Here is a 72,089-nt window from a genome sequence, read left to right on the forward strand (position 1 = left end):
TTTTCTCTTGTAGAAACTCTCATAATATAGTGAAAATCCCTTGGTAGAATATGGAAATCTCCAAAACGTCCATGCAGCCTAGGCCCGGTGAAAAAACCCGAAAATTGGAAAATTAGCGTTTTGGGTTGACACGACCGTGTCAGGCCACTGTCTTGGGCATTGCTTGTTCTTGTTTTTCCCTCCTCCTAACACAACCCATGTCAGGTGACACGGGTGACCGTGTCAGGCCTCCTGAACTGGGAAATCTTCTTTTTTCGAAATTTGGAACTTTCCACTTTCTTGCATTGAGTCCGCTGGATCTTCTCCATGGACCTGGAGGGCATAAACACGACAACCAAAGTGTAAAATCACGAATACCCAAAATAAAACTGACAATTAATAAAAATTCTTAAATAACTTACGGGAATGAAAATTAACTTTAAAGGTACCATAATGCATACACATTATCTCAAAATCATTTGTTTCTTGTCGGTTAAGCAACGAAAACATAGTGAAAATGGTGACCGATCACCTATCAATTAGTAAAAACAAAAGGTGCTCCGAAGAAGCTCAAGCCTACACCGAGTGACAACTCAACCGTGTAGTCTTCTTCGTATTTTGAAATGGTCTCCTTGGTCGTACCATTTTATGGAAAGGATGCAAGAGTTCTAGAAATTAAGCAACATTGAAAGAGAATCAAATGCATAAAATTCAAAGGGGGTATCGCCCATAGATTTAGCCGATGACAAATGTTTCGATTCATTTTAATTTCGTGTTTAGCCGGACAAATAAGTGTATGTAATTATGTCTCAATATTAATAAAGTGTAACTTATTCAAGTTGCCATATTGTGTCTTAATACATTTTTTATATTTCCCATAACAACATTTGTTTATTTGTAAATAAAAAAGGTTATGTTTTCAAATCTGTTCAAGAGAGGTTCCAAAGATGCATCTCCGGAACAAGATAATAGGATGCGGAACTGAAGATATATCTCAGGAATCAGTATGTCAGGTTTTGAATGGTCCACAATTACCTACATCTTCTATAAGTTAAGGTGCCCTTGTTTCTTATTTCACACAAATAAAAATCAATTGATATGTCGCAAATGTCTCCTTCTCCAACACAACACACATGCAAAACTTTAAGCTCACCGAGTACATATCTCTTGTAAATATTAAAGACGAAATCCACCATCTCCTACCTTACGGAGACAATCGAAGAATTGTGAAGCTCGACTGCCGTTCATCGTCAATTGACAACAGAGGGAAAATTGAGTTTAAGAAGGATGCAGATGTAAGGATAGTGTGAAATATATATTTCCATTTTAAAACAAAAGTTTCGCTCGAGTTGCAAGCTAAGATTTCAAGACCGTTCAAAGATATTCTGAAAATGTTGAAGCGTCCACATGGATATTGAAGTATAATGTTGCATTTTATGTTAAAATCATATATGTAATGCTTATTTTATGTTATGAATGTTAATTTTATTTTGTCAAATTACATGTTGTCGGTATTTGTGTCTGGTACTGGTGTGCAAACGTTCCAGAAATGTAACTTCGTAAATATCTTTTATGCATTGAGTTGAGTTGCCTTTCGATTTCACTTTACAGTTCATGCTTCTATTTCACCTTGCATTTTGTTTTCAATCTTTATTCTGAAAATCTTTTATTCTAAATATTGCTTCAAAGCAACATTGAAATAAATTGAAGAAGTTACCCTTCGATTTCGACACAGAATGTTGTTCAAAACCATAAATGCACATAAGTATGTTCCGAGAAATTTTCAAGTTTGAACCATTAAGTATTAATAGAAACTTTTATTTGTTTACCAAATTTCACAGTAAATACATGTCTATCCTATGGGTTCAAACAACAGTATCCTTTGATTTAAACCATACCTTTATCACTTTTCTTTCATCTCCCACCTTTAGTTCTGTGAACTACGGAGCTCTGAATTCCTTACTGCACTATAAGGATACGTAGGCATGAGGGCCCTAATACTCATCGAACACTTTGTTTATTCCTTTCTCTTTTCTTCTTTTGCGAGTATCTTTAGATAGTAACACCCAGCCAAGCATAGAACGATCAAGACAGTTCCTGTTGAGTACAACAGATGCGAGGGGTGCTAATACATCCCCCTTGTATAACCGACTTCCTTACCTTTTTTCTCTTCCCATTGGTTTTATCGATGTTTTCCCTTTCCTTCGGGAATAAATAAAGTTCAATAGCGACTTTATTGTATCTTCGAGCGTGCGATACGCTCGAGTATTTTTCGAGTAGCTTCAAGTATAGATGCTTTAGATATGAAAATTGAAACACTGGAAGATTCATTGCAACAATATTTGGAACAATTTCATCAAAATATGCTGGAAGAATTTGCAAAGTTATTGAATTGTCCCACTGCAGAGAGGCAACATTAATCTTTCATTGATTAACCATTTTCAAAATTCAAGATGGTGGTGAAAAAGGTTGAACTTCCCATGTTTGGAGACAAAAATCCAGTTGAATTGGTCACATGCGCATAAACTTACTTCAGAGTTCAAGGAATTTTATAGAGGTGAAGGTTTAGTTGTCAAACTTAAACACGAAAGTTGCAATCATCCATTATTTTAACCTTTTGTGAAAAATAAAAGATGAACTAATTTGGTTGAAATTGAAGCAAACATATGAGAGATGTGGAAGAATGAAGAGTGACAATCCTTTTGAAGAACTGGAGGATTTATAACAAGATGGAAGTGTGGATGAATACATTACGGATTTTGAGTTTGTGTCTTCACAGGTGAATAAATTACCAGAAGAACAATATTTAGGGTATTTCTTTGATGGTCTGAAGACAAAAATATAATTGAAGGTGAGAACATTTCATCCAAAAAACGTGTGGAAGTGTTGAAGATTGCATGTGATGTTGAAACTGAGATGTGAGGTTTGTTCTTGCATCACGGTGGAGGAAGATACACGAAACAAAAGAAAAGAGGTGATGAGTTTAATTCTGGGCTTAGTGAAGTAAACAATTTGAGTCATCTCTTAGGCCTAAATAGAGGAAACATGGGGTTAAAGTTAAGTTGAGAAACCTAATTCAAGAATAATCAATATGGGTTGCATTGCAACTTAAATGCGGTTATACTTATATCCAACCTTACACACTCTTAAGCAACGCATTCGAATGACAAAAAAGAGTGTCAAATAGTCTCCAAAGATCGATATCGAGGGGTAAAACACCTCCCCTACAATGAATTGATCAAGCGTAAGACACAAAGGCTATTTTTTTGCTGTAGAGAACATTATCACCCTCTGCATCAATGTGAAGAAAAACACTTGCGTGTCGTGATTTTGATTGATGATAAAGCAATTAATGAATCAGGGAAGATCATTTCCATCGAGATGAAGGAATAAGATGAACAAGCTATTGCAACTTGCAACTCTTTGGGGCTCTTTAGGTTAGAAGACAAAAACAAAAATCAAGGTTCCTTCCATAACCCCTTACTCCTTGAAGGCATGGTAAAAGGGAAGTAAGTAACATTAATGGTGGACACCAGGGCTAGTCATTACTTCATATCTCCTTTATTGACAAAAATCTTGCAACTTTCAATAGATTGAAATAACGTACCAACCGTGAAACTTGGGAATGACACTCATGTCACTAAGGATGGGATATGCAATGCCTTAGAAGTTAAATGAAATTTCCTCACCAAGTTTGAGGTATATGTATTGGAGTTAGAAGGGGTTGATATGATTTTTGAGGTCGCTTGGTTGCACGAGATATGAAAGTTGATGCTTTGGAAAGAAATGTCAATTAATTTTAAATGGAAGGTAAGATTTGTGAAATTGCAGTGTAAAATCCCTACACAAAATAAGGAACACAATATGGCGGATGTGAATATAATAAGGCCAATAAAAATAATCAAGTGGGAAGGTCATAAGCAAATCATTCATAGGGAACCCATAACTTGGTTGGAAAATCAATGCTCTCATCCTAGCCTTAAGGACAAGGTTGATTCTGAAATAGGAGGTAATGATCATACACCATGACATATGAATTTGATGGCTTAATCATTGGGTATAAGTCACACACTTATAACATCTACAAGATTAAGTCAGTTAGGATATTCCCTGATTTTAAGGGATTGGCTGCTATATAAGAGTGAGAATAAGAGTGTGAAGTAATGTAAAACGTTTGTTAGGAAAGTTACTCTCTAGCTTAGGAGAAATTATGCTATGGTTTAAGAGTTCATAGAACTCTGATTTACATTTTATGTTTCATCCACCATTGTAAGAGCTTCAAGCTCAACCATTTGTAGTAAATAATACACAATTATTTACCTAAAATTTTGGTTTCTATTAGTGTTGAATCTCAACTTCCTAGTCTAATTGAAATAGATGTTGAATCTTTTCAGTTAAACTTCATCTTAAAGAACTTACTTTCCCTATTATTAAACAATGTAGTAACCATATGAGAATCCATACGCAACTCCACAAATATAAATCCAAGCCTCCAAGAACATTGAAAATCTTCAAACACACCTAAAAAATCTAAAATAAAGGCATTACATTCTCCTAAGCACTAAGGGAACCCTCTAAGCCCCTTACAAATACTGCCTCAAACGAGACCACAAGTCCTCACAGACTTATTTTTAATCGATCCATATGTGTTCAAAGAGACTCGAACCTTAAAAGGTGACTTAATTATACTTGCCACCTTATGAGCAATTACAACCATATAATCCCTTCTATAATCATTAACAACATTAGAATTTTTTTGTTAGAGATCATTGTGTCACTATCAATTCTCAATGTGGATCCTTTTGTTCATCCATGACCATAAATTATAGCATAATATTGATTTATAAGTCGGTCAATAAAAGTAATTATTTTCATCCACAACATGCATAATTTAAGCCCAATCACTAACAAAATTAGAAAGATGTGTTTATAGATCATTGGGTCGTTGTCAATTGTCAACATGGATCATTTTGTTCCTCAATGACCATAAAGTATGGCACAATATTAATTTGCAAGTCGATCAATAAAAGTGATTATTTCCATCGACAACATGCATAATATTAATCTCAACCCACTAAGAAATATTTGTATTAGAAAATATATCCTTAGACAAGTTCCATGATATGTGTTCAAAAGACTGGTCGATCACCATTTTCACTATATTTTTGTTGCTTATCCGACAAGAAACCAAATATTTTGAGACACTATGCATGCATTATGGTACCTTTAAAGTCAATTTTCATTTCCATAAGATATTTGAGCATTTTTATTAATTTTGAATTTTATTTTATGTTTTCGGGATTTTATGCGTTGGTTGTTTGTGTTTATGTCCTCCAGGTTCAAGTAGAAGATCTGAGGAATTCGAGGCGGGATAGTGAGAAATTCTGGCGTTCGAGAAAAAGACGAGTTTCCAATTCATGAGGCCTGACACGGTCACCCGTGTCACCTGACACGGGCCGTGTCATGAAGAAGGCCAAGAAAGTACAAGCAATTCCCAAGACAGTGGCCTGACACGATCTGTTTCAGGTCACCTGGGGCGTGTCAGTAAGGAAGCAACAAGGAAGAGAGTTGACATGGCCGCCCGTGTCAGCCAAAAACGCTAATTTTCTAGTTTTCGAGCTTTTTCATCGGGCCTGAGTTGCAGGGACGTTTCGGAGATTTCCACCTTCTGCCAAGGGATTTTCACTATATTAGGAGAGTTTCTACAAGAGAAAAGATCATCTTGGAATGAGGCAAACACATCATTGTCAGACGAGCAAGAATTATAGAGATCAAGGAATTCGAAGAGCAGAAGGTTTTCATGAGCGGAAGCGATTGAAGATCCAAGTCATCCAATTACTTGTAATGTGTATTTTTTATCCTGAATTTGTTTTGAACAATATGAGTATCTAAATCCCCCAATGCTATGGGGTGTCTCTGATTTAGAATTGTAATGACTATGAGTTTACGATTGCATTTATAATATTATTTTTACGGTAATCTTTTGATGTGTTTAATGTTTTCTCTTTCGGACCAATCGAGATTGTTGTATGGTTATCAATTAGGCTGGACCGCCATTGACAAGATTTTCATAAGATTACTCTGCAGTAGATATCACCTAGGACTAGGGGTACCCTGAATGAGTCAGAGCATTCTTGATATAATAAAGCTTAACCTCACCCTAATTGTTTATGGACATGAAATTAAGGTAGAATGATTAAAGGTTTTCTCATTAAGGATTTGGGAGAAAATAGCCTTGAGAACTGATAATAATTGATATTTGTTGATGCAATAGTGACTCAGAGTTGTTACAGGGATAAATCATACACCTTCCCTGGCATTGTTCCTTATACCTTGTAAACCCTTATTTTTACAATATTATTTTCTTTTGCCTTTACTTTTATATCTGAATCTAAAAATCCCCAACCATAGTTTTTGTTTAATTCAATGATAATTTAAACTCGATATCGACTTGGAGTCCTTGAGATCGATATTCGAGAAATTTCCCATTTATTACTATAACAGACAAAATAGTACACTTGCTATTTTTCCGATCATGTTTTTGGCGTTGTTGCTGGGGACTGCCAAAATATAGAGTTTAATTTTAAGTTCAATTAAAATTTTGTTGCTTTGCAATACAGTTATTTTTCTGTCATTTATATAATTTCATTCATTAATCTATGTATGCGAGGAGAGCCCTCAACAAAATTTCTTTTTGATGCAGAAATCGAGAGAACCCTCCACCAGAGACGTAGAAATGCTAGATTGAATTCCAAAGAAGGAGTTTCCTCTGATCACTCAGATTCAGAAAAAGAAATTATGGCTGAAATTCCTCCAGTTCCACATCATCCACCTTCGGAAAGACTCCTAGCTAACTATGGAGGTGCAAATGCGTCGGGTGGTAGATTGACCATTGTCAACCAACCGGTGAATGTGACTAATTTTCAACTGCATTGTAGCATAATCAATCAACTTGAAAGAAAATATTTCACTAGAAAGGTTAATGAAGATGCAAACAAGCACCTGGAGAGATTCATGACCATGAGTACTACTTTGAAAATTGATGGCCATACTGATAAAGCAAAGAAGTTAAGAATGTTCTCGTTCACTTTAGCTGAAGAGGCGGAAGAGTGGTTCTACTCTCTGCCAGCAGGCAGTATTACATCATGGGAAGAGATGGAAACAACTTTTTTAAATGAGTATTTTCAACATCAGTATTTTTGAGAAGAAGGTATGAAATCTTAAACTTCAAACAGAAGGATGTTGAGTCTTTGGGAGATACCTACAAAAGATTCAAAAGGGTCCTAGTAGCTTGCCCAACTCATAATATGGATCAGACTGAACAAATGCAAATGTTTGTCAATGGTATGAAAATAAAGACAAAACAATTGATTATTACAGCAGCTGGTGGCTCAACAAATTTCTCAACAGCCACGGATATTAAAAGGATCATTGAAGCGATAGCCGTAAACGAGCATCTGGAATTATATGATAGGTGTGAAAGCAAACCTAAAAGAGTCATTAATCTAAAACTATAAGCTAATAAAATCCGTTTGGAAGATACAGTCGCTGCTGAAGTAGAAAAGAAATTGAAAGCAATGAATATAGGTACTCAACAGGTAGCTCAAATTCAACCTGTTCAGACCATCACTTGTGAAATATGTAATGGACCTCACCACACTGTGTATTGCTTTTCAACTCCTCAATAAATCAAAGAGATAAAATTCTTGAAGCAGAATAATCCCTACTCTAACACGTGCAATCCAGGTTGGAAGAATCATCCTAACTTCTCCTAGAAGGATCAGGGAGGGAATGTTCCGCAATAGGGTCAAGGTCAATATCAGACTCAATATCAATAACAATAAGCTCCAAAGAAAGCAGGCAGGGGGATTGCCATTGAAAACATGGCCGCTCAAAATAGGAAATTCGAAGAAGAGACTAGAAATAGTCATAAAAACACCACCGCATCTCTAAGGAATCTTGAAGTCCAGCTGGGTCAGATAGCACAACAACTAGCAAGTTCTCGAACACCAGTCTCCTTACCAAGTGAAACAGTTCAAAATCCAAGAAATCAGGAGAGTATTAATACTGTCATAATGAAAAAGAAAAGGGTCGCTAAAAGGAAAAAGTTATACCACCTGGAAAGCCAACTGAAGAGAAAATTAAAAAGGAGACTAAACCGGTGATTAAGTTGCCTTACCCTTAGAGAGTGACAAAGAAGGAACCAAGCAAGTTAGACTATGAGAAATTCATGACAATGTTTAAAAAGGTAGAGGATCATATGTCTTTGTTTGAAGCACTGAGAAAATGCCCATGTACAAGAAATTCATGGAAGAGGTAATGGCTGAAAAGAAACCAACAACAGAAGAACCGGTAGCCTGGAAGGAAAAGTATAATGCAAATTCACTAGAGCAAAAAATTCCAAACAAACAGAAGGATCATGGAACGGTAACAGTACCATGCATAATTAAAGGAAGAACATTCAAAAGGGTACTAATAGATTTTGGAGCTAGTGTGAGTTTGATGCCATTATTAATCTATCATAGATTGGTCATTAAAAATGTCAGTGATACAAAGACAAATATGAAGTTTGCGGATCACGCGAGAAAGGATGCATATGGTATAGCAGGAGACGTATTGGTAACAATAGATGACTTGAGTTTTCCTGTTGATTTTGTAATCCTAGACATACCTGAAGATGATGAGGCACCCATCATTTTGGGTCGACCTTTCATGCGGACAAGTCGATGTAATCTCGACATGGACCAGGGAACGTTAACCTTGAAAGTTCACGACAAAGAAATAACATTGAATGCTATTGAAAACCATGAGCTAGAGGAAGATACATAATCTCACTATCAAGTAGGCTTGATCAGAATAAAGGCGAGAAGGCAAAGTAACATACCAACATTAGAGAAAGATACAGGAAGACCCTATCGACTCTCACCATTGCCAGTAGCAACCATGAATGGAAAGAATCCCATCTCCATTCCAAAAGCCAAGAGAAAGAAAAGAAAATGAAAACAAGGTAAGGTGAGGGAGGTTAGAAATGACTTGTGGCACAAAGGAATTCATACTTATGAAAGTTACAACTTCCTAGTTTTGGACAAGAGGTGCAACAAGGTTTGGAGGCTGAAGTACCCCCCATAACAATGGAAAATGAACAGTCGAGTCATGTGACGTTAAACGAAGCGCTTCGTGGGAGGAAACCCATGCATTGTTATTTCTAATTATAGTTTGTGTTTGTTTGTTATTTTAGGTTTACACAGAGCCTTGCATAAAAGGGAGAAGGTACTCACATGGAAAAAGTTGGAAAAATGAGCAGAACAACAGCCTGACACGGCCGCCCGTGTCAAATGACTCGGCTTGTGTCAGGCCTGCGAATTTGAATTTTGTTTGGAAAATTTGAATTTCATGTGGGCATGTCGCACTTTCCGCCCCAGCCCCCTCAGTAGGGCACTGCGAGTCACCTTCCTTCTATCTTGTTCTAAAATATTGAGGCCAATATTTAGTTCAAGTGTGAGGGAGGTTTTACTATGTTATTTGCTTTTATTTTTGTTTTGTTTGCTTTTATTTTATTTTTTGTTTTATGTTTCATTTGATTAGTTCCCAACTTTTACCAGTTCACATTTGGTTTATTGTTACTGTCAGGTATCATGTAATGCATGTATTTCAGGTTCTTGGTATTATTGTTGGATGAGGTGATGATCAATAGAGGTAGTGGATGAAATTATCACTCCACATACTATTGCTTGTTGTGAAGGATCTTCCCAGAAAGTCGATACTACTGAAGGAAAGATCGGATGCAACTTCTAAAGCTCAACTAACGTAGGTTCCATGTGCATTCCGAGTTGAGTAAGAAGCTGCACCATGCTCGAAGTACCGTGGATGTTGTCAAGCTTTACCTAACATGGTGAATTCATAAAAAGCCAAACATATTTGTCATCATGAGCGATATTCAGGTGTGTCTTTATCACTTTGACTTTATGTAGGTTCACTAGGAATTTCATTGCATGTATACACACAGTGAGGCACGTTGTTTGATTATAGCCCTGAGCCTTTCTAGCCATCCCGTTAATGTTATCCTTTGTTAACCCCATTTGAGCCTGTGCCCTTTGTTTGTCTAACTACATAAATGTAACCCGTGGCCCAAAACACTTCCTTACCCTGTTCGGAGTCAATATGATGTCATTAAGTTGTGTTAAATTCTAAGTTTGGGGTAAACCCCATAAGTATCAAAAACCAAGGTGAGTACGAAAAAAAATAATAAGAAGAAAAATGACCATAAAAAAATTGAGAAAACGAAATGTAGTCGATGGTTCGAAAGAAGCACTCACCGAAGAAAGAACACTCAGTTGAAAAAAAAGAGAATATCAAAGAAAAACTGAGCAATTGAAAAAGAAAAGAATAAAACACAGTGAAAAGAATATTAACAGTTGCTCTGAACCCAAAACCACTTGTTTTCCCTTTTGTTTGTATTTACCACACCATAACCCAAGTCCCATTACAACCCGAAAGACCTCAAAAAGTGTGTGTTGTGTGTAGTTGATACGAAAAGAGAAACTATTCAAACTTATGAGTTGATATTGCATGTTCTGAATTGGGAGTGAAAACACTTTAACCCCGAGAGACTTGGTGAGAGTGTGATATAAGCTGACAGGTGAAGCGGTACCTCGATGAGGAAGTGCGGCAGAAAAATCATTAGGAAAAACAGAAACTATAAAAGGGAGAGTGAAGGCGTTGGCGAAAGATCTCAGGAGTATCATGGTAAGGATACAAATTTTGGGAAGTAATACACTGTGTCGTATATGACATTACTTGAGGACAAGCAATGAGCTAAGTTTGGGGTTGTGACCGGTCACCATTTTCACTGTGTTTTCGTTGCTTATAAGACAAGAAACTAAGGTTTTTGAGACACTTTGCACGCATTATGGTACCTTTAAAGTCAATTTTAATTTTCGTAAGATATTTGAGCATTTTTATTAATTTTCAATTTTATTTTATGTTTTCGCAATTTTATGCGTCGGTTGTCCGTGTTTATGTCCTCCAGGTTCAGGTAGAAGATCTGAGGGATTCGAGGCGAGATAGTGAGAAGTTATGGCATTCTAGAAAACACGAGTTTCCAGTTCAGGAGGTCTGACATGGCCACCCGTGTCACCTGACACGGGCCGTGTCAAGAAGAAGGCCAAGAAAGTACAAGCAATGCCCAAGACAGTAGCCTGACACGACCGCCCGTGTCAGCTGACACGGCCTGTGTCAGGTCACCTGGGGCATGTCAGCAAGGAAGCAACAAGGCAGAGAGCTGACACGGCTTCCCGTGTCAGCCTAACACGATCGTGTTAGCCCAAAACACTAATTTTTTAATTTTCAGGCTTTTTCACCAGGCCTGAGCTACAGGGACGTTTTGGAGAATTCCACCTTCTGCCAAGGAATTTTCACTATATTAGGAAAGTTTCTACAATAAAAAATATCATCTTGGAACGAGACGAACACATCATTGTCAGACGAGCAAAGATTATAGAGATCAAGGAATTCAGAGAGCGGAAGGTTTTCATGAGCAGAAGCGATTGAAGATCCAAGCTATCCAATTACTTGTAATGTGTATTTTTTATCCTGAATTTGTTTTGAACAATATGAGTAGCTAAACCTCTCAATGCTAGGGGATTGTTCCTGATTTGGAATTGTAATGATTATGAGTTTATGATTGTATTTATAATATTATTTTTACGGTAACCTTTTGATGTGTTTAATGCTTTCTCTTTCGGACCAATCGAGATTGTTGTATGGTTATCAATTAGGTTGGACCGTGATTGATAAGGTTTTCATAAGATTACTCTGCAGTAGATATCACCTAGGACTAGGGGTACTCTGTATGAATCAGAGCATTCTTGATATAATAAAGCTTAACCTCACCCTAATTGCATATGGACATAGAAATCATGGTAGAAAGATTAAAGGTTTTCTCACCGAGGACTTGAGAGAAAATACCCTTGAGAACTGATAGTAATTGATATTTGTTGATGCAATAGTGACTCAGAGTTGTTACAAGGACAAATCATACACCTTCCCTGACATTGTTCCTCATACCTTGTAAACCCTTATTTTTACAGTATTATTTTCTTTTGCCTTTATTTTTATATTTGAATCTAAAAACCCCCAACCATAGTTTTTGTTTAATTGAATGATAATTTAAACTCGACATTGACTTGCAGTCCTTGAGATCGACATTTGGGGAATTTCCCCTTTATTACTATAACATGCAAAATAGTACACTTGCTATTTTTTCGATCAAAGACCCCATCCAAATATGTTATGAATTTTTCAACAAGAAAGTCCACTTCTCAAAGAACATAATCAGTCAAATAAAAAATTCCAAATACAAAGGAGAACTAAGGTGCCCAACTCAATATAAAAGGATAACACAACACAAAAAAACTACCCCTAATGTCCTTTTAGAAAGCTAACCCATCTACAAATAAGAAAAAATAAAACATAGGTGTATGTGTTTAATCCACACCATGGAACATATTCAATTTGGATAGGTGCCTGTGAAAATAATAATGGCAAGAAACGTATATGAGTCCACTCACTCTATAAATAAGGAATTCAACCTCATATATGATCACTTAATCAATTATCCTATTCACTATCTTAATGCAATTTTTCATAAATTTATATCAGAGTGTCTTTTTTGCTACATCTCCCTCACTTGGAAAAGGAACGAAGTTGATAATACCAATAAATCATAATTAATGACATGAAGGTCAAATCATCATAAGTTCCACCACGTAAGTTCACACAAAACATTGACGCCAATTGTGGAGCTTGGTAACACTTAATCATACCACTGAATTCCATCAGAAGTTGAAAAGGTTATTTCATAATTATCTAATAGAATTTGTCTGTAATTGTTTCATTATACAATGATGAATATATACAATGATGACAAGTCATGGTTGATTCATCAAGATAATTTGTTAATCAATATACATCAATACATAACTAAATATAAAAGATGTTACTAATTGATACAATGCATATTTTATATTCTAATATGCCCCTGTAGTCGAAACTGAAGGTTGACGAATGTTGAGACTATCTCTTAAGTCATCAAATAATTGGAGCAGAAATCCCTCTGTGAAAACGTTAGCTATTTGGTAACAAGATGAAACATGTAGAACACATATTTGACCTTTAACAACCTTTTCATGCACAAATTGGACATCTATTTCAATATGTTTTATGCGTTGTTGTTGGATAGGATTACCTGACATGTAGACAAAATTAATGTTGCCGTAACAGACTAGAGTGGCTTTCATGACCGAAGACTAGAGTTCTAACAGTAAGTTTCGAAGTCAACACGATTCTACAACAATATTAGCAACACCATGATACTCTGCTTCATCATTAGAACGGGATAAGGTTGGTTGTCTTTTTGCAGACCAAGAGACCAAATTATCCCTAAGAAAGACACAATATCTAGACGTGGATCTTCTAGTATTTGGACAACCTCCCTAGTCAACATTAGTATACAGGTGAGTGTATCAACTGGGAAGGAGAGATATGGAGACCATGGGTAATTGTACCTAATAATTCGTTTCAACGCATACATATGATGTGTTCGTAGATCATGCATAAAGAAACACACTTGTGAAAGTTAAATATTGAAATTCTTCTACAAGGCTTCGACATTCAGAGATATCATGATATGGATTACCTGAGGTTGAGAGTCCAATAAGCTTTGCTTTAGTGTCAACCGAGGTAGAAACTGGTTTGCAAGATGACATGGCAGATCGCTCAGTTATCTCTTCGACATATTTATGTTGAGATAGAAGTATATCACTTGAGTTTCTAGTAACCGAGATACCTAAAAAGTAATCGAGATGACCCAAATCTTTCATAGCAAATTCAGAACTGAGTTTAAACATGATGAACTGGCGAAGAGAATCAGATAAGGCAGTAAGAATAATTCCATCTACATAAAGGAAAATGTATGTTATGTCATTGCCATTGCGATAGATGAACAATGAATGATCGTATGTATTATGTGAGAAGCCCGAGGTAGTAACAAATTCGACAAAACATTGATACCATGCGCAAGGTGCTTATTTAAGGCCATACAAAGACTTCTTTAGTAAGCATAAATAATCAGGATACTAAGGATCTCGAAAACTAAGAGGTTTATGCATATAGATTATTTCATTAATGTTTACATGTAAGAAAGCATCTTTTGACATCTGTCGCAACCTGAAAAAAAGGAAATGCGAAAAAACAACCGGCGAGAAAGAAATGACAGAAGAGTCGCCACCGTGCGTTATTTATCCCAAAGAAGGGAAAGGAAACGCTCGAAGTAAACCTGGAAAAAGGAAAGGAAAAGACAAGGTCTCGCAACCAAATCTTGGGTTCGGGAGCCGATTATGCGAAGGGAAGGTATTAGCACCCCTACGCATCCGTAGTACTCTACGGGATCCACTCTTGTTGTTCTTGTCTAAAGGGTGTGGGTTTATCTAATGTACTATTTACTAAAAGAGGGGTCAAAAGAAAATGACTCGCACGGATGTCGCATCCACTGCATACGTATCTCATCTGAATATGAGAATCAGAGTCTTCGTAGTTCGGCTACCTATGGGTTAAAGAGGAGTGTGCTCGCTAAGACATCGCGTCTTATGCCTACGTATCTCATATGGAATGAGAATCAAAGCAAGCCATAGTTCGACTGCCTACGGGTTAAGGGTTGCGTTTTTGGATGAACGACATTACTACGCAATCTACCGGATGCTCGACCTTTGGAGACTTACTCGCCTGTAGTAGAAGGAGTTAACGTGTTCTTAGGAGAAGAAAAATCAATGAGTTGGTTGGTGTTTTAGGGATGCTCATGCAAAAGGGCAGTCCTAGACGAAGGAACCGCACTACCTTAATGGACATGCAAACGGGAGACTATACGAAGCCTAGCAACCCTATGGGGAGTCGATCACACCATACAAAATAAATATGCATAAAGTAAACGCACCAACGAGGGGGCTCAAACATACATGGGTAGGGCTTTAGTCAAGAGGGGTCATATCAACCTCGACAAACAAGCCATGGAATAGGTAATCAAATGGGCTCTTAACCACTGACATTGAACGTCAGGGTGAGCAGATCAAAAGGGTAATGAGGATAAGACCTCATAGCTCTTAACCCTGGCCAGGGTGAGCTCATGACAAAAAATGGGGATTCAGAAAGGTGGAACCCTCTCCACTGACTGACCAGACAAAAGATCTTGGGCTTTTGCTCTGAAGCATCGACACGTAGTGCGAGCATAAAGAACGACACACTGAATAACGGGGGATTGACTACTAATCCCTTTTATCCGTCAATTGCCTCTTTAGGGAGGTCTTTAGCACTGATGCCTCTTCTTGGAGGTCTTTGGGCACAAAAGTAAACAAACAAAAGGAAACATTGCCTCCTATTGAGGTCTTCCAGCTAAGAAAGCGGTAAAATGCGGAAAAGATAAAGGATCAAGAGATCTACCACACGGATAAAGATCCGAAGTAACAGCAACTAAAGTAATAAGGAACCCAGAGATCTCTCAAGCTGGCACCATCAAAGAAAGCAAGTCAATACAGGTAATCAGAATAAACCTCCAAATGGTATCCCACAAATAAAGTGGAATGCCAAACAAGCTATCCTTTCAGGAGTCATGTGAGCCCTCACAAAAACTCAACAAACAGGTTAGAGAAACAATATGGGGTGCAACCAAGAGTTGCCCCAAATAATAGAGTCACATGAATCATGCCATTAAAGTTCATAAAAAGCTCACAAAAAGCAACCAAGGGTAGGAGGCCTAAACCTCTTGTCAAACAAATGCATTAAAAGGGTATCAAAAATTTCAGGTTGAAAGTATAAAGTAGTGGAAATAGGGCAAACCTGATTAGAGAGATCGAATGAAATTGAATTGCCCGGTTGGGTTTGCAAAGCAATCTGAGGGTTTATATGAGATGGAATTGGCTCTTTGCAGATGAGTTCCTTTCAGTCTCTGGAGGTTGCTATGAACTCTGTTAGCTCTTCTCTCACTATCTTTTTCCCAGGGTTTTTTGGGAGATGGAAGTCTAGAATTTATAACCTGATTTTTGTGACTTTGTGGGCTCAAAAGAGAGAGGTCCAAGTCCAAGATTTTTCTGTTATATTTTATTTATTTATTTATTTATTTCGGTTTTTTTTTCGTTTTTTTTGTTTTTTTTGTTTTTTTTTCTTTTTTCGAAACGCGTGGGCTTCGCCTAGCGAGCATGACAGTTCATGAACAAACTTTTGCTCCTTCAAGATTAACGTTTTGACTGATGAATAGACCCCATTTGAACATGTTGGAAGTATCTCAAGCCATTCCCTTGTGTTGTCTGATCACCCAGATAGGACCCACAAAGTGTCTTGGATGATATTCAAGCTTCTTGGATCTAATTCCGGTTGACATGATGAAATGCAATATGAAATGTTAAATGACCTAAAAATGAATGCATGAATGAGGGGGGCAAATTTTGAGGTATTACAACATCCAATTGATGTAGACACCATGACGTTGAGATAATAATACTTAGAATCGTTCGTATAGTTACAAGGTATACCACTTGACTAAAAGTTTCACTATAATCTCTACCAGTTTGTTGATTAGATCCATTTCTTAGTGTACGAGCTTTATATCATTCAAAGGAACCATCTGACTTATTTTTATCCTTGAAAATACACAAACTTTAAATGACATTAGCCTTAGTCAGACTTGGTACTAATTCCCACGTCTTATTTTCAATAAGAGCATCATATTCGTCTTTCATAGCCATTTTCAAATTATGGTATTGTAATGCATTAATAGGATTAATGGGCAAATGAGAAATGATGGGTGAATTAGAGGTGTGGAGGTTAAAAAGTTGATGTGGTTTAAAAATGCCATGTTCAGCTCGGGTGGTCACTTTAAGAGATAATGGAGGATTGGCTAGAGAATTAGTAGGTTTGAGTATGGTAGTAGGAGAAGACGTGTTAGACGTAGGGGTCAGTGGAGAATTTGTGTTATTAATGGTATGGATTGGCGTTTGACATGGCGTGGGTGAAATATGTAGTGAGGTCAAGGGGTTGGGTTGGGCTGAGGAGTTGGTTTGTGGGTTGGCCGTGGTGTGTGGCGTGTTAAATGTAGGAATGAGATACATTGGTTGATTTATGGTCAATGTATGTAATGTATGATATGGAAAAGGTTCATCACTTGTGTTAAAAAGTTCATATCATGAGGACTAGAAAGCATGTGAAGTAGAGAAGGGAAACCATTTTCATTCATATCATGAGGACTAGAAAGCATGTGAAGTAGAGAAGGGAAAACCATTTTCATCAAAGATAACATGTCTAAAAATGATTATTTTGCGACTAGATAATTCAAGTCACTTATATCCTCTATAGTTGGGGGAATATCATAGGAAGACACATGATCTTGACCTTGAATGAAGTTTATTTATATTACTGGTAGGGATTAATGGAAAATAGATACACCTGAAAACTTTAAGATGAAAATATGAGGGACAATTTTGATAAAGAATTGTAGTTGGTGTTTGAAGATCTAACCCAGTGTTTAGAAGAATATTTAATAGATAGGTAGCCATTTGAAGAGCATGATGCCAAAAATAAGGTGGTATGGAGGCATGCGCAAGAAGTGTATAAATGATATTGTTTATAATATGAATTTTTATTTCGGATTTTCCATTTTGAGGTGAGGTGTGAGGACATGAAAACCTGAAACTCATTAACTTTTGTACACAAAGTTTATGAAAAGAAGTGTTGTCATATTCTTTACCGCAGTCACATTGAAAATATTTTATATCTCTTTCAAATTATGTTTTAATATGATTACGAAATTGGAGAAAAATGGAGGAAGCTTAAGACTTATTTGTAATAGAAAAATTCCATAAAAAACCATAAAATCATCAAGAAATAATATATAATAATGATGACCACCGGAGCTAAGAGTTGGTGATGTCAAAATATTAATATGCACAATATCAAACATAAATGAAGTGATATAAAAAGTCAAAAAATGGTAGTTTTATTTTTTTTCCAAATTGACAAGACTGACAAACAAAATTGTTCTGAAATTTATTACAAAAATAAAATTATTTCGATGAAGAGAATTATGCCATAAATTATTGGATAAAGTAATAAAAGTAGACGGTGACATGTTTTGAGTGGATGGTATTGGAGTAAGATGATAGAGTTCACCCGAGTTATTACATCTCATTAAAGTCATCCCTATCTGAAGATTCTGCACAGAAAAACCAAACAAATCAAATTCAACAGAAACTTCATTATCAATGGTAAATTTTCGTACATAGATAAGGTTTTTGATTAATTTGGGTGCATGCAAGACATTACTCAAGGTTAAAGGAAGTATGGGAATTGGTTAATAATGCATTGCCATGACCAATAACCGGAATATTATGACTACTACTAACAGTAATATGATTACGTATATTGGAATAAGACTTAAGATCACCTCTGTTTGTTGTCATGTAATATGTGGCTCATGTGTCCATGTACCACTACTCATCAAGAGGAGCCATATATAGAGTGTGCATTACAGGCTAAATATCTATTGGTGTGTATGACGGTTGTGCTAAAGCAACATGTGCCTGATGTGGTTTCTGTCTAAGAATGCTAGTATGGCGGTTTGCAGTGACTGATTATTGCCAATTTCCAGTTGTAGGATATATGCAAGGAGAAGTGGCTTATGACTTCCATTGTGCATCCCAAGAAGGATAGACCCATGTCTGTTATGGAAATGGTTGATTCCACGCCCTTTGTTGATAATGGTGTGATCGCCTGCCTCGACCACCACCATAACATCAGTTCTGTCCACCATAATTGTTCCTTAAACCACCGCACCTACCTCGACTGTCGGTGTTACTGTTGTTGTTACAACTAGCACGAATATGAGAAGAAGCATGAAAATTGTTTTCCTAAGAAGCAATAAACGTTGAGTTATCACTGTTGTGTTATGTGCGTTTTTCCAATACCGTTTCTTCCAAGACAACCATAGACTGAGCCTTGTAAAAGGAGGAAGAGTTTTAAAATGAAAATTTTTAGAGCCAACAGTAGCATATGCATAAGAGAGATTGGAAACAAGTTGAAGTACCACACGTTCGTTTGATACATGTGCACCAACATTAGATAATTAATTAGAAAGGAACTTAATGTCTTGGCAGAATGAGGATGCGTCTAAGAATTATTCCATGACAACACAAGAGAATTCTTGCTATAAATATAGAGCACAATTGTTCTTGTTATCAAATAAATTTTTAAAGAGACGTTCATAGGCTAGTTGTGTGGTAAAGTCACGTTCAATTATGGTATGGACAAGGTCAGTGAATATGATGCCATAAATCCATTGCAGAACAATGGCATCAAAGCATTTCCATAAGTCTGAGTTTCTTTGAGAGACGGGGAGGAAGAGGTAACATTAATATTGGATAGATGAATAATGTGGTAAAGAACCTCATATGCTGGAGCATGAATTTTGAACAACTCAAACCATGTATTATATTGACTCTTTTCAATATTAAGGTTAATTTTAACAAAGTTTGTGATATTGATGACAATAAAGGCATGATGAATGAAGGGATTGATAGTTTTGATAGTGACTTCGATTGGTGTTTTTGATTTAAGAGTGGTTGAACTTGATTAAGAGATGATGATGATGTGGTGAGATAGTAGAACAAAAACAAGGATGTAAGAGATAAAGGTTGACAGTGCGGTTGAAGGTAAAGTAAGAGAGATGCCGACGGTACAACTAGGCTTAGAGGAGGGAGGAAAAAATAGGGTTGTTAAAAAGAATAAGCCTGTGATACCAAAATATAATTTTGTCTCTAATTATTTCATTATACATAAATGAATATATACAATAATATTTAGTCATGGTTAACTAAAATTCTAATCAATATACATTAATACATAACTAAATATAGAAGTTGCTAATAATCGATGTAATGAATATTTTCTATTCTAAAATTATCAACTTTAACCATATTTAAATTATCATTTTCACAATACAATCATAAAAAAATCAAATACAAAGGAAGACTAAGGGATGAAGGGAAAACATAAATCATAATGACTTTCCTTTGTAAATTTATAAACAACAATAGTCCATACGAAAAAAATCAAACAAACATAAACAAAACCTAAATTAGTGTTTGAGACCGTGAGTGATTTTTCATTATTACTTTCTCGTTAAAATTATATGATTCCACCACTCTTTCACTATTATTCTTTCACTATTAGCATCCATAAATTCTTTATATTTTAAGCATTATAAAATCATTTGGATATAATCACTTAGAGATTATTTTTAAGAAACTTAAAAAAAAATAAAAATAAAAACTATGGTTAAAAAAGCATTCAAATTGAAAATTGTACAAGCCAATTTTTTATTTTCAATAACATAGTTTAAAAAAACAACAACATAAATTATTATTTTTCTCTATTTTATTAAATGGATTTTTTCAAAAGTTAATCCAAAGTAACTATTTCATTTTCAACATAAACACATTTTTTTTAATAAATAATTTTGAGAATAACCAACACATAAATACAACTAGAACACCAAAATGATTTTAAAAGAATTATTTTAAACAAACTGCCCCTATATAGAACCAATAAAAATCCACATTGATTTCGACCACTGTTTCTCAAACAGACAATTCAAATTACATACTTCATTAAATCAATTTTGAATAATTTAGATTAATGATTCAACACAGAGATAATGTATTTCTATTTTTTCTTTAAGAAGAAAATAATATTTTTTCGACTTGTTCAACATGTTTTTCACAAAATTTTAAGCCCAAATTGAAATTAAAAAAACTAGCCCAAAACACAATGAGTAACAGAACAAGTGTCCAAAGCCCTAAAATTGTAATATAAATACTCTGAAATACTCAGTAACTCAAAAACCCTAATTCGAGCCTCCATTTCCGGTGCAAACTCCAACCACCCAATGGCCGCCGCAGCTCGTCCCCTTGTCACTGTCCATTCCCTCGAAGGCGATGCCGCCACCGATTCCGCCGTCACTCTTCCCATCCCCGATGTCATGCGCGCATCCATCCGCCCTGACATAGTCAACTTCGTTCACTCCAACATCTCCAAAAACAGCCGTCAGCCTTACGCCGTCAGCCGCAAAGCCGGTCACCAAACATCTGCTGAGTCATGGGGAACCGGTCGTGCTGTCTCCCGTATCCCTCGTGTCGCTGGTGGTGGTACTCACCGTGCCGGTCAGGCTGCTTTCGGTAACATGTGTCGTGGTGGTCGCATGTTCGCTCCTACCAGGATCTGGCGCAAATGGCACCGAAAGGTCAATGTAAACCAGAAACGTTACGCTGTTGTCTCAGCCATCGCTGCATCCGCAGTGCCTTCCCTTGTTCTTGCTCGTGGCCACCGGATCGAGTCTGTCCCGGAGTTTCCTCTCGTCGTCGGTGATTCCGCTGAGGGAGTCGAGAAGACTAAGGAAGCGATCAAGCTTCTGAAACACATCGGAGCTTTCCCTGACGCCGAGAAAGCAAAGAACAGCCATGGAATCCGTCCAGGAAAAGGTAAGATGCGTAACCGTCGCTATATCTCTCGTAAGGGTCCACTCATTGTTTACGGAACTGAAGGTGCTAAGGCTGTTAAAGCTTTCCGTAACATTCCTGGTGTTGAGATCACCAATGTGGAGAGGTTGAATCTCTTGAAGCTTGCACCTGGTGGTCACTTAGGGAGATTTGTGATCTGGACTAAGACTGCTTTTGAGAAACTGGATTCAATTTATGGGTCTTTTGATAAGCCTTCTGAGAAGAAAAAGGGTTATGTACTACCTAGGGCGAAGATGACTAACTCTGATCTTACCAGGATTATTAATTCTGATGAGGTTCAGTCTGTTGTTAGACCTGTGAAGAAGGACGTGAAACGGGCTACTTTGAAGAAGAATCCATTGAAGAATCTTAATGTTATGCTCAGGCTTAATCCTTATGCTAAGACTGCTAAGAGGATGGCTTTGCTTGCTGAAGCTGAGAGGGTTAAGGCTAAGAAGGAGAAGCTTGATAAGAAAAGGAAGAATATCACTAAGGTAAATTCACTCTTAAGCTGTTAATATTAATTTTGTGTAACAGTATTGAATTTAATTTCAGTATCAATTTTTTTCATTTGCATAGTATAGTAGTATACTTTAGATTGTCTATTATTATAATTATACTAAATAGCTGATCATTATTCATATTTAGTAGATTTGTAGGTTGATATATCTTGGTTAAATGTTCAATATGGTCCAGGAATTGTTTGCATGTTACGCCATAGTCTGTAAATTGATGTCATTATTAAATAATCTCTATAATTGGAAAATTGTAATTATGTTAGTTGTACTGTTTTGCTCTTTAATCTAATGCACCCATTTATCATTTCCGAATTATGTGTTTTCCCTAGTCCATAAATTCTGGAAGAACAAATGTGACTAATATTTTCTAATTGTTTGGTTCACTTTTATTATATTGCTAATGTATAGCACTGAAATGATCCAGTACTACTATTTCAAATTTCTGGATCAAATTGAAAATTTACTTATTTGAACTGTGAATTGCCAAATTTTAATGACTTGTCCTATTTGTTGAATTCTTTTAAATTTAATTGCTTAGCCATGTTTTGTGAGACGCTGTACTCTTATGTTTAGATTCATGTACTTCCAATTGTCTGATTATTTGTTGTTTAACTTAGACTGATTTGGTTCTTGATAGAGATGTGTTTAATTTGTCTTTTTGTTAAAGAGAAATACTTATCAAGATCAAATTTTGATTCATTCTATGTCAGGGTTGTAGATATATATAGTCAATTGTGCTTTGATAACTTTGAAATGCAGATAGTAATTAGAATTTGATTCCTGTATTTTAACTGTAAACTATATATTTTACTGTCTATGAAGGATGGATGAAGTTGTATTTATATATGTTGTAGAGAATGTAAACTCTTTATTTGAGCATTCCATGTCTTCTTCCTGTTTCTTATCTTGTCTTAGAATATCTTTTTGTAAATTTTGCCTTTGAATATCTTTGTTCAGTATTAATATTAATGATTTTCATTGTTCATTCCAGGAAGAAGCTTCTGCAATCAAGGCCGCAGGAAAAGCTTGGTATAATACTATGGTATCAGATTCTGATTACACAGAATTTGATAACTTTTCCAAGTGGTTGGGTGTCTCACAGTGAAATTCAGTTTTATTTTCTTGTTAAATTTTGTTCTCTAGACTTAAACTATGTCTTCTGTTTTTGGGTGTTGCCGTTTAAGGATAATTCTGTTGTTGACTTCAGCATATTTATGATATTGTAAGGAATAGCACAGCTTTAATGTTTTAATGTTTTTCTTCTGAATTAAAGATTTTTTCTTGCCTTGTTACTCTCCCCTGCATCTGGATTTTACCCACTTAGCCATATTTTTTTGAACCATTGTGAACAACCACATCATTCTAATGTAGCTCTCGATTGTCCTGTGCTACTTGCTTGTTTCAACTGGAGTAGCAAAATCAGTTGGTAACTGCTAGCATGTTTATGTATTGTTTTGTCTCAACTGTGGAATAGTTAAATACCAGATGGTTATTATGCTGCAACTGCCATATTCAAAGTTTTCCAACATTTTATTTTCTTGTGTTTGATGCTCCCCTAATTGACAGCCATCTAAACTACTCTGGGGTTTTGGAACTTTATATATGGATGAAATTTTGTTTATCTTTCATCAGAATGTATTTTGACTTGTACTAGTATTAGTCAATTGTGTGTGTATGGGTAGGTCTTACAAAAAGAGGGGCAAAAGCTTGCCTGTTATTTTTTAAATCTTAAAATTTACATTTTACTATAAGAAATGCTTACTGTATTTAATCATAATCATTTTCTCTCTTTTCCGTTCTGCAACGATATCAACTGTTAATTTGAGTTTTCTCTTTGGCCTCTTTAGTACTTTTTTATGGGTTAATCAAACCATTGGATTAGGAAAGAAGAGTTGGCAGCCCATAATGAATAGGAGAGAAATTCACCTCTAGAACAGGAGAGAAATTCAGCACTTAAGTACAATTGTTCTTGTTATCAAATAAATTCGGACATTGTATTGGATTTTAGAATAATTCTTTAGATCAATTTGTAGAATTCCATTATTCATTTTGTTGAGACCTAATTTTTGTAATAAGAAACCCACTTAGAACTACAACTCTAACCTAAGGTGACGGTGATATGATTCACTTGAGTTGTGTATAATAATGAATGGGAAAACTTGGATTGTATAAATTTCCTTCTTGTTCAAGATTGGCTAAATTATAAATCATATTAGTGACTTTAATTGGTTAAAAATGATTTTTTCGGTTGGCAAAATTATAGATCATCGTTAGTGAATTTAGTTGGTTAAAAATGATATTTGAAAATGTGCTGTGTGATTATGTGCAACCTTATGAATTGTGAACAATGTCTTATAAATAATGTACTGTGAACATTATTTATAGTGTTGTGTCAATGTGTAAATTGTGATAGTCCAATATCTAGTTGATGATGGTACTTAGTTATATGGATTGAATTATGATATTTTGGTGTAGATGCGGTTATGTATGATTTGGTGATTATGTGTTAGTGATTAAAGCGTTGGGTGTTGCTGCAAACATTCATGACAAAAATTGAATGTGTGTAGTGATAGATGACCACTAAGGATTTATTTAAAGGGTTGGATTTAGGGGTTTCTAAACCAAGGTATTTGGAACAACATTGTAGAATAATTCCAAACGATTGTATGAATGATTTTGTGGTAGGTGTTAATGAAACATTTTCATCCATACATAGGGGACACAAACTCAGAAAGGACATTTCTTAATGTATCTTATATGTTTACTAACCACCACGCGAAAATATTTAAATGTTTTAAGATTCCAAAGATTCTTTTTTGGATGTACTTAAGTTTAAGTTAACATTAAAATATCCCGGAGATGCATCTTCAAACATATGTCGGAGATGTATCTTCGAAACGTTTTGGAGCTTAAATCACACCAGAACCTTCTCCTTTTTTATTTCTCATATTTCTTAAAACCTCTTCAAATTCTCTTAATTTTTTTCCATCACCAAGTACAAATTCAAACAACCAAGGTTAGAGAAACTTCAATCAACATCAGAAACATTATAACACTTAAACAAAGTGAAAAATTGTAAGTTTTTTGATGTTTTGTATAGTTTGAATTTTTGTGTAAATGAGTAGAAATTGACGATTAAGTTAGGAAATGAGTAAAATTTGGATGATTGATAATTTAGACATAATATAAAACATGATATTGGCTGAAAATGATGATCAATGCAATATTTTTTTGGTTTCCATGTCTGCATTGCTGCCATTGACGTAGCTGCTGTGTTGCAAATTTTTTTGAAGATGCATCTCCAGAATTTTTCAACGTTTAAGTTTCCCAACAACGGGAGATGCGTCTCCAGATTTTTCTCAACTTTTTTTCCAATTTTCTTGCTTGTGGTGTTGTTTTCTTGCACTAATTGTCTATTTTACTTTCATTTATAGACATAATGACTGATAAACACGATATACCGAGGCACGTGAGGGTTGCACAACACGCATCAGTGCGGTAGGAGAAGAGTTTAACATGTTTAGGAGGCTCCTGGTCCATCTGGCCATGCAGATCCATGTACTTCTAGGGCTCGTGCTTTTCCTCATGCTTCCCCATCTTCTTTTTCCCGTAAGATACATCCTCCCGCAGGCGTCAGGTTTCACCTATTCAGGCGCTTGAGGTACCCGAGTTGCCAGTGGTACCGAAGGCACCACTACCACCTCCTACTGTTATTGCTGTTGAACCAGTGCCACCTCCGGAGGGTGAGGCAACTACGGATGCTGAGCCAAAGGCATTTGGAGGAGGCTTAGATTTATCACTACTGCCTCTATATCCAGACCATACTGCCAAACATATCTGGGACGAAGAGGTAGGATTAGTTAGATTCATTCTTTTTAATTTACGTCTATTTTAATTGACAAGTTTGTGACATTGATTTTTATTTTTTTCAGGACCATGTTCCGCTGAAGTTTATTAACCATATGTGAAAGATTACTAGCTTGCCTCATCCGAATGAGGATTGGTTTCAGTTTGCTTTGTCCTTATGTGGCCTAATGAACTTGTGCATGACCTGTTATATTACAGTTAACCACATAACTATTAATGCATTCGTGGAGAGATATCACTCGAGACCTCACCATTTCATCTTCTGCTCGGTGAGATATCTATTACACTCGACGATATTTCATGTTTGCTACATCTTCCGATTAAGAGGAGACTTCTAGATCATGAAAGGATTACCAAAGACGAGGCACTCAAGATGATGGTAGACTATCTTGGGGCTGACCCAAGGGAGGCGAATGCGGAGTTGGAGAGGACCATATGGGCTCATGCTAGATTTAAATATCTGAAAAGGTATATACAAGGGAGCTCTAGAGAGCATATCAAACTACGGGTGAGGAGTAGACAGGGCTCCACAAAGCGCATGTTATGAGAGCATGTTTGTTATATTTGGTTGGCACTGCGATTTTTGTGGACAAGAGTGAGACTTATACATATGTCATATACCTACGATACTTCCAGGATTTTGAACGAATCCATACTTCTCAGGCTTGGATCCTCAAGCACTTCCCATGCATCTCCAACTGAGCGAGTGTACCGACTTACTCTTAAGATATGTCGCGTGCTACTGCATTTGCCTCGTTAAGAGGAAACCAGGTGATTGAGTCGTTTAAAGTGTATCTTAACCATTTGTTTATCGAGGACACGCACCTCAACGGCCATGTCGATCACCGTGAAACGCGACAATTTGACGAGATAATACTATATTTTGGATGGTTGACACGCGGATCACGTCTCACTGCTCCTCATCTGCCCGAGCGCCTCCTGCGGTAGTTCGACTACACTTAGACCATTCCTAGACACCTTGTTGTCTTTGCTTCTCTTGCTTTGACACATAGACAGATGGATGACATGTTTGATGATTATGAGAGTCATCTGGTACCGAAAGAGACACATAGTACTATAGCCCCGAGCTACTGGAGCTATGTGGACTGATACATCAAACAGCTCTTCAGGGTGTCACATCCTACATGGTGCATGCTACTCCGGGAGACCCACCGATGTCATCTCATTGGGAGATATTAGAGGTGGAGCAGACACAATTAGATCATGCTGAGGGTGTCTTGCATAAATATCGTCACATTGTGGAGATTGCATAGGCAGACATTGACAGATGTATCTTCTCCGATGGGTCTGATATGAGACAGGTCTTAGATGCCATCATGACAGAGGCACGAGGGGCGTTGATGTATCAGAGACAATGCCAGAGGGCGGGGGGGGGGGGGGGGGGGGATTGATGGTCGAGGAGGCCGAAGAGGCAGATGAGATGTAGTTCGACATACACAATAATGCATTTGTATATAGTAGTAGTACTACGAATTCTATTTTATTTTGACATCATGCTACTTTATCGTTGTTCTCGACTTTTTTTTGACATTTATTGGTCTTTTATTTATATATGACATTTTTGAACCATTTGAATTTATGAACGTCATTTTTTTATATATCGATTGTATGGTTTAAATCTCGTCACATAATATGGTACATTACACTTATAAATCTTCATATAAATACACGTAAACAAAACATAACATGAAACATTCTGTTCTGATACGTTACAGAGATATAACTCCGTAAAATAAACGGAGATGCATCTCCGAAATATTTTAATATTCAATCAGAATTTGATGCATACGAAGATGCATCTCCGAAATTTTAAAACATTTTAGTATTTTCTTATGATGTATAAGTAATCCATAAAATGCATTAAAAATTTCCTTTACAAAATTCATGTAGACACATTATGTGACATATTCAACTAAATAACAATAAATCGTGTACTTTATATTACTGTTAGCTTCATTAATTCAGATCTAAAAATGAGAAGTATATTAATATTAATTAAAATATATAACCATTAAATAAAGGTAAAGAACTTTTAACAGTCTAATATACCACCAGCTATCCAACATATTGAATTGCAAATATATGGCTAATAAAACCATATAATTTATCTGAATTGCATTGAAAAAAAATCTGAACTATTTAAATTTAAATGGTTAATAAATTGAATCATATATTATAAAACTACTAAGCTAATTAAATTTAACTTGTTTAACTAACTGTTTTAAAAATTCAAAATTATTAATTTTTTGTGAAAGTTAATTTATTTTGTTTCCAAAAATAAATGTTTTTTTTTGGAAAATTTTAAAGCAAATTTTTTTTCTCCAAAAATATATATTATTTTTCTGAAAATTAAAAAAACTGAAAATTTTAAAACAATGTTTTTTCTCTAAAAATAGAAAAATGTTTTTTTTAATAATTTTTTTTGAATAGAAAATATTTTAAAAAATTGGTCCTAAAAAGTTTAAAATATAAAAGTGGTTTATAAACAAATTGATTATAAACTAATTTAAAAATACAAACCGATTATAAATTAGTTTAAATTGAATTGAAATTGCTTTAGTAATTAACAACAATTTTATTGAAGTGGTTATCAAAAATTTAATCAAACCATTAATTTGGTTTGGTTTAGTACAATTCATGAATCACGAACACCCCTAATTCAACAATATAATTTAATCTAATATTTTTATTTAAATAAAGTATAATAATTAATTAAATAATTAATTTAATATTTATTTTAATTAATTAATTAATTAAATTAATCCATGATAAAATCCAATACTTTTTTTTTTCACTTGAATGACTTTAGTTAATCATGAAAACACAAGAAAAACAATTTAAGAAATGTAAGATTTAACAACTCAAAAATTGTACCCCATAAAGAAACAAATCATACTTGCTAATTACATATATTTCACATCATCAAAATGGATATGGATTAGTATAGTTTAAATAAAAAGTATATAAACCAAGAATGGCCTAAATATTTAAAATGTTGTAAGAGATATGATTACAAAATTGACGTTATCTCGTGCACATCTCATAAAAATAGGAATAATAATTAAGAAATTAAATATTATAATTCAAACTCTCCTTATTCAAAATATCAAATGATTTAATTAGATCCATATTGATAACATGCCTCTGAATAGTTACAATAGTTAAGCCCTTGGTTAGTGGATCCGCCAACACGTTCTTTTCTTTATAGAAATATATTGAATTTGAGTATGAAATTCAAATATGTTCTCTTTGACAAATAAGAATTTTATATCAAAATTCTTTGAGCTTGAAGAGCCCTTAGTGTTTTGAAAAATGCATATTAGCAATATTGACACAATATATCACAAATACTCTCTCTCTCTCTCTCTCTTATTCTTTATTAACTTTCCTATTCTACATTATTAACTCAATCTTGTTATTCATCCATATATGTATTCTTCTTATTCCTTATTCTCTTATTTTCATGTATGTTGTTGTTATGTTTCACATGATTTTTTTGTATATTGTTGTTGTTGTTGTTGATAAATGTAGATAATCGTTTGTTGACATGATTTTCATATTATTACTTCAATTTCACATTTTTTTTTGTTGCTTATTACTGTTGACAAATCTTTTTCCTTTTCTCTTCTTCGCATATGTTGTTGTTATTGTTATGTATGTTTATAAATTTTTGTTGGATTACAATGTCATATGCTAGTTTATGTTGATGTTATTATTATGTATATTGATAAAGGTATGTATGTTGTTGATAAATGTTGTTGTATGTTGTTGATGTTATTGTTGAAGTTGTTTTGTTTTAAAATCTTCTTATGTTTCAATAACTTATTTCATAAATGTTATTGTTTGTTGTTGATGTTGTTGTTGATAAATATTGTTGTATATTGTTTATGCTGTTGTTAATGTTTTTTTTTGTTTCAAAATCTACTTATGTTGATGTATTATTGCTTATGTTTCAATAACTTGTTTCATAATGTTTAAATTTTTTGCTTGTTTTGACTTGTAGGGATGCCTGTTTCAATAGCGAGGATGAAGCTAAAGTGAGCGCGGTAAACTTGTGTGAAAGACCTAGAATGACATCCATTCAAAATTAACATACGTTTGCAACTATCACTTCAACTTCATCCTCATTTCATTATGGATGCGATTATGGGACATGCGCGTTTCTGAAACATTATATGAGTTGATATGTTTGTTGTATCTTTTATATTGTTTAAGGTTTGTTGTTGATGAATGATGTTGTTAATGTTTGTTTAAAAGATGAGTTTATCATATCTTATGTGGTTTGAGTGTTTTTCCAATCCTTTACCAAATATATAACTTTTCAAATTGCATTAGAAAATTACAATATGATAACTTGTCAAACTGGTCCACAGTAACATCGTATTCCACATAAGCTTGTTCCAATCCCTTCTATAAGGCTTCCCTGTGTGCCTCAGAATTCATTAGTAATGACAACACGAAGTTTTTTGACGTCGTTTGAAGCAACTGCTCTACAATGTTGAATTCACTTCTCTTAATCATACACAAAACCTCATTATCATCATTAGCCTTCAACTTGATGGATTCACAAGACTGACATGTTGGAGCACTCATCATCATTGGCGATACCGATCTGTTTTCTTTCTTGCTGCTACTATTAAATTGAATAACAACCCGCTCAGGGGTTTTGAATACCGGCACAATGACGTTCACATCATCTCTCATATATCTTGACTGTTGAACCTGAATAACATTTTCATCCATCAACCTTTGAATATCTCTTTTAACAATTACACAACCACGAGGGTTAACGCTACAAATGACACAACCATCATGGTCATGTTCACAATGGCTTACCAGGCATAAGTCTTTGTGAATATCCACCATGGACCTACAGATATGGAGCACATCAAATACCCTGAAATTCCCAGGATAGCTGTCTACCATGTTCACAGAAGCGTTGCCATGAGCAGGCAACAGGTTGGCTTTAACATTCAGCGCTTTGTCCTCGAAGGACACCATACCACTCTTGACCAGCTTTTGAACTTCGTACTTCAGAGGATAAAATTTCTCAATATCATGACCAGTGGCTCCCTGGTGAACAACACAATGTAAGTCTGGTTTGAACCACCATGGCAGTGGCTCAGGAATTTGAGGAGGGTTCCTTGGTTGGATAAGATTCTTGACTACCAAGGACGGGTACAACACTGCATACGTCATAGGAATAAAGTCAAAAGAGACATTCTTCCTCTCATAGTTTTGATGATGATTGTTGTTGTTGTAGTGGTACGTTGTTGCAGTTGATGTTGTTGTTAAATAGGAACTGATTGATTGGTTGAATTATTGGTAAAGACTGGAATCACGGATGATACTTGATGTTGATGTTGATGGAACTAGGAATTCTTCCTCACATGAGGCCTCCTCTACCTCCCTGCTGATACTGTTTTAGTTTCTCCTTCTTTCTTTTTGGAGAAGCTCCCACCGTACTTCTTACTTGTTAACGCTTCATCTTTGGATAATCGCCCCTCTCAGACTCTTTCTTCCAATCTCATCCCCATGTTCACCATCTCGGTGAAATCATTAGGGGAACTTGCAATCATACGTTCATAGTAAAATGAACTCAGCGTCTTCAAGAAAATCTTAGTCATTTCTTTTTCTTCCAAAGGTGGACTAATCTGAGCAGCCAACTCCCTCCATCTTTGAGCATATTCTTTGAATGTCTCTTTGTCTTTCTGAGACATCGACCTCAATTGATCTCTATCCGACGCCATATCAACATTGTACTTATATTGTTTGACAAATGCCTCGCCCAAGTCGTTAAAAGTACGGACACTGTCACTGTCCAGGCCTATGTACCATCTTAGGGCAGCTCCAGTCAGGCTATCATGGAAGTAGTGAATAAGCAACTGACCGTTGTCAGTTTGAGTAGACATATTTCTAGCATACATGATAAGATGACCTTAACGGACAAGTATTTCCCTTGTATTTTTCAAAGTCTAGGACCTTGAACTTCACCAGAATCTTGACATTGGGAACTAAACACAGCTCAACAACACTCTTACCAAATAAATCATTTCCTCTTAGGGTCTTCAATTCCTTGCGCAACTCAAGAAACTGGTCCTTCATATCATCCATCTTCTCATAAACATATGGACCTTCAGACGACTCAGACTGGTAAATGGTATCCTCGACACGAGTTAGAGTATGAACAATAGGAGGAGGCATTGACAGGACCAGGCTAGATGCCGACACATAAGTAAATGTTGGTGCATACCCTTCAGGCACAAAATTTGGTGGCATTCCCCACGGGAACCCAACAGGAATGGTAGGAACAGACTGGATAACAATGATGGGTACAAATGATGAAGTAATCTCTGAGATGACAGTCGCGGGAGGTGGATACGGTTGGTTTTGAGCAGCTATCACAGACTCCATCAAGGTTGTGAGTCTGGCAATATCATCCTTCAGATCCCGGTTCTCTTGTTCAAGGTGCTCCATCTCTTAAGTCGATTAGCTCGGGTGTTATAGTGATGAGTCAACTTGGCTAATACGTAGAAGAGTAACTGATAAGACACCTGGTGGAAGAAACATGTTATGTAAATGATGCATGAGATGCAATGTTTTTGATTGTTTTTAATTTCAAGGAACATATGAAGTCTCATTTGCAAATATTTTCAATTAGTAATAACAATAATAATAACAATTCAATTAAACATAAAAATCTCTTTTTATTCATAAACTTGGAAGGATTACACTGAGTACAATTTCAGAAACCAAAAAATATAAATACAAGAGAAAAGGAAACTATCATCCTAAGGATCCCTAGCAACTGCATCAGATGATCTAGATATGGGAGCATAATTCCTTCAGATGCGTCAAATATCTGACTCAAAAGATGTCTTCATCTGAGTCTTCTCAAGGACAAGCTGATCAATAATCTTCTTCCAAGCACCGGAAGGCCGAGGCATACTAGAGGAAAATAAACCTTATGGCTCTCTTTGTCTCTTCACTGCATGATCCTCAAGAATCTCATTAAGCGCATCTTTGTCTTTTGACTCAAGCTGCAACTCCTCGTGCTTTTGGCTCAAAGCATGGAACCATTCTTCCCACAAGTCTCTCTCTCTTGCTTCATCTTGGCAAGTGCATCTTCCACCTCCTCTACATCTTGGTTAGAGAGAGTCGATGGCTCAACCACAACCATAGACATATGTCTCTTACAAGCATACGGCATCTTGAGCTCCAAAGCTCTCTTCCCCACCCAAATAGGGTAAGCTTCCAAAGCAACATAGTTACGTGGACCGGTGAACGTGTTGAAAATGGGGTTAAGTCGGGAAATATTGCAGGTATCGTCGCTCATCAGACAGCGAATAAGAAGTCGTATAGGGGCTTCACGAAAAAGAAAGAAGGGGAGACACGTGTTGTAACAGTAAGTGTCCACCCCCGGTATCAATTTCTTATGGCTCTCATGTCGTCTTATCCGTATCTGTATGTTGCCGCTGCTCAGTATCAACAACCTCCGCGTCAGTATCAACCACAAAATTGCAATCAACAACCAACACCTTCTCAGAATGCTCAGAATCAATAGAACACTCGTGAGTATAGGGGTCAAGGCTAGGTCTAGAACAACAGGAACAACTATGGAAAACATCCTCACATTGATAAGATACGGGTACCATATGATGAATTGGTACCATATCTGATACACGTGGGCCCCCTCATACCAAAGGAACTTCCTCAGGCTATGCCTCTATATCATCCTAAGCACAATCCTAATGCCTCGTGCACCTTCCACGCCGGGTATATAGGACACTCTACAGAAGACTGTTGGACTCTTAAAAATAAAATCCAAGAGTTGATTAACCAGAAGGTCTTGTCTTTCTTAGAAGAAAAGCCTAATGTGAAAACAAACCCTCTTCCTAATCATGGTGGTTCAACAGTCAGTGTTGTCATTGAAGAAGAGGCCACAAAATCTGTGAAAAGGGCTAATGAGGTGAAGACTTCGATGTTGTTAGAGTTGAAAAAGCTTGAACAATTTGGGTTTCAGGTTGGTATTCATGAAGATTGTGTTATGTGTAAATTTGATCCTGATAGTTGTGGCGACTTGAAGGGATGTGTGCAAGAGTTGATGAATCAAGGGCTGATACAATTTTCTAGATCCAAGGCAGCTAAAGAGATTGTAGTGATTAAGCCTATAACCATTGTGTATAGGAAGAAGAAGATCGAAGCTCCTCCCAAGAGGATTCAGCCGATCCATATTCGTGTTCCTGGTTCGTTCCCGTATCAAAATACCAAGGCGGTGCCTTGGAGGTATGAAACAACTGTGTACGTGGGTGAAAAGGAAACTAAAATCCCTGACACTAAAATTGTTAATATAATTAGAGTGGGAGGAATGACTCGTAGTGGCCGTGTATTCTCTCCAAAATACACTCCTAGGGTGTCTCTATCACCCACAATTGTCCCACCTAAGGAGAAAGTCCTTCCTACACCTCCTCCGTAGGCAAAGGCATTTGTGCCCGCCACGCCGATCGTGACAACTATTCCAGCATTAACAAAGGTTATTCTCGATAAAACTGTAGAATCTGAAACTTCTAAGGGTAAGGGGACGATGGTTGAAGATGAACAAGTTGAAGGTCACAAGAAGAGCATCACTTTTGAGGAGGGCCAAGAATTCCTCAAATTGATCAAGAAGAGTGACTTCAAGATGTTGATCAGTTGGGTCAGACTCCTTCCAAAATATCCATATTATCCTTACTTATGAGTTTTGAGGCTCACCATAAAGCATTGTTGAAAGTCCTGAATATTGCTCATGTGATGCAGGATATCACGGTCGATCAATTTGATGACGTGGTTGCAAATATCACTGCCATCGGGTATTTGGGATTTAATGAAGCAGAATTACCTCCTGAGGGGAATGCTCACAATAAAGCATTACATGTTTCAGTCATGTGTACAGATTCACTTCTATCTCAAGTCTTTATTGATATTGGTTCCTCACTTAATGTAATTACAAAAGCTACATTAAGTCAATTACACTTTAAGGGCCCCGGGATAAGGACTAGTGCACTGATTGTTCAAGCTTTTGATGGCTCTAGAAGGCAGGTCATTGTGGAAGTATATATACCCATTTGTGTTGGACCTCACCAATTCATTATCAACTTTCAAGTCATGGACATCAACTCGGCCTACAGTTGTTTGTTGGGTAGACCGTGGATTCATGTTGTCGGGGCAATCACTTCTATACTGCACCAAAGGTTGAAATTCCTAATCGATAACAAGTTGGTTATAGTATGTGGTGAAGAAGACTTATTGGTTAGTGAGATTTCTTCGTTCATATATGTCGAGAAAGATTAAGGGTTTTTTGAAATCCTACTCCACTGTTTAGAGTTTGAAGATGTTAGTTCAGCTATTTCTAATCATGAGCAGTCATCTGCTACCATCCTATCTTCAGTCATAAGCGCCAAGCAGACTCTGGAGAAAGGTCCATTAGCCGGTTGAGGTAAAGTTGCCAATGTGTCAGAGAAGCACGACAAATTCGGTATTGATTATCGTCCATCCGCTCACAAAGCAAGTCCGAGGAAGAAACAGTTCAACCCTGTCAAATTCAACAGCGCGGGCTTCCAAGGTGATCACATTGTGGCATTCATTGGAGAATCTAGTGACACCAAATCGGAGACTCCCAGTCTTGTACGCAGATGCCCTCTAGGGTTCAAGCTCACCAATTGGACAAATTTCGTGATTTCTATAATGTATTCGGAGAAAACGTAATGCATTTTGTTTTCTTAATCCCTTGTCTTTGCCCGAGACAGGAGGATAGATTATAAAGGCCCCCATGTTTTAAAGTACTATGTGATTAAATAAAGAAAGTACTTTTTGCATGCAAATTTGTGTTCCTGTTTCTTTAAGTTATTTTTACTTTTTCACAAAAATGAAATGGCAAAAGTTTCTTTTTATTTTTCCACTTTATTAAAAGCATACTAAAAATAAGCTCATAACATGCAGATCAAATAAAACCACTGATAACAACATGGCAAGAATCAATTGTAAGTCTGGATTTCCAATTAACCAAGCTGAAGATGACAATGAGGAAGATTATGAATTACCGGCTGAACTAGCACAACTCCTTGAGCATGAAGAAAAGGAGATTCATCCATACAAAGAACTAGTGGATGTCATTAATTTGGGTTCTGAAACTGATAAAAAAGAAGTAAAGATTGGGGCATCTCTTTCCAATCATGTACATTATGAGTTGGTCAAGTTATTATATGAATATGTTGATGTTTGTGCTTGGTCATATCAAGATATGTCAGGGTTAGACACTAACATTGTTGAACATCACTTGCCACTCAAGCCTGAATATCCTCCAGTCAAGCAAAAGCTCAAAAGGACCAGACCCGACATGGCACTCAAGATCAGAGAAGAGGTTAAGAAGAAATTTGATGTTGGCTTTTTAGCTATTTTTGAGTATCCGCAGTGGGTTGCTAATATCATTCAAGTTCCAAAGAAGGAAGGCAAAGTCAGAATGTGTGTAGATTATCGAGACCTCAATAAAGCGAGCCCAAAGGATGATTTCCCTTTGCCTCATATTTATATTTTTGTTGATAATACAACTCTGTTTTCTATTTTTTCCTGTATGGATGGTTTCTCAGGATATAATCAGATAAAGATGTCGCCAGATGATATGGAGAAGACAAATTTCATCACACCTTGGGGAACTTACTGCTACAAAGTAATGTCGTTCGGCTTGAAGAATGTAGGGGCAACATATCAACGTGCCATGGTAACCCTCTTTCACGACATGATTCATGAAGAGATTGAGGTTTATGTGAACAACATGATTTCCAAATATAAAACTGAAGTTGATCATTTAGAAAACCTGAGGAAGTTGCTTACTGGGCTCTGGAAGTTCAAGTTGCATTTGAATCCAGCAAAGGGCACTTTTGGGGTCGGATCTGGTATGCTATTGGGCTTTATAGTCAGTCAGAAAGGCATTGAGGTTGATCCCGAGAAAGTTAGAGCCATCCAAGATATGCCACCTCCCCGAACAGAAAAAGAAGTTTGAGGTTTCCTTGGTCGACTCAATTATATTTCCAGATTCATATCACACTTAACAGTTACCTGTGAACCAATATTCAAATTATTGAGGAAGAATCAATCGATTATGTGGAACGATGATTGTCAAGTGGAATTTGACAAAATAAAAAAGTACTTGCAAGAACCACCAATCCTCATATTGCTGGTTCCTGGTAGGCCTCTTATTATGTGCCTCACGGTACTCAATGAATCTATGGGTTGCATCTTAGGTCAGCATGATGATACAGGCAAGAAAGAACATGCAATATACTATCTCAGTAAGAAATTCACTGAATGTGAGACCCGATACTCACTTTTAGAGAAGACTTGTTGCGTTTTGGCTTAGGCAGCTCGACGCCTAAGATAATACACGATTTGCCATACCATTTTATTGATATCCAAAATGGATCCGATAAAGTATATATTTGAAAAGCATATTGTTACTGGTAGAATTGCTCGGCGGCAAATGTTGTTAACCGAATATGATATCCAGTACGTGACTCAAAAAGCAATAAAAGGGAGCGTTCTGTATGACTACCTTGCTCATTTACCTGTGGAGGGTTATCAACCGTTGAGGTTTGACTTTCCAGATGAAGATATCATATTTATCAGAGATTTCACTATTCCAGGCCCCGAGGAAGGCCCTGAACCAGGATCACAATGGACGCTCGTGTTCGATGGTGCTTCCAATGCTCGTGGTCATGGAATAGGCGCAGTTATTACTTCTCCAACTGGCTTCCACCTTCCATTTACCTCTAGATTATACTTTGACTGCATCAACAATATGGCAGAATATGAGGTATGTATATATGGTATGGAGGCGGCCATTGACTTCAGGATCAAGATTCTTGAGGTATACGGAGATTCAGCTCTGGTAATAAGTCAGGTAAAAGGTGATTGAAAAACTCGGGATAGAAAATTGATACCTTATAAAGAGCATATCAGAAAACGGATACCCTACTTTGATGAAATCTATTTTCATCATATTCCTAGGGAAGCAAATCAGTTAGTAGATACTCTAGCTACGTTGGCATCTATGTTTAAAGTCAAGTGGAAGAACAAAGCACCAACTATCCATATTGACCACTTAGATGAACCAACACATTGTCTAGAGATCGAGGAAGATCCTGATGATAAGCCTTGGTTCTATGATATAAAGACATTTATGGAGAAACAACAATATCCCGAGGGTATATCTATTACCGATAAGAAGGCCTTGAGAAGACTTTCTTCCAAGTTTTTCCTAAACAGTGATGTATTATACAAGAGGAATTATGATTATGTGTTGCTCATATGCGTGGATAGACACAAAGCTTGCACGATCATAAAATCTATACATGAAGGTTGCGAGGGTGTACATGCGAAATGTCTTACTATGGCCAAGAAGATCCTCTGGGATGGGTATTACTGAACAATGATGGAGGTTGACTGTTACAAATTTGTTAAAATATGCCACAAATGTCAAATATATGGTGAGAAGATCTTTGTTCCACCAACTCCGTTGAATGTTCTGACATCTCCAAGGCCCTTTCTCTATGGCAGAATACCTCAGGAGAACTCGTGCTCAAAAGGTATTTTGCCATTCACTCGGATCCTCGGGGCAAATGGACTCTCAACTACGAAGTACCTTTTTTCATTAAGAAAGGCTTTCTCGGGTGGAGCCCTAATCCTCACAACAATGGATGGGGAAGATTTTCCATCTCCAATGAATGCAGACATAGTCAAAAAATATTATGCCTAAGAAGAAATGATGATAAAAGCCTGCTAGATTGATCCTCACAAGATTAATCTAGGTAAAAATGGTTATCCCGATGGACCAAAAAATGAATTGTTCATGCAAAAGTTAGGGATCAAATAAGAATATGAAGCTCGCTAAGTCGAAAACCCGAAAGGGCGACTCAGGCAAAAAGGAGCATCCAAGTGGACAAAAATAATAGAAAATGTCCAGGCAAAAGTTAAGGTTAAAGGCATTGACTATGTTCCTTGAGCCTACTACAATCTAGATCTCAAACGGCCAAAGATCAATTCAATCATCGTCAATCAAATCAAGGTCTTGGAATTCAGATCCTACAATGGATAACAGCCAATGTTGTAATCAATGGAAAAATACAAAAAATATTTCCCATTGCCATTTCTTTTATTTTGCGATTTTTGCAATGTCCTCTTTAAGGATGTTTGCATCTTTGTACGCATCATATGTATGGTTTTGTTCATGATCAATAAAATTCAGTTTATTTATCAATTGTTTTTGTTTCTCCTGCATTTTGTTTGTGAAAAAACTGTTTTACTTTAATCACATAATGCTTCAAAATCTTGGGAAATAATAAAAGCTACATTAAAAGAAAACTTTATGCATTGTTGTAAACTCCCGAAGAGCTTAAAAAGATGATCGGTAGTTTGAAATTTTGCTTGAACATCTGCATTCGGCTTGATGACTCCCGATTAGATCATATATCCCTATGATCCTTAGCAGGGCCAGATGGATCCTTAACAACGGTGTTAACACCATGACTTTATAATATCAGTCTCTTCGGTATAATTGATGACAAGTCGGAGTTCCCTCCATACCAAAGAACCATACCCCGTGAATGACATTCGAGTGACCATATAAGCACTCATGTATCAGGAAAATAAAGCATACATCATGCAACATGCATATCATACTCTTTATCTACAGCTTCCCTACAAAATATCAAAATATATACACCTCAACAGTATGACCAACCTTAACGGGTAAATTTTCGGATACGTTAGTATTTAATCCTCTTCTACCTTGAATACCTGAAAAACTTCCGCAATTCTTGTATTCAGGTTCAAGAAGATTAAATATGGGCATCTTTTATAACCTAAAATTTGCCCTATCCTTTTTACTTTTCATCTAACATGTGGATTGAGTTTAATTTGTACTCATTCATGCCTCATTCATGTACATCATTCATTCATATTGACACTTTCTAATTGATCATCATAGATTTAAAGCTTGTGGCTTGCAAAGCTAAGGTTTGCTTGTGGATCAAACCCTAGAAGCATGACATGGTTCTTCACATGCTCAACATGGGAATGAATCCCTAATTGCTTGGTCTTGAGGTAGGGATTCAAGAAGACCTTATCATGGTACTCCTCAGGGGTTCTAAACCTTAATTTCCTAGTGATTTGGTTGTGAGGCCTCATGGATATTCTTTGGGCTTTGTCTTGACCATCAACACCCTAATTAGGGCTCATACATTTGAGATTGGCTTGTAAATCATGTTGAGTCATTCAAAGGACTTGTTTGAGGAGTATGCCTTATTGAAACCCTAATCAAGAAAGGTATAGTCCTAATATGCTTTGGGACTTAACTTTTCATCTGGTGACAAGGGAAACACTAATTTCGTGATCTTGGATTCAAGAGACTTCATTGTGGCATGCCTTAGGTCATCTAAACCCTAATGGTGGGGCCATGTTTTGAGATGTTGTTAGTGGATATTTGTGTTTGGATTGAAACCCTGATCAGGGTTAGTTTGTATTCAGGTGCCTTGCTTGGTTGACTTTTTATTTGGGATTCATCAAAACCCTAGTTGTGGCTCATGACATTGGTGCACTACTTGTATTTACTTTTCACTTGGCTTGAGATTCTTGGTTGATACATAGATTTGAACTTTGACTTAGTCAACCCTAAATCATTTTGAGAAGGTTATTAATCATCATGTCATCATTGAACTTGCTTGGGGCATTTGAATAATCCATTTAACTTACATATCCATATGTTTGGGATTTCATCTGGGCGAAGCTTTTGTCCAAAGCATTCGTACATATGCATTCTACTTTGACATTCCTAATCCATTGATTTTAAGCCCATGGTACTTTCAAATTCACAGGTCTTTGGTCTTTGAATTCATGTTTGCATTGGTGCATTGACCTTTGTCCCGTTGATGGTTCTTGATCCATTATGATTTATAGGGGCATTTATCCTTGATTCATCCATGTATCTTGTTCCATTTGGTTCATGTGTTATCATGTGCTCATGATCCTTATGACTCGATGTATTAGGGTGATTGCTTCATTCATAAATCATTTTGGTTTTGTTAACAGTCAAGTCTTGATTCACATACAATCATGTTTATTTCATCAAAACAATTGATTTTTTATTCATTCATAAAAGCATACGTAGTCCATTACAAAGAAATGAAAAAAAATACATTTTTCAAAAGTTGACTTTTGGGTCAACTATTGACTTTTTGGTCAAAGAGTTGACCAAAGTCAACCTTTTGCATTTTTTCATCCTAAACTTAATGTTGAGTGCATCTCCGTCCATGATTGATTCCATAAGCTTCCATACTACTTCACAACCAAGAAAACTCCTTTTTTACAACTTTGGTCACCATGCTTTGAACTTAGGTCATTTTGCCCTTGCCATGAACCAGGCCTTTCCTTGCTACACGCCATAACCTACCAAACAATGTTAGCATACAACCATTTTGTTGCATCAAGGAAAAAACCATAACATACATGACATAATCCAAAACCTAAACCATGACCTTTTTAAGCATTCTAACAATGGCAATGTTGCACAACCATGACATCTGCACCAGCAATCCAAGTAGCCTGAAACCTTTACCTGGGCTTTGCATCAACAACCACACAAAGCTGCAGCAAACATCATACCATGATTCTGGACCAACCTCTGCCTTGCCTTGCTTGTTGCAACGTGCCATACATCAGACCAGGGCTTGCCTGCATCAATACATGAATCATGATCTTGCAGCAGCATACATCGTACCACATCATTATACCAAGTATCCTTGCAACATACCACCAATCCTACAAAGCATCATCAAGTCAACAACTTGACAAGCAACTAACCACAAGACCTTGCATTAAGTCTGCAACAACCACCAACACTACAACAATTCCTGACATGTATTCAATCCTGCAACAACCAATGCAAGCAGACCTATATAAATATTCACTCTGCAATGCAATGATCCAAACATCAATGTTGCAACCTTCACAATAATATAAACATGGCCTCAACAAATTAAAACACAACAAAGCATCATGACAGTATGACCTGTAATACATACAACAATAGCTTGGCAGACCATACATACAAGACCAAAACATCATGTAGCAGCCCTGTTATCAAACATCAACCAAGCATCAAGGCATGTATAACTCAAGCCTATAGTATTCACACAACACAAAGCTAGCATATGGTAAACACAAGTTAGTTAGAAGGCTGTAATTCAATGCATACATCTGCATCAGTCTAAATGATGCAATCAGTTGAATAAATTCCCAAACACGATGCCATCTAACATCCTAACCATTCAAAGGTAACCAACTGAACTCAGACCTAACTAACCATCATAGACAGCTCACACAGGCTCGATTTCCACATAAATCCATAACAAACCATAACTAACTTTGGCTTTGATCTCAATCAAAAAGTCAGTTACACAACTCAACTGAATCCACTCACCAATTAACCCTGTCCCACTCCTAATAACCATTTCCCTAGCTCTATCCCATTCAGTTACGATATCAAACCTCTATAAATCACATTGATTCACCTTTAGTTTTTCATCAACAATCATTTGCACAAGAGATTACATTGAGTCAGCTTCATCTCTCTCACTGCACTCTCCGAACCTTCAACCTCTCTCCATCACTCTCACTACACGCTCATCACCATAACTGTAGAGCTTCAACATTGGAAGCTCTAACAGTTGAGCTCAGCTTCATCATTCAATCCACACCTCATATCACTCGGTTTCTCACTCAGCAACTCAGTAGAAATAGGAAGGAGTGGAAGAAATAAAAAGAATATGCATCAAACAAGGGTAGAGAGAAGAGATTCCAAGGTCACCTGAAATATTACTCTGGCTTCGTCTTCATTGTCTTCGGCAAGGTAACTTATAAGATCTTCACTTTTCACTTCTTTTGATACCATGACGTAGGGCGTTGGGGGAGGAATCAAAGCCCTAAGGTCCCGCGCTTTGATTCCTCACAAAGAGAATTTTATTTAAGGTTGAAATATTAGGGTTCTGGAGTTCATCATTTCGGTTTTAGGGTTATGCTCGGAATTGGATGAAATAGAATGGAGGGTTTGGGAAGAGGATGAGTAGACGATCATTTTGATAGGTTCAATTTTTGTTTCTGGTGACCACCGGTGCCAGAAGCGATTTCTGGCGCGGTGGCCCATGGCTACTTCACATGAACATGCCTGAGCTGGTGAACTAAGGACGGGCGTGCGTTTTCCACTTGAATTCAAATCTGAATGTTTTGGCCTTGTGATGGTAACGGGCCAGATCTTCATGGGGCCTAAACTTTAGTTTGCTTACTAACACCCTGCATGGCCAAACACACCCCCTTAGCTAAGACTACAGACTCAATGGGATTCTGGCCCTAAAGCCCACACATTTTGCTTCCTGGGAGCACCCTGTACAGGGTCTGCACCCCCATTTGAGCCCATTTTGTTATTTGTTTTTGGATCATTTTTGTTGATTGTTTGATTAGTTTTAATTTTTGTTAATTGGGCCAATTAGAGAATTTATTTAGGGTTAATTTAATTAGATTGATTAAATTTTAGGAATAATTAGGGTCTTGGATTAATTATATTTAGAATCTTAATATTAGGATTATAATTTTATTTTTATTTTTTAGGTGATTTAGAACATGATTAGATTTTAAGAGTAATTAGATTTTGAAATTGATATAGGATAATTAATTTTATAACTTGATTATATTTTCAGAATTGTAGTTAGAATAATGATAATTAGGTTTTAACATTGGTAGAAATTAATCCATATCCATGTGATTTGACCTTTTTACCCTTAGGGTTATTTTAGTCTTAGAACTTCATGATCCCTTAGGGTTAGACTTTGACTTCGAATTTTAGCTAGTTTAATCACTTTGTTCGTGAAATATATGATTAACAAATGCCTGTTTCCCTTAGGAATAGCCTTTGAATAATTATAACCTTTAGATTAGGCTAATATTTTCAAGTCAATTCAAACCCTACAGATTCAAATTGATCAAAAGCAATTTTGATCAATTAAATACTTTGATCATGTATAACTCCACAGTCCATTCAAGTGATCAAATGTCACTTGATCACTTGATAGGACTAATTCTAACGATGTGGATCTCCAAGCCTCAAGACCAGTCTTCCATGCAAGATATCCCAGTCACATCGAGCAGCGGATTATACAAGATAAATCAAAGGTCAACATTTGGTAAATATGATTCAAATTGGACAATAGGAGCCTTAAGTAATAAGGAAATATAAGACAGAGTTTCTCATACCCTTGTCTAGAGTGACTCTGCGTACGGGGCATAAGCCCTAGCTATTCAGAGCATTATCCCTTATTCATAGACTTTAGTGCAATACAAATCGAGTAAACTACCAATTCTTCTTCATACAAAGCGACATTAACTCAAGGAACAACAATGAGGATTATTCTCCAACAAATTGTCAGTTATGAGAAGTATCATGCACTACGAGCCTTAAGTAATAAGGAATGATGAGATGGAGTTTCTCCTACCCTTGTCTAGAGTGACTTTGCGTACGGGGCGTAGGCCCTAGCTATTCAAAGCACTCGCCCTTATTCATAGACTTTAGTGTGATTCTTATCAAACAACTATAAAGTCTCTTCATATTACATTATCAATCAATCACTTCTTTTGCCTCCTCAATCATCTTGATGTCATCCTTAGTAGGTTGAACTACGTAAGCTCTGATTTTCTTATTGCACAGTGAGAATACGTAAGCAGAAGAATTCAAATTCTTCGTGAGCTACCTTACTTATTAATTAATCATTCTTCATTCATTCAACCAATACCATCTTTTTGAGATCAAATATACTTCTCCTTGGACTCCATGTGCATCCTTTTAGGATGATATAACGGCAGTTCACCTTGTGAACCAAGAGTTGTTTGGCTCGTACCCAAACATTTAATTCCTTCTTGTTGGCTAAGACGTATGTTTACTCTTTGGTTCAGAGTTTATTTCCTTCATGGATCTAAGATACTATTATTATTTGATCTCGAACTGTTTGTTCCCAAACCAGTGATATATTGTTCCTTGTAACCAACAATACTTTCTTTTAGGCCCCATATATACCCTTTTAGGACGATATAACGGTCGTCCACCTTATGAACCAAGAGTTGTTTGGCTCGTACCCAGATATTTAATTCCTTCTTTTTGGCTAAGACGCATGTTTACTCTTTGGTTCAAAGTTCACTTTCCCTTTATGGGTTTCCTTGATACCATTTTGTTGGTGAAAGTTATACTTTTCATCACTTATCTTCTTTTGCTTTCATGGTTCCACGAACTACGAATGCTCTGACTTTCTCATTGTACCGTGAGAATATGTAGGCATGAGGATGCGAATCATTGGCGAGCATACTTCTAATTATTACTTTTGCCTTAGGGAACCATCCATATCTCTCATGATCCATAATCTACATTCAATCATGAACCACTCACCCCAGTGACATATTGTTTCTCTGAAACCCAAATACAGTTTTCTTTGGAATTCCATATATACCCTTTTAGGACAATATAGAGGCATTCAGCATTTGTACCTAGAGTTGTTTGGCTCGTACCCAAACATTTTATTCCTTCTTTTTTTGTCAATAAGATGATTCCCTATATGGTACAAATCCCATTTTTCCTATGGATTCCAATATACCCCGACCTTTGGTTCCAAGTTATACCTTTTCAGTCATTCTTACCAAACCCTTCACTTTTGTGACTTTGGTCATTCGTTACATTCATATCCATGATGCATTCATATTCTACCTTCATTCACTCCATGTGATATACACATCTTTGAGCCAAATACATTATCCATTTGTGCTCCATCTTGTGTTAGCTTGTGAACCAAGAGTTGTTTGGATCGTACCCAAACACTTAACTCTCCTTGTTTTCGGTTATACCATATAGTGATAGACGCTTTCGGCTAGTCCACATATCGGTCAACGCCAGTTTTACTATTGGGTTCATATTTCACCCCTTTTTGGAGTTCAAATCATACAATCCTTTGGTTTATACCATACATGTTATCACACTTCTTTTTACCTTCCACCACTAGTTCTATGAACTACGAAGCTCTGAATTCCTCATTTCACTACGACGATACGTAAGCATGAGGGCCCCAATCCTCACTAAGCACTTTATCTATTTATTTCCTTTTCCATTCTTCTTTTGCGAGTAACTTTTAGATAGAACACCCATTCGAGCAAGAACAATCAAAATGGTTCCCATGGAGTACCATGGATGTTAAGTGTGCTAATATCTTCCCCTTGCATAACTGACTTTCTTACGCAACATATCTCTTTCCCCGGGTTTTATCGATGTTTTCCCTTTCCTCCGGGAATAAATAAAGTTTGATGGCAACTCTTCTTTACGTTCGAGCACGCGATACGTTCGGGTATATTTTCGCTAGCTTCCCAGAGGACTGATGAATTCAAATAGAAGAAAAGCTTTGTAACTCAAGGCCAAGATTCCCGACACCACTATTTTGATGAAATGTCTGAAAGAACTTCCACCATGTTTTAAGGTTATGCTTGAAGGGAGATTTAGCGGAATTCTAAGTCTTCTTACTGTCAAAGTTCAGACGTCAGCTATCACTGCCTTGGCTCAATTTTACGATCCTCCATTCCAGAGATTTTTGTTCCAAGACTTTCACCTTACTCTTGTCTTAAAAGAGTTTGAAGGGATATTGGGTTCCTCTATGAAGGGAAGGACAACATACAACAGAATTAGCCAGGTACCTAAAGTGGAAAAATTAGTTATGGCACTTCATATCCCTATTCCAACTGTCGTGTCTAATTGGAAGAAAAGAGAAATTTTATTAGGGTTTTGAAAAGTTTACCTAGAAGGGGAAGCAAAGAGATTATTGGAAGCACGACATTGGGATGCTCTTGGGAATGTGCTAGCCCTCCTCATATATGGGAGAGTACTTTTCCAAACTTATGAGGGTTTTATTGACTCAACTGCTATTAGCATTTTTTGGGCCGTTTGGAAAGAAAGTCAAAGTCCAGTTTGTCCACATCTAGCTGATGTTTTCTGCAGTCTTCACCATTGCCATGAGAATAAAAATGGCACCCTGACCTTCCCCCCTACTTTACAAATAGCTCACATCACATGTGTTAAAACCAAATGCCCTCATCGGTGATATGTCTAGTATAGATTGGGCTCAGACCTTGGTGTCTCTAACTGAAAGGGATATCACTTGGTACCGCAACAAGCTTAATATAGAGGAAATCATCATCAGATGTGGAATTTTTCCTAAAATACCTTTAATAGGGTCCACAAGTTATATTAGTTATAACCCAATGCTAGTTATACGACGGTTTGGCTATCCTATATTAGGGAAACTTGAGGGCAAGGAGCTGGAAGAAATGATTCTGGATGACATGGGTGCCAAGGATCCAACTTTGCTACATAAGATTGTTAGATCATGGGAAAAGATTCACACCAAAGGCCCTGAGCTAAGGAAGAGGGATGGTGTGTCTAAAATAACATACCAGCAGTGGGTTCTAGAAGGGGTTAAAGCTGTCAAACTCCCTTTTTATTAGGGGTGGCAAAACGGGCTCGGCCCGCGGGAATTCCCCGCCCCGCCCGCACTTTTGTGCGGGGTGGGCCAAGGATTTAGGCCCTCACCCTCTAATGTGTCCGCCCCGCCCCGCCCCGCCCCGTTTTTTCGTGGGCTTTTGCGGGCACATGTATTTACATAATTTTTTGCATTTTTAGGCTTAAAGAGTGCAGTGCCCGCGGGCATTCCCCGCCCCGCCCTCACTTTTTTGCGGGGCGGGCCTATGTTTTAGGCCCACATCCTCAACTATGACCGCCCCGCCCCGCCCCGTTTTTTTCCGGGCTTTTGCGGGGCGGGCCTAAACGGGGCGGGCATGCCCGTTTGCCACCCCTACTTTTTATAGAGATTCCCCCTAAGCCTACTGCACTAGAGCCAGTACCGGTCTCACTTGAGGAAGTAGAAGAGCTGAGAGCTAAGGTGGCAAGAGTTGGGAAGGAAAATGAGGACTTGCAACTGAGCCTTCAACAGGTTACTAATGAGCAAAATGAAATGAAGTGAGAACTTGGCCGGAGAAAGACACGACTTGAGGTTAATGAGGAAAGGGTTGACAAAGAATATCACAAAAAGGAAAAGGTTAAAGTGGGTTTAGAACAAGTCGATCATTGCTTGGAAACCATCAAAAGTCAGCTGAAACAGGCCCAGAAAGAAAGTCGAAAGAATGAGTATTGGTAGAAGAAGGCTATAAAAGAGAAAAAAGAAGTAAGAGAATAGTTATAAGCCTAGATAAAAGATATTACCGTCTCCCTCCACAACTCTGAAGCTCAAGTGGAGCGAGAACGCCGACTTAAAGAAAGAGCTACATAAGCTTCTCAGGTCACACTTGGAGTTTTGGCTGATAAGTGTCAAGAGACAAAGGATATTAGAGAGTACGCTCAATACTAGAAGGATAGACTTGAGGCATTTCATCAGGATAACATGATATGGATGAAGGAAAGAGAGCATGTGGTTAAGGACTATGAGGTCTTCAAGAAAACCATTGACTTTCTACAAAAGGATAGGATGGATATCGTGTAAAGCTCAATGGTTTGGTCGAGTTCTATAATTGGTTAGCCAAAGACATGCCCTGGAAGCTGAGGGATGCGAGAGAGGGCTAGACCGATACCATACTCACCTTGTTGTGATTAGTTTCATTCTGCTATGTAAAGATATGATGAAGAGGTTCAAAGTTGAGTTGGAGGAACTCAAAGCACGAAAACATGTTGTGTGACTTTCCACTCTTCTACTTTTTATGATTCCTAATATATTTACTATTTGAGTTGTGTTGGTTCAGGCTTTTATGCCTTTGTACTACGTACTTTGACGAAATAAATTAGTCCTTTGAGGTCTTGAATGATGCACAAATCTTCAGCCTTGGTCACCTTTATATCCCTATAGAGGTTTCTCTAGTATCTGCACTCACTTAGCAACATCAGATAGGCAGTATCCTAATCCATACCCTCAAGTGCCTGGATCCTAGCATTGGCTTGTTCCAACTGATAGTTCAAACGTGTGCAAACTCTTTCCGACTCTTCAGTCCTTAACTTCTCATGTTCCCAAGCATCCTTGTACTTCTGAATGGTGTTCTCAAGTTCACGAGTATGAATCTCATAAATCAGTCGTGCTTCCCTCTTCATTTCAAGGGTCAACTCAAGAGTTTTGTTGAGCTTTTGGATTCGGAGTACGGCTTTATCCAACTCTTCCTCCTTCGTCTTGAACACAGATTTAGTACTATAGAGTGCTTGTCCGAACTTTTCTCTCCTTGCCTCAGACTCCCTAGCCCTTTTGTTGGAAATTTCAAGCTCTTTGTCCTTCTTCTACTGACTATCTTTCAAATTTCCACTCTCCACCGAGACTCGACCGAGCTTAACCCTCAAGTCAGTATTCTCCAATTCCATCTCCTTAATACGGGCATTAAGCTTCTCCATGTCTTCAGGTAATATGGGTTCTGGCTCAGGAACCAATGGATAGATAGAAGGATCAAATGGAAAAGGGAGTTTAACCATTTAAACCCTCTCTCTCACCCAACAGGTATAAGGCTCTCGAGCGATGATATTTCTCTTACACAACTCCTTACCCTTTCTAATGATTGCTTGCCATGACCTCTTGATCTTCTTCACCGTGGGGTGATCTGCTTCAGCGCTGTGCAAGATGAAAGGCTCTAAATCTTCAGCTTTTGGAGGGCCATTCATAGGGTAAGCATGTTGCCTCAAAGATAACACGGGGTTGTAGTTGATGCAACCCTTGGTTTCTGTTGGTTCTAAGTGTTGGCAGCAATTTTGGTAAAACAAAGAGTATTCACAAGATGATGTATGTGATGTCTTAACATAAGATATCTATGTACCTGCTGGACTTTAAATGGAAAACATAATTATGCAGGATTGTTTCAGGATGTCATACACGTTGTCATGACATCTGATATTATGTACCTACTGGAAATTATAAAAGGAATTATGGAATTATGCAGGATTGTTCCAGGATGTCAGACCCGATGTCATGACATCCTATACACAGAACATTCAGTATGAATGTCTGGTGTTTTGTGATTGCGCATTTAATGGCAATCTATGTATGATTGAAGATCTGATTTGCAGGTGCACTCAATCATTGATTACAACCTGATTTACTTATTTTCCAAGGAGATCTAACCAGCTGTTATGAAAAGATTTAATTGGAAAATAGTTTTAGGGTTTTCAAGATGTCCAAGCCCAACTGAATGCTTCTATAAATAGGACATGGAAAACCTGATTTGATACACAACCAATATTGAGCGAAATAATGAGAGAGAGAGAGATAGGGTTTGTGTCTTGTTTAGTCGTGAGACTTATAAGCCATTCAAGTCATCCATAGATGATTGAATTGGTCTTATTTGGGGTTGTAATTTGTCACTCAAAGCTTGTAAGCAAGAGTGTGTGTCTACTTGATCAAAGCTGTGAAGCAAGATCAAGTGTGTGTCTACTTGATCAAAGTTGTTAAGCAAGATCAAGTGTATGTCTACTTGATTGAAACTGTGAAGTAAAATCAAGTGTGTGTTATTGAAAAGTGTTTTCTTTTCTCAAGGAATTGTTTATTAAAATCACAGGTGTGATTGTAGGGAAGTGAGTGGGTTCTCATATCTAAGAGTGCTTAGGTAGAAATTGCACGGGTAGAGATTAGGTGAGAAAGACTGTAACTTGTTGAAGTGTACGGAGAGTCTTTGAACTGATTCTATTTAGTGGATTTCCTTCCTGGCTTGGTAGCCCCCAGATGTAAGTGAGTTGGACCGAACTGGGTTAACAATTGCTTGTGTCTCTTGCTTTACTATTCTTTATCTTTATCATGTTTGCATAACTCAGATATTAGTGTCGTGACATTACCTTCGACATCTCATATCTGATACCAGAATTTCAATTGGTATCAGAGCAGGCATCCTACTCTGGTTCTGGGTGATCTATTCACAGGCCACCAATTTTGGATGGATCTAACTATGACTACTGGAAACCTAGAATGGTAGCCTTCCTAAAAACTCTTGATAATAAGGCTTAGAAGATTGTGTTAACAGGCTGGGAACATCCAGTAATTACTAAGGAAGGAGAAGCCACTGCTGATAAGAAGCCTGAAGAACAATGGTCCAAGGAGGAGGATGACCTAGCCCTTGGAAATTCTAAATCATTGAATGCCATCTTCAATGGAGTAGACAAGAACATCTTCAGATTAGTAAACAATTGTGATGTGGCTAAAGATGCTTGGGACATTCTCAAAACTACTCATGAAGGCACCTCTAGAGTAAAAATGTCTAGACTATAGCTGCTCACCACCAAGTTTGAAAACTTAAGGATGAAAGAAGATGAAAATAGTCATGAATTTCACATGAGTATCCTTGAAATTGCCAATGCCTCTGGAGCTTTGGGAGAGAAGATGTCAGATGAAAAGTTAGTAAGGAAAATACTCAGATCACTCTCTAAGAGATTTGCTATGAAAGTAACAGCCATAGAAGAATCTCAAGACATTTCAAATATGAGAGTTGATGAGCTAATTGGATCCCTCCAAACATTTGAGATGGGAATATGTGATGGATCTGAAAAGAAAGCCAAGAGCATAACCTTCATGTCAAACACTGAAGAGGAAGATGAGGAAGGTGGTCAACAGACTTATGAAAAAGATTGATGTGAGTTCTAATGTCAAGAACATCGCATCTGACATCAGTAAATCCAACAGTTTTGGTAGAAGAACAAGGTCTGAAGAAAAGCCAAAAGAAGTTCAGTGCTATGAGTGTAATGGGTATGGTCATATTAAAACTGAATGTGGGACCTACCTCAAGAAACAAAAGAGGAGTCTTGCTGCCTCTTGGTCTGATGAAAGTGAAACAGAAGAAGCTGCAAAGAGTATAGTGATGATGAAGTAACCTTTGAAGAACTGGGCACTACCTACAAAGAGTTGTGTCAGAAAAGTGCAGAAGTGTGCAGACAAGTTGAAAGCCAGAAGAAAGTGATAGCTCAGTTGGAGAATGAAAAGGGAGAATATGTGGAAACCATCTCCAAGTTGAAGACTGAAGCTGTACTCTTGAATTCCAAACTAGATGAGATGACCAAGTATGTAAGAATGCTTAACAATGGATCTGACATCTTAGACAAGATTCTCCTGACTGGTCAAATGACAGGAGATAAATCTGGCATTGGATTCAATGAATCTAAGGCTGGGTTCAGTTACACTGGTTGCAATCCAAAATCCAAACCTAAGTGCAGCCATATTAAAAGCAAGCATGAGATGTCATATCATATGTCACAACATCAGAAGAGAAGACAGCAAAAAGGGAAACACCAAAGATGGAGATGCCATTATTGTGGGAAATTTGGTCACCTGAAGCCCTTCTGCTATAAGCTATATGGTTATCCTAGCCCTGATCAGACTCAATATCAATCAAGGCCCAAACCTCACAGGCCTGTCAACAAAAAGAAATGGGTTCCTAAGACAAATGTTACAAGTCTAATAGCTCACACTTCCTTCAGAGTTTAAGCCAAAGAAGATTGGTATTTTGACAATGGTTGTTCCAGATACATGACTGGAAACAAAAACCTGCTAACTGACCTTCATCCTCATGCCATGAGTTATGTGACCTTTGGTGATGGAGCAAAGGGTGAAATCAAGGGAATGGGTAAGCTGGATTGCCCTGGAGTTCCTGACCTTGACAATGTCCTACTTGTGAAGGGACTAACTGTTAATATAATAAGCATTAGTCAACTGTGTGATCAAGGTCTGAATGTAAACTTCACTAAAGCTGAATGTCTGATCACAAACAAGGAAAATGAAGTGATCATGAAAGGAGTCAGTTCCAAAGACAACTGCTACATGTGGAGTTCACAAGAAACTGGTTACTCTTCAATGTGTACCTTAGCCAAAGAGGAAAAAGTGAATATATGCCATCAAAGATTGGGCCACCTGCATCTTAAAGGTATGAAGAGGATCATATATGTTGAAGTTGTTAGAGGAACTCCCAACTTAAAGATTGATGAAGGAAAAATCTGTGGAGAATGTCAGATTGGAAAACAGACAAGGATGTCACACCAGAAGCTCAGACATGACACCACTACCAAAGTTTTGGAACTCCTTCATATGGACTTAATGGGACCCATGCAAGTAGAAAGCCTTGGTGGGAAGAAGTATGCATATGTGGTGGTGGATGATTTCTCCAGATACAACTGGATCAATTTCATAAGAGAAAAATCTGATGTGTTTAAAGTCTTCAAGGAGCTTTGTCTGAAACTACAAAGAGAAAAGGAATGCCTTGTCATCAAAATTAGAAGTGATCATGGGAAGGAATTTGAGAACAGTAAATTTGCTGAATTCTGCTCTTTAGAAGGAATTCATCATGAGTTCTCATCTCCCATTACTCCCCAGCAAAATGGTGTGGTGGAAAGAAAAAATAGAACTCTTCAAGAATCAGCCAGAGCTATGATTCATGCTAAGAAATTGCCCTACCATTTTTGGGCTGAAGCCATGAACACAGCCTGCTATCTTCACAACAGACTGAAATTGAAGAAAGGGACTCCCACAACCCTATATGAAGTCTGGAAAGGAAGAAGACCTACAGTCAAATACTTCCATGTATTTGGTAGTAAATGCTATATCTTGGCCTGATCGTGAACAAAGAAGGAAGATGGATCCCAAAAGTGATGAGGGAATATTTCTGGGCTATTCAACAAACAGCAGGGCTTACAGGGTCTTTAATTCCAGAACTAATGTATTGATGGAATCCATTAATGTTGTGGTTGATGACCAACAGACTGATGTCACAAACGATGTCGAGACATCTCTGAATGATTCCCCAGCTGACTTCTCAGACAAAAATAAGGAAAGTGAATCTCCTCAAGCTGAACCTGAAGATGACAAAATCAACAAGGGACCCTCTATCAGAATTCAGAAGGATCATCCCAAAGATCTTATCATAGGAGATCCAAATAAAGGGGTCACTACTAGATCAAGGGAAGTGATCTTACATGGCTGCTTTATGTCAAAGATTGAACCTAGGAATGTCAAGGAAGCCTTGACTGATGAGTTCTGGATCAATGCCATGTAGGAGGAGTTAGGTCAATTCAAGAGGAATGAAGTATAGGAACTGGTTTCTAGACCTGAAGAAGTAAATGTCATAGGTACAAAGTGGGTATATAAGAATAAATCTGATGAACAAGGGGTTGTTACTAAGAACAAAGCTAGATTAGTAGCTCAAGGATATACTCAAGTTGAAGGGGTGGACTTTGATGAAACATTTGCTCCTGTAGCTCGCCTTGAGTCCATTAGATTATTACTTGGAGTGGCGTGTATTCTGAAATTCAAACTGTTCCAAATGGATGTAAAAAGTGCCTTCTTGAATGGCTACTTAAATGAAGAGGTATATGTTGAACAACCTAAAGGATTCACAGATCCAAATCTTCCACAACATATGTATAGACTGAAGAAAGCCCTCTATGGGTTGAAGCAAGCTCCCAGGGCTTGGTATGAGAGACTCACAGTGTTCCTCACTAACAATGGATACATGAAAGAAGGTATTGACAAAACTCTATTTGTGAAGAATGAAGGAGGGAAGCTCATGGTGGCACAAATATATGTAGATGACATTGTATTTGGTGGGATGTCAGATCAGATGGTTGAACATTTTGTTAGACAAATGCAATCTGAGTTTGAGATGAGCCTTATTGGAGAACTGACCTACTTTCTTGGGCTACAAGTCAAACAAATGGAAGACTCTATCTTTCTATCTCAAAGCAAGTATGCCAAGAACATTGTGAAGAAGTTTGGCATGGAGAATGCAAGCCATAAAAGGACACTTGCTCCTACACATGTGAAAATCTCCAAAGATGAAAATGGTGTCAGTGTAGATCAAAGTCTATACAGAAGCATGATAGGTAGTCTGCTATATCTCACAGCAAGCAGACCTGACATTGCATTTGTTGTTGGTGTCTGTGCTAGATATCAAGTTGAACCAAAAGTCAGTCACATAAACCAAGTGAAGAGAATACTGAAATATGTCAATGGCACCAGTGACTATGGGATGTTATATACTCATGGATCTGGATATATGCTGACGGGTTACTGTGATGCTGACTGGGCTGGAAGTGCTGATGATAGGAAGAGCACATGAGGAGGATGTTTCTTCTTAGGGAACAATCTGATATCATGGTTTAGCAAGAAACAGAACTGTGTATCTCTATCCACAGCTGAAGCTGAGTACATAGCAGCTGGGAGTAGTTGCTCGCAACTGGTCTGGATGAAACAAATGTTGTCTGAATACAATGTCTCACAAGAAGTCATGACATTATACTGTGACAATCTGAGTGCTATAAATATTTCCAAAAATCCTATTCAGCACAGCAGGACAAAGCACATTGATATTCGTCATCACTTCATTAGAGAACTTGTGGAAGAGAAGATCATAGCATTGGAGCATGTTACTACTGAAAAGCAATTAGCTGACATATTCACAAAAGCTTTGGATGTCAATCAATTTGAATGTTTAAGAGGGAAATTAGGGATTTGTATTCATGAGAGTCTATAGCAATCAAAGGAGTGTGTGGTTAATATCCCTGAGGATATTTCTAACAAAAATAACAAGGAGTTTTGCAAAGTGATTGTAAGAAGAAGATGTCACTTCTTCAGACTGTGTTGTGATGAAGAATGTTCTGGTGTGGCTGTTGTGTGTGCTGTTATGGAAGTTGGTCCCCCTGCTGTTTGGAATTTTATTGTTTTTTTTGAAATATGTGTAAGTTGTGGCAATCCTTACTGATGCCTTTTTTTTTAATATTTTGGGCTCTTAATGAGTTCCATGGATTTTTCATTATCTCAGCTATCACAGTTGTGTATGATGATGGTTTGTATCTCCTAAACAATTATGTTTTAATATTTTTAATGTTATAACATCTGATCTGACATTCTCTGCTAGGCTAATTGACATTTATTTTGTCTAATTGGTCACCTTTGGTCAATTTTGACTAAAAAGGGGGGAGAAGTGTTGATGTGGAAGCAGTTAAAGATGTGGAGCTGTGTGGAGATGTATGTGCTAGTGTAGCTGAACAGATGAACAACTATTATTGGAGGAGATGTGTTTGTTGTGAGACAGAATGTTGTTCTGTTTACAGATGTCAAAGGGGATGTCTGATGTGGTGCACAGGTGATATTATATGGTGCACAGGTGATGTTGAAGCAGATGTCAGAATGACATTCTGATTGTTACAGGTGTTGTGGTTACATGTGCTGTTATTATTAAAGAGGATGTTTATATGGTGCACAGATTTAGGGGGAGAAGAAGTACCCTTGTGCATTTGTGTGTCTTACTAGTTACATCTATAACTAGTAATTCTGTTTGTGTTGCACATATTTAGGGGGAGGAGAAGTACCCTTGTGCATGTGTGTATTACTAGTAGCTATAGCTAGTAATTGTGTTTGCTTCTGCTGCTGTTTAAACTATTGTTTAACTGCTGATAGTTTCTCTTGTGAACAAAATGGACAGATATATGTTTTAGCCAAAATTTGCCAAAAGGGGAGTTTGTTGGTTCTAAGTGTTGGCAACAATTTTGGTAAAACAAAGAGTGTTCACAAGATGATGTATGTGATGTCTTAACATAAGATATCTATGTACCTGTAAGACCCCAATTTTGTCCCTAAGATCCCTCATGGCATCATAACATTGCATTTGCATAGCCTCAAGGATCATAAGCATCTTGGTTCCCCTTGCTTTTGGGTGAGACTCCTTGTGAGTGGTTTGAGATCACCAGGCATGCTTGGATTGTAAATCATTTCTTTTCTTATTTTGTTTACTAACCAAAAGCACAAAAATATGTTACTAACCTCTTTTGTTTGTAGCTTGAGCAATCACAAGGTCAAAAACTTCTAGGAGATCATCTGTGCAATGACATGGCCAAGAGAAGATGAAAGCAAGCATGGTAATGGTTCCCAAAGTCCTCATCCATCAAATATGCCTCCCTAGTATCTCAATTCATCATTTTTATCAAAGCAAGTCAAAGGGTTTGAGGTTTGTGCCCCAAGGAAACCTTAATTCATTTGTGCACCATATTGCCTTGCTTTTGAAGCAACCTCAACCCATGATCAAATACAATCAAGGTAAGTTCTTTAATTCATCATTTCATGCATATTTGAACTTATTTGAGTGTCCTCAATCATCAATCCATCTAACTATTTTGAAATGCACTGAGACCTAACTTTTTATGTGTTAGTCAAATAGAGATGGTTCCAAAAGCAAAAATGTTCTTAAGGACAATATAAACAACTTTCATGTTCATCCAAAATTGATTTGAAGCTTGGAAGGCCATCTCCCATTCCAATACATTATAGGTCATTTTGACTGAAACCCTAATTGAGGGTCAACTTCCCAAGGACATAACTCATTCATTTTTTATGATTTTTAGGTGGGATCAAATGCATTGGAAATATTAAGATGTCTAATTCAAATGTTATGTTGAACAAAATTTCAAAATCTCAAAGGAAATACATGTGATAATGCAAGACATTATAGGTCCTTTTGGGCCAAATGCATTGAAAGGCAAAAAAGTCCAACTTCAAGTGCCCATAACTCTCTCATCAAATATCCAAATGATGCAAAACTTAAGTCCATCTTGATTGTCTTGAAAAGATCTACAACTTTGATGTTGGAGGTTTTTTCATTTGAAGCTTGCATCATCAATACAGAAGGGCTTGAACATTGGCTAAATTTGGAAACTTTGCCTTGACATGTTTTGCACATCACACTTTAAACTCAAATTTTATAAATTTCCGCACTCCAAATGGATTTTTTCCCAACATAACAATTGTTCCTTATATCAAGACATTTCCAACCATTACTCACATGATCATATTTGGATTTGGCAAATGGTATTTTCGAAGAGTTGAACATTTAGGCATAATTATGGAATGCACATGAAATCTTGATACACAAGCAATTTCCATTCAAACTACACGTCCAATTCAACTTGGTTTGTGTTCATCATGCATTTTCATCAGCTTTTGAGCTTTACACGCGCTTGTACAGGCCCATGCATGAAGGATCCAAATTCCATGCACATGAGAATTCACCTTGCTTGCAGTTTGTTTTGCTATAAATAGAAGGGTTCAGCTTCATTCAAACTCAACCTAAAGGCGCCTGAAACCCTGCTGAAGTGATTCCCCAACCTCACCAAAGAAGCAATTTCCATTTTTCTTCAAATTTTTCAAATCCAAAATTCAACTTCATCTGGTTGAATTCTTAGATCTAAAGCTTCTAAACCTTCATCATTTATCTCACTGATCTTCTGTTTTGGCAAAGCAAGCAAGGAATTGAGCTCAAGTTACCAGAATTCAAGCTTACTCTTCAACTGGTATTTCATTCGAATCTCATCATCCATTGACCTATTGGCTTAGATCTTGTGTTGGCTGAAGTCCTCTCAATAGAGGCATCATGTTTATGCATTCAATTTTTGAAATCCATTGAGTTCATGATCAACACCAGATTTTTCAACTTTTGATTTCTCATATCATGGAAATCTAGAGTGAAAATGGATGGTACAGGGATGATGTACATCATCCCAGCTTTCCAAAGATGTATAGATCGTGCATTTTCATTAAGGTTTGGATCTCTGCAACTCTAGCCGGAATTCTGAGGCTCACCAGAGAAGACGGTGGCTCCGGTGGCCATCCCAACTCCAGATCCATTCCTGGCCGTTTGATCTCTTTTCCAGATTTAATCAGGATCATTCATTGTTATGACTTTTTCTTAGTTTCCATGTGATTGCATTGGCCGTGGACTACAATAGGCACGCGCCTCTGGATGCTTAGATCTTCCAGCTCAATTAATGAGCTTAGATCCAAGGGCTCTCGTTTTTTGCCATTTTTAATTTCTGGTTTTATTTTCTTTAATTCCCTTTTATTTCAAAAATCAATATCTCTCTCATTTTTAATCCAAAAATTATGGGACCAATTGCATTAGTGTCCAAATAAATTCTAGTTTCTATTTTTGATTTTTAAAATTTTTTATCTTGTCATTTGATATTTTTTGTGAATTTTCTCTTTTCTGGTTATTTTTAATTCATTTTTAATAATTTTTGATATTCAAAAAATACAAAAATATTTTCCTAACCTATTTGAATGATGATGGATCTATGAAAAATATTCTCATCAATTTTTAAATTGATTTGATATTTATTTGAGATTTTAGTTCAATTAGGTTATTTTTATTCATTTTTAATTGATTAAAAATAGTTTCTGGCTTTTAAAAATGCTGAAATTTTTTGTCAAACTTTGTTCGACCTTGTTGAACTTAGGATAAATCACTTGGACTTTTCAAAGTTGATTTGAAGTGATTTTGAAGTTTGACCTTTCCTTTATTTTTAATTCAAGTTTATTTTTAATATTAAAAAATGCCAAAAAATATTTTATTCATTTCTTGACTTCCAATCTTCATCTCACTTCTGTTTTTGATTGTTTAACTTTGACTTTCAATGTTATTGGTCAACATATGATGATTGGTACATGGTATTTCATTTAATGCATTTGTATCATTTTGCCTTCTTTTGTCTCCATTTATTCATCTCCTTCTTCTTCTTCTTTTTTCCTTTTGATCAATGAGTTGAAGGTTGATAAGTTAGCATTGATTAGGGAGACTTAATCTTCCTTGATTCAAATCTAATTCATCTTGATCAATTGATCAAGTGAATGACTTTGCATTAAGGATAGGTTGTTTTCTAAATCATGCAAAAGGCTTAAACCAATACAAGATCAATTCTCATTTTCTTTTTGGCATGGCAAGTTGTTGGGACTTGGTTCACTAATCAAGACTCCTAACTTGTGTTTGTTGCCTATATTATTATTGACCGGCCTCAGATAGTTGTGACTTCTACATAAGTCCAATTACGATTGCTTAACATAGCGCTAAATTTGCCTTATGGCACACTAACTACTAACACTAACCATTAACAATTAACATTTACTTTTTGCTCTTTACTTTTATGCAATTTACTATTCTTGAACATATTATCCATTTGCTTTTCTTTTTGCTCATTTGAGCACATGTTTATGTTAATTCCATTTGCCTTTTGCCCACTTGAGCACATAATTGTGTATATACTATTGTGCTTGTGTTTTTGTTTTGATTGTTATGAACCAAATGCAAAGAAATGGACTTAGTTTCTAAGACCTTCCCTATGCAAAGAATGGAGAATTGGACTTAGACCCTAGGACTTTCCCTATGCAAAATTGGAGTAAATGGACCTTAATGATGAAGATGGATTAGAAGGACCAAATCTCTAAACTCACTCTTATCCATTCTTGGTTTACTTCATGAAACTTTTGATGTGTGTGCTTTTGTGCTAGGGGATACTATGAGCTTAATTGAAGGAACCATTATCATGAGCTCCTAAGAGAGAAAGATCCAAGAGACCTTGAGGAGCCTTATCCAAGAATTGATTGATTGTTGATTGCTTGAGTTTTGCTTGTGTTTGTTCATTCCAAAGGATGGGAGCTACTTGGATCATCCATATGATCTCAAGAGAGGGACTCCATTGTGGTTTTGATTCTTTTTCCCTCATCTTTTTGCTTTACTTAAGACTTAGCCCTTCTTCTTCTTCTCTCCACTCTAACCCAAGCCAAAACTTTTGTACAAACATTTAACTATTGTTTTCAACCTTAGAAACCTAAGCCTTATGCTTTTGATTTTCAAACTTTCTTTTCATAACACTTATTTTGAACTGAATCTCTAAGTCAACTTTGACCATTTTGTATATACTTCTAATTGGTAAATATAACCCATTCAAATGTATTTTGCGGTTCCAATGGCCACTTCCTTAATCAAATTTTTCATAACCTTTAGCTATTAGGTTTGAGTTATCCTTGTGGTAGATGTAATACTCACCTATATCCTTAGTGATGGACAATGAGTCTTCCATGCTTATTATAGGGTTAACCACTCACTAGCATGTTGAAGCTATTCTCACATGGTGGATTTGTGGTTAGGTTGAGTTTTCTCCCATGGATAACAAAAGACCTTAAGGCTTTTAGACCAATCAATTCACCAACTCATTTTGAGATTTTTACCCCGAACTACGAGGTTTTGATCCTAATCTTTTTTAAGATGGTACGTAGGCAATGGGTTTATCCATCCAAACACAAAATGTAAATAATTTGTACATTCTCTTCTCATCTTTTCAATCATGTTTGCACAAACAAAATTTTCCACAAAACAAACAACCTTCACAACAAGTATGAAAAGGGCTCCCTAGGAGTACCTAGGATGTTTTGGGTGCCTAACACCTTCCCATTGCATAACCAACCCCCTTACCCAGATCTTTCTTCTCTTTTACTAGTTTTTGTTAAAACTTTTAGGTTTTTGTTCGCTTTCTAACCATTCCTTTGGATAAATAGAAGTGCGGTGGCGACTCGATTTGTATGGTTTACCTTGGATTTAGTCAATATCTCTAATGGTAACGAATACCCCGCGACAGTACCTGCTGGAGTTTAAATGGAAAACATAATTATGCATGATTGTTTCAGAATGTCATACATGTTGTCATGACATCTGATATTATGTACCTATTGGAAATTATAAAAGGAATTATGGAATTATGTAGGATTGTTCCAGGATGTCAGACCCGATGTCATGACATTCTGTACACAGAATATTCAGTATGAATGTCTGGTGTTTTGTGATTGCGCATTTAATGGCAATCTATGTATGATTGAAGATCTGATTTGCAGGCGCACTCAATCATTGATTACAACCTGATTTACTTATTTTCCAAGGAGATCTAACCAGCTGTTATGAAAAGATTTAATTGGAAAATAGTTTTAGGGTTTTCAAGATGTCCAAGCCCAGCTGAATGCTTCTATAAATAGGACATGGAAAACCTGATTTGATACACAACTAATACTGAGCGAAATACTGAGAGAGAGCTAGGGTTTGTGTCTTGTTTAGTCGTGAGACTTGTAAGCCATTCAAGTCATCCATAGATGATTGAATTGGTCTGATTTGTGGTTGTAATTTGTCACTCAAAGCTTGTAAGCAAAAGTGTGTGTCTACTTTATCAAAGCTGTGAAGCAAGATCAAGTGTGTGTCTACTTGATCAAAGTTGTTAAGCAAGATCAAGTGTGTGTCTACTTGATTGAAACTGTGAAGTAAAATCAAGTGTGTGTTATTGAAAAGTGTTTTCTTTTCTCAAGGAATTGTTGTTTAAAATCACAGGTGTGATTGTAGGGAAGTGAGTGGGTTCTCATATCTAAGAGTGCTTAGGTAGAAATTGCACGGGTAGAGATTAGGTGAGAAAGACGGTAACTTGTTGAAGTGTACGGAGAGTTTTTAAACTGATTCTATTTAGTGGATTTCCTTCCTGGCTTGGTAGCCCCCAGATGTAGGTGAGTTGGACCGAACTAGGTTAACAATTGCTTGTGTCTCTTGCTTTACTATTCTTTATCTTTATCCTGTTTGCATAACTCAGATATTAGTGTCGTGACATTACCTTCGACATCTCATATCTGATACCAGAATTTCAGTTCCTATCAAAGGTACATTAGGGAAGTATCCAATGCTAACAATAACATCCTCGGTTTCCCAATCCATGATATACCACTTAACATGATTGGAAGTGAGAGAAATTAATTTCTGAGAAGGTTTGAGTTCCTTTGAGACAAAAGGGCCTTCTTTGGGCATATGAGATCTAAACCAGGCATGCAATAGTTGCGCACAACATAAAATGGTTTCTCCTTTCTTCTCATGACGCTCATGGAGAGCATAGTGAAGGTCTGCTAGGAGGAACGATACAGGGTTACCAGAGAGAAAGATCCTCACAGCCAAATGGTCCACAAAATGGTCAATATTTGGGAAGAGAACTATCCCATATACCAACACGGCTAACACAACATAGAAAGCTTTCCAATTCCCCTCCTTTTCCATCTTCTTAGCTTGATCTTCCAAGAACTTCCTAGAAAAACCATTGAAAGCTCCCTTCACATCCCAATTGTCCACGACTTCAGAAACCTTCAAACCCAAAGCTAAAGTTATCCTCTTGGGAGGAATACCTTCATCAAACTTAGGAAATGGATTATGATCCTTCAAATTCCAACCTACAATCCTCTCAAACTCTTCCAAGGTAGGAGCCAACTAGAAATCAGAGAATGTGAAACAACGTAGAGGTGGATCATAGAACTGAGCAATAGTCAACGCAGTCATCACGTCTATCTTCTCATCTAAGATGTTCAGAATTCTTCCATAGTCTTGCACAAAGTTGTTGAGTTTGATCGGTGTCACTTTGGCACTTAAACTCTGCAGGATGCCAAGGTCCACTTTCTTGTATTTGAATTGAAAAGTGCTTCTTCTCTCAGGATTCATTTTGCTAACAAATCTTGAATTCGTGAAACAATGTGAAACAAACTAAGAGTTTTGCTTTTTATGTGTATGCAATGAATGGATGGATGCAATGTTTTTGGTACAGGTTCAAAGGTTCGAGGTAAGGATAAATCTGATTGCTTTTCCAAAATGGGGTTCTCACCGGGTATGATTTAGGGTTTTGTTACAAAGGACCCCCAGAGTCACTTATTCACAAGAATGTTTGACGCTTACAAAAAATGCTTTTCGGTCATCAACTCCATCAAGGGAATCTATTTTGGGTGAGGTTCTTGTACCGACTCTTACGAAGTATTCACCTCGGGAGTCTGTACTACATAACCATCGACTTGGTTCTATATAGGGTACTCAGAGTCATGGATTCAAAAGAATGTTTGACGCTTATGGAAAATACTTTCCGATCGTCAACTCCATCTAGAGAGTCTATTCTGAGTGAGGTTCTCGTACCGATTTTTACGAAGTATTCACTTCGGGAATCCATACTACGCAACCATCATTCCTAGTTGGCCAAAGGTTCAATGTTCTAAAAGGTTCTTAGAGTCACGGACCCCTTTGAAATATTGAAGCTTACGAAGTATTCACCTCGGGCGATAATATTTGCAAAAGGATCTACTCTAAGTGAGGTTCTCATACCGACTCTTACGAAGTATTCACCTCGGGAGTCTGTACTACTTAACCATCGTCCTATCTTATGTTTTTCACTCTAGACTCGGGTGTAGAGTCTTTCCCACATGGTTTGCAATCAGAATACCTAAATACCGACAATCACAATGGAACCAATATACAATAGATATATCAGTATAAAAATAAAGATAATAGAAGCAATAAAGAAAAGCCACATAATTAAACAAACAAAGGTACACAAACGTCCTAACTAGGCTTGACTCACTTAAGGAACGGTTTCCCAGCAGAGTCGCCATCTGCCGTACCTCGAAAAAAATGAGAGAATACGACCTAGAGAAGCGCAATCGCACACTCACAATGATGGACTGAACAGAGTCGCCACCGAATTTTATTTATTCCTAAAAAGGAAAGGGAAAATATCGATAAAACCCAAGAAAGAACGACAATGATTATGGTCATCGCAACCAAATCAGGGTTCGGGAGTCGATTACGCAAGGGGAAGGTATTAGCACCCCTCGCGTCCGTTGTATTCAACGGGAACCATTAGGTTAGTTGTGCGCGTTAGTGTTAGTTTGAAATGTTAGGCTTTCTCAAGTTATTAGGTGGGAAAGAAAGAGTAGGAGAGAGAAGAATGTTTTTGGATTTTTGATGAAGGGGACTAAACCTAAATTTTTTATTAATGGGCCTGACAAGACTTACGAATCCTGCTCCTACGTATCTTCGGATGCAATAGAGAACTCAAGGCTTACGTAGTTCTGGGTAGAAAAATGTTTGTTTATTGGTCGATTTTAGTGAAAGCTACTTTGTGTCAGTCGACGAAAACATTGTTGGACTACCCAAAACAAGTGGAGAAGAGGACGTTCGCATCACGGCCGAATGGATTTACAAATCAACATTCGTGGGCGACGTCGCAAGCTTACTCACACGTTCAAGTGGACGAAACATTGCTTTGCATCGTCTTGAAACAAAATACCTTTCATTTGAGAAAGGGTTTAAAGGATCAATCGCACGAAGGCGAGAAAAGAGTTTGATTGGTTTGAATTTGTTTTGAGTAATGGCGAGAACTTGGATGGGCGAGATATCCATCTCGAATCCTAGTCTCAGGAGTGCGTGGTATCCACCACGTTCCGTTTCCATCTTATTTGCAAAAGTATTTAATAAGAATTAAGTGTTTTTGAATTTGATTGAGAAAGGGTTTGAAGAAACCGCATTGACAATTTTGGATGATGGCGAGAGCTAAGATAGGCGAGATATCCTTCTCGAATCCTAGTCTCAGGAGTGTGTGGTATCCACCATGTTCCATTTCCATCTTTATTGAAAAGTATTTGATAAGTATTACGTATTTTGAGTTTTTATTGTGAAAATAACTTGACGTTGGATCAAGCATTTGATGAGTGATTGAGAAAGATTTGAATAACATGGTTTGAAAGAAGTGGAATAGATAGAAACGGATGAATAGAAATGGATGGATTTGTTTATTGAGAAAATACTCGACGTTGGATCGAGTCTTTATTTTGATCTTTTTGAAAAGAGGTTGATTTTATTCTTGTGTTAGTAACTATCTAAACAGTAAAGCAAGTAAAGAAATAAAATAGTAAAATTATTAGACATCATGGGAATGGGGGTACATTTTGTCGAATGGGGATTCAAAAATAATGAAATAATTAACTCGGGCCCAATCAACAAACAAATAAATGCATGAGTGTAGGTGAGAGAGAACGGTCTCATTGTAAGAAAGCCCAAGAGTAAGCTATGTGAGGTTGATGGCGATGCTTAAAAGCAATCGACTTACAAGGGTATGGAGATGAGGTTTAACTTTGAATCGAGAGTTGTTTGATTTTATTTAGAAAGTGGTTTGGATTGATGATGAAATTGAATTGGTAAGTTAAAAATGATTATGAAATTGTGAGAGTGGAATAAATCGATCAACATTTAATTGCAAAAATTAATTTATTAAAAATTGGTCAAATCAATGCATTAAGTTAATTAAGAATAATTATCAAAATTATTTAGTTAAATTAAATAATCAAGTTAATTAAAATTAAGTAAACAAAATTAAACTAGTTGAACAAAATTTTAATTAATTAATTAATTTAATCAAAAGAGAAAGGAATAGGTAATAATATTGATTTAATAATGAATTGAATCGGTCACAATGTACTCAAGAACCGGTTTGTGCAAAATGACAATATGATTAATGTCATACGCAAGGCCATAACGTGGTGAAAGTATTCTATTGATGTATTAAAATTTGGGCGGCATAACGGCATGGAATTGCCGAATCCACGGATTGAAGTCTTGATTAAAATGCAATTGAATCAAATAGTAGCAGTACAAATTTATTTACAAAAACATGAAGATTATTTACTAAATATGGGAGGTGCAAAGGCTAAAAAATAATGGGCCTAAAATAAGATGTGAAACCAAGCCCAAATAGCAATCTTAATCATCCTTAATCTAAATGAAATGTGAAATAAATGAAAATTAACAAAAATCTATTTGAACTTTTTTCAACTTTCATAAAGACAAGGGAATTAAAGTAACCGCCAAGAACAAAGGAAATCCAAAACTAAATAAACACAAATATCATTTTCTTTCTTTTGTCGCCACAGTGTCCTCCACGAATAGCCAACACGGACGAAGCACACACAACACAACAAGGAAAAGCAATTATCTAAATTATTCATAATATATATGCACAAACTAATACTATAATACCAAGATTAACAGTTTGATACTTTTATTGAAACAAAAGCTACCTATCCTCTAGTCCTACGTCTCATATATAACCAAACATAAAGGAGTTCAAAGCAGGTGAAAATAAAACATGGAGCTTAGAAAATTATTACATCCACTGCTTATCAACTCAACATTTAGAAACCGGCACGGTATGAACAGTACGTTAACACAAACAAAAATATTGCAAAGTTTCCACCAACACTAGCATAATAATCAAAATGAAAACAAACAAAATCGATATGAACGTTTCAAACCCCAACAGCACCAAACTAAAGGGATCGAGAGAAATATGCAACCGAAATAAAAAAATAAAACAAACAACAAACAAACAAAAAAAAGCATTCACGAAATGGAAATCAACTCGCTCATTACCACGAATTCGAATCTCCTCTTGAATTAGAGAATGATGGCGTCGAATATTGATTCGAAGTTGAAACGAAAAAAATTTGTGGGTGATGCAAGCCGCTGAGCTATTGTTGTTGTCGTTGTGTTACCGCAGAGTCGTTTTCACCGGAGTTGAAAAGTGGTGTGTGGCGGTGGTTCGAATGGTCTTATTGTTCGGTGGGTGACGGTTTTGGAAATGAATCCGTCGGAAAGCTTCACATGGGGGTGGGGATGTCGGTAACGGATGGGTTTTGTGTTGGTTGGTGATGATAAACCAAGAATAGGGTGATGCTCTGTGTTTTTGTGTTGAAGAGAGAAAAAGATTTCCAATGTTTCCTTGCCCACTCTCCCTCTCCCGTTCAACTTTTTCTTACTAATAAGATCTCTTCTTTGTCTTTTTGTGAGAGCCCCCCACTCGTCACATGGTCTTTAACTGCCACCTTCTTTCTTTTAATTGATGAGTTGGCTATGTGATGGAGAGATGATAAGGGATCCAAAGCCCAATTCTAACATAATCTTCTGTTATTATTTATTTTTGAATGGAAATGTGTTGATAGTTAAATTGAAAAATAAATAAATAAATAAACAAAACAACTATTTAAAATAAACTCAAAATAGTTACCTACTTAATAAAAATAAATTAAATGATTATTTTTTCTAAAAATTGAAAAAGAAATAAAGACGGAGAGAAAAAGGGATCAGGCTCAAAAATGCTCGAAAAATTAAAATGATTTCAACATAACGATCAGTGTGGAATAAACTTATTGGAAAAATACAGCGTTTCTTTTAATTTTGAAATAAATTTTGACCAGTTAAAAGGCTCAGGCGGATCAAAAAGTGACTGGAAACTTAGCCAAAAAAATTAAATTGAGCATACCAGATTAAACTATGCGAAACGTAGATTAATAAAAATGGTGTTTGCAAGCTTGATTTGAAAAAATTTCGTCCACCGACTTTACGGGCCTCTGTCAATTAATTCAACCGGTTTGGCTGTAGATTCAAAATTTTATTTCGACTGATATTCTAAGCACTATGCGGTATGGAATGCATGGTATGCTATGTAGAGATGTGATAGCTATGATGAATGTATTGAATCAACGACTCAGGGTCGCAAGTTTTGCTGAAATTAAAATGTTTCGGGCTTTCCAATCGTACGCCCACTTCTTTTCATCGTCGGCAGTCCATTGTGCCTCTGGTTTTGGTACAATGTTGCATTCCGCATTGGTCATAGTAATTTCAAAAGGACCGTCACTGATGGCAACCCATACATTCCTTTATATGGAATTTATGTATACTCGCATGCAGTCTTTCCAATAGCCGTAATTTTCACCGTTGAAAACTGGAGCTCTATTGTAAGTCCCCTTTGGTTCAGAAGCCATATTGTTACGAGAAGATACAGAGCACTAGCAAACCAGCGCTCTGATACCACTTGTTAGACGGTGTGGCAGGTGATTAAGAGGGGGTTGAATAGATCACCACAGAAAATCATGAATTTTAAAAATTTTATATGATTTTTAAAGGCTAGCGGAAAAGCGCTGTCCCAAATCGACTTCCGTCTATTCTGTACCGACTACTAGAAAATCGGACATGTGATAAACCGATGGATAACAGTATGCCGATAACAAATAAACACGCTTGGATAATCGTTTTAATGAAATTCACAAATAACATTATATTCCAATGAACAAAAACAAGCAGAACACTTTTATCAAACAGTTGGTGTGTAATATTTAATGATCTTTATTGTCAATGGAGTTGTCAAAGCAATTTTCTCAAATCAAAACACTAAAACAGTTTTTCAATTATGCAGAAAAATTTTGTCAATGTAGGATCATTCAACAGAAAAAATAACACCACAATTGAATGATAAACTTGCTGAAAAAGTAAAAAGATTAAGGATAGAAAATTGTACGCAGAGAGTTTGGTAAGGAAGTTCCCCACTATCGTCCTCGCGTGTGGGTACGTCTTCCCTCAATTTCGAAAACGAAAATGAGATCTTATTTCCAATAATGTTGCAAATGTTTACAAGGTTACAACACAAATAACAAACACTAATCCCACCGATTATGTTGAATTTGTCTTAACCCCGCTTGATCAGATCCGATCAAGTCTTGAACCTCAAAAAACTTGTTTGCGAAATCTCCCATATTTCCAAACCCCTTCGCTACAGATGAATTCGATCCACTTGACTTTGATGAAAACCCCCAAGAAACGATCCGTTCTTGATGGAAAACCTTCTAGTTTTTCAGAGAAATCCCTTTGTATCCCTCCAACTCAGCTTCGATTACAAATCCTACAGCTGAACGTTATCTCAAAGATCTCTTGATGCAATACATAATGATTATTATGTTTCAATGTGATTGGATGGGAAAAGATGATTGAGAAGATGATGAAGACAAAGTATCTTTCAGGTTTCTTGCTCACACAAAAAAAAAGCTCTCAAAACATTTTCATGTGTTATCTAAAAAGAATAATGTTTTACTACTTATAACAGAGTGAAAACAGAAAATAACAAAAAAAAAATAGTTGGATGAGTCGATACATCACCATATGAGTCGATACATGCTGAACCAAAATTGAATTTCAGAAACACAATTTAGACATGTATCAATATATCAACTCATGTGTCGATCCAAAACATCAAAATATGCAAAAATGATATTTTAATGATGCAAAAATCTTCTCAATTGTTATTTTAATGATATGTCATGCTAGAGATCTTTTTGAAATAATTTTCAACTACATTTCTATCACAAACTTTGACATCACTCAAAAAATCATAATATGGGATAGCACTCATAATTCGAATCATACAACACATATGATTCGAATCAAACAACTAAACACCTTAATTTAAGTGCTCTAACTTGCGATTCAAATAACACCTGATGAAACGACAAAACTAACTTGCTTGGCTCAAAATTAAGAAAAAATAATCATGAATCAACTCTCTAATATATTGAATAATTAGGGGTCTTAATGGTACAATGATAAATAACCGAAGCGAACATGATACAATTCAAATGTCAATGAACTACAAACATGTGAATATTTAAATAACTAGCAAATTACAAATACGAGAATAATCAAAAACGAACATACAAGTAAATTGACAAAAATATCAAAACTAAAAAAAATGATATCATATGATAACATGATTGCAATTTCATCCTTTCCTTTTTGATGTTTGGCAAAGATTTAATAAATGAACATATGTGGTCAGCATTGTGAGCAGTTTGAGATGGACCAAGTTTGGAAGATTTTAATAAATTTAGAAGGTATTGACAATCTTCTTTATTGATGGAATGTGAGCTATATGTGGATATGTTTAAACGAAGTTTCTTGTTCTCAACGGTTTCATCATGTGCAGTTGAGTTCTTAATTCTATACTCCGGGGAAAACCATGTTTGAAACAACAATTTTCAATTTTGTTGCGATGGCTACACATCATTGAATTATTGGGTTGACATTACCTTTGCTCCTGCCCTGATTGCTTGAATATTTGTCTTTGATTGGATTAGCTACAGGTATCAAGGATAGTGGAATCAATGGACGGTGTGTGAGGAGAAGGCTCTTGTTGGATAACCATGGAGTATGTCTTGGTGAAAGAGGGGAGTCGATCCATAAAAAGTATTTGGATACGGATATTGTTGTAATTTTCATTAAGGTCTTTGAGGAAGCATGTGATGTACTCCAAGTGTTTGAATTTTTTTATCGATGAACTCAAATAGCAAGAACATTTCATAAAGCATGTGCGTGAAGGAGTCAAGCATAGATATTCAAGCTCATCCCAAATGATTTTCAAATCAGTAAAGTAGATCGAGAGATTGTGATCATCTTGTTTGATAGAGTGAAATTCTTTGTGTAGGTTCGAGAATCGAAAGTGATTCCGTTTGGCTTATCTACCTTGCAAATCTCTCCCAAAAAAAATTGTATTGCCCAAAAAAATTGGTCTTTGAGCAATTTGGGGATTTCGATTTTTAGTGATCCAAAATAATATCATGTTGTTGTACCAATCAGACAATTCGAAGTTTGGATTGGTTGTAAAAAATTGAGGAAGAGAGTTATTGATGAAAACGAGTTTGTTCTTGACAATGTTTGTTTCATCAATTTGCTTCAATTATGGTAATCGAGTTCATTGAGTTGTGGTGCGGTGAGGATAGAACCTGACTTTTTGTCAGAGTGGAGATAAAGTTGTCTTTGAGAGTTGTGTGATGGGTCATAGATGATGGAAAGGTTGTTGGTGTCTGAGGATGAAGCTGAATCTAAATGTCTTTTATATGAGAAAATCAAAGACAAACGAAGAAGCAAGAATTTGGGATTGAAAAAATAGGATTTCCAGAAAAGAAGAAATTTCATATTTGATCAACTAATATCATACTACTCTGTGTTCAGAGCCAATTGAAGAATTGAAAGAAGAATTGATTTGAATGACTTTATTCGTTGTGTATTGAATCTTTCAAATGTGATAGTTAAGTACTTACAAGCTAACCAACTATAACAACCTAACTATTCCTGAATACAAGCTAACCAACTAAGGCATATCTGATAGCATTAGGCGAGTTAACTAAAGCATAACAGAGTTGCATAATGGTCTAATTTCTGAAAGAAAGCAAAACGCATGATATAAAGCACGTGATCAAGCTTTTTGAAGACTGTCGTGGCCATTGCACTTGGACCCATTCGAAATAAATTTAGTTCCTATGGTATCAACCATCAACCTCAATCAAATTGCAATCTTTAACCCAATTTAATTTATTTTTTTAAAACGCAAGCATCTTTGAAGGTAGGTTGTTTCGTCTTTACAGTAATATTTTATAATGTTCTATACACGTATGTAAATCTATTTAACAACAATACAGATTAAAACTGCTTACAAATTAATTTTATATGGCCT

The 72,089-nt window shown here is 36.7% G+C and overlaps 2 protein-coding genes across 2 annotated transcripts; both read left to right on the forward strand.

The window, feature by feature from the left end:
• Positions 1 to 20,841: 20,841 nt before the first annotated feature.
• On the forward strand, positions 20,842 to 23,385 carry LOC127097948 (60S ribosomal protein L4). The gene is made up of 2 exons (XM_051036446.1): positions 20,842 to 22,069; positions 23,085 to 23,385. Exons 1-2 carry the CDS (start codon positions 20,966 to 20,968, stop codon positions 23,196 to 23,198), a joined length of 1,218 nt encoding a protein of 405 aa, XP_050892403.1. The 5' UTR covers positions 20,842 to 20,965; the 3' UTR covers positions 23,199 to 23,385.
• Positions 23,386 to 37,433: 14,048 nt separating this feature from the next.
• Positions 37,434 to 37,931, forward strand: LOC127094221 (uncharacterized). The gene has a single exon (XM_051033080.1). The coding sequence runs from the start codon at positions 37,434 to 37,436 to the stop codon at positions 37,929 to 37,931; it is 498 nt and encodes a 165-aa protein (XP_050889037.1).
• Positions 37,932 to 72,089: the final 34,158 nt, after the last annotated feature.

The sequence above is a fragment of the Lathyrus oleraceus genome, chromosome 6 (genome assembly GCF_024323335.1).
Source record: "Lathyrus oleraceus cultivar Zhongwan6 chromosome 6, CAAS_Psat_ZW6_1.0, whole genome shotgun sequence".
NCBI classification, from domain to species: Eukaryota; Viridiplantae; Streptophyta; class Magnoliopsida; order Fabales; family Fabaceae; genus Lathyrus; species Lathyrus oleraceus.

Bases quoted from the DNA above. Each gene is read 5' to 3' on its own strand.
- LOC127097948 (XM_051036446.1), top strand. From the start codon at position 20,966: ATGGCCGCCGCAGCTCGTCCCCTTGTCACTGTCCATTCCCTCGAAGGC. The intron at 22,070-23,084 runs GTAAATTCACTC...TGTTCATTCCAG, and splicing joins AAAGGAAGAATATCACTAAG to GAAGAAGCTTCTGCAATCAA.
- LOC127094221 (XM_051033080.1), top strand. From the start codon at position 37,434: ATGGATCCGATAAAGTATATATTTGAAAAGCATATTGTTACTGGTAGA.